This window comes from Dermacentor albipictus, chromosome 8, assembly GCF_038994185.2.
Source record: "Dermacentor albipictus isolate Rhodes 1998 colony chromosome 8, USDA_Dalb.pri_finalv2, whole genome shotgun sequence".
Taxonomy (NCBI): domain Eukaryota; kingdom Metazoa; phylum Arthropoda; class Arachnida; order Ixodida; family Ixodidae; genus Dermacentor; species Dermacentor albipictus.
The window spans coordinates 53,937,406-54,008,404 of record NC_091828.1 but is presented as its reverse complement, the minus strand read 5'-3'; the positions used below and the strand labels follow the sequence as shown (position 1 = coordinate 54,008,404).

General features: G+C 47.8%; 4 protein-coding genes and 1 pseudogene across 4 annotated transcripts; 2 read left to right on the top strand and 3 right to left on the bottom strand.

Moving 5' to 3' along the window:
- The first annotated feature begins 26,005 nt into the window (after positions 1-26,005).
- Positions 26,006-47,663, top strand: LOC139049257 (protein zwilch homolog). Its single transcript, XM_070524629.1, has 3 exons — positions 26,006-26,107; positions 27,851-28,160; positions 46,152-47,663. The coding sequence occupies exons 1-3, from the start codon at positions 26,006-26,008 to the stop codon at positions 47,495-47,497; spliced, it is 1,758 nt and encodes a 585-aa protein (XP_070380730.1). The 3' UTR covers positions 47,498-47,663.
- Positions 47,664-48,367: 704 nt separating this feature from the next.
- LOC139049256 (uncharacterized) lies at positions 48,368-50,139 on the bottom strand. The gene is made up of 4 exons (XM_070524628.1): positions 49,335-50,139; positions 49,198-49,254; positions 48,938-49,053; positions 48,368-48,484 (listed from the first exon to the last, which is right to left on the bottom strand). Exons 1-4 carry the CDS (start codon positions 49,381-49,383, stop codon positions 48,368-48,370), a joined length of 339 nt encoding a protein of 112 aa, XP_070380729.1. The 5' UTR covers positions 49,384-50,139.
- Positions 50,140-56,790: 6,651 nt separating this feature from the next.
- LOC139048433 (uncharacterized) lies at positions 56,791-59,262 on the bottom strand. Its single transcript, XM_070522821.1, has 4 exons — positions 59,044-59,262; positions 58,559-58,664; positions 58,002-58,165; positions 56,791-57,333 (listed from the first exon to the last, which is right to left on the bottom strand). Exons 1-4 carry the CDS (start codon positions 59,260-59,262, stop codon positions 56,896-56,898), a joined length of 927 nt encoding a protein of 308 aa, XP_070378922.1. The 3' UTR covers positions 56,791-56,895.
- Positions 59,263-59,736: 474 nt separating this feature from the next.
- On the top strand, positions 59,737-61,945 carry LOC139049255 (protein zwilch homolog; annotated as a pseudogene).
- A 412-nt stretch (positions 61,946-62,357) lies between these two features.
- LOC139049254 (uncharacterized) lies at positions 62,358-63,430 on the bottom strand. Its single transcript, XM_070524627.1, has 4 exons — positions 63,325-63,430; positions 63,188-63,244; positions 62,928-63,043; positions 62,358-62,474 (listed from the first exon to the last, which is right to left on the bottom strand). Exons 1-4 carry the CDS (start codon positions 63,371-63,373, stop codon positions 62,358-62,360), a joined length of 339 nt encoding a protein of 112 aa, XP_070380728.1. The 5' UTR covers positions 63,374-63,430.
- Positions 63,431-70,999: the final 7,569 nt, after the last annotated feature.

Here is a 70,999-nt window from a genome sequence, read left to right as displayed (position 1 = left end):
ATTCATTCCTGAGTGCTGCAATTTGCCAGGACGATCGCTACAGCTTTTGACATATTACAAAGAGTCTTATAGGCATTATAGTACTTTTGCTGAGGAGTGTCTAGTTTAATGGAAAGTAATGGTTGAACACTGCTTGTTACTTTCGATCCTGTGCTCGAAGTCGTGCCGCTATCCCCAAGAAAATGTTCCTTACGCCCCCTCTGTGGAATGCATGCGTCAATTCCCTTACCAAAATAGGCGAGCTGCCATAATATGCGCACATGGCAAGCCATACTGACCATGGAAAGTGTATGTACAATTGTCGAAGCTTTGTGCTACATTGTACTTCTTGCTTCCTAATGCGACAGAATATGAATTACTGCTTCGGCTAACCTGGTAATTTGCTGTCTTTATTTTTCATACTGTTCAAGTATTTTATCTTTGGGTTCCACAGTGCAGCTGTGAGACAGTTCCATCTGAAATTCATCTATGCAAGTTACATTAACGTTGGGTTAAATTTCTTTCAGTTGGCAAACTCCAAAGATATGCTGTCATTATTAACATAGTTAACCATATCTGCTACACCTTCAACTAAATGCAACGATGGTTTAAGAAAACTTTTCAGCTTGTAAGTATGACTTTCAATGCGTTTATTTGTGTTGTTACCTAAAGTTGGAAGTTCTTTCCTGTAAGCATGCACCCGCATCTGTCTACACAAATGCCACTGTTGCATGTAGTATGTGAGTCTTTGGGAGCAAATTGCATTAGGTGTGGCAGCTTATCATAGTACTCTTCTAGCGCTTGTGAATAGATTAGTTCTTTCAAAATTAGAAGTAGTTTGCGTTGAGCCTTTGCCCTCTCATCAACATTTCTGTGGAAACAATTCAGCACGTGCGATGTGCAGAGCAATATTGTACTATTTCGAAAGAGAGAACTTAAAATGCGAAGTTCATTCATGTCTTTGTCTATCATTACTGCTGTGCAGGCTGTTATAACAAATGGGTTAACGTCTACAAATTTCTAAAACATGGGCCGAACGATTTCTGTAGTTTCATTTCGCACTTATGCGTAGCAAACACATCTTCCATGACCACGGCCATCTTCGACAATAATTGAGTACAAGACATGATTTTCCCTGTTGAATTTATAAGTGCCATGAACAAATATTTCCTCAGAATACTTTTCAAACATTTCACGCACGTGGCTAGGTTGAATTAGGATAAACTGAAGGTTGTTGTCATTATTCTTTTCATAATGAATAAGGCAGTCGGGTTTTTTCTCAATTAAGCTTTCTATTTGATGAATCAACATTTTACCATGTGCCTCTCAAGTTCGAATACGAGTGGAATATCCCATTTTATAGTTGTAGACATCTTTCGTTGTTAATGTCTTTCCTGTTTTCCGCCTAACCATGTTCTTAAAACCTTTTGGAGCGACATTGCACTTGACTATTCTGCTTTCTCTGTACTGCCTAGAAGCCTTTTCTGAGAAAAGATGTTATACAGATCAAGGCTATGGTTATGTTGGCCTTTTAGCTGGCTTATGTAGTGTAACGCCGGTTCTTTACAAAGGACAATTGAAAGAGACATTTTGCAGTTAGTGCTGTTATAGCTCTGGTTAGGGCGCTTTCCAATTCCCCGCTGCCTAGCAGAACTGCCATGAATACACTGGTCAGTGAGTCTGATAAATTAATGATCTTTACTGTCTGCCGCAAAAGGGTGCTATTTGACCCGCTCACAGAAACTACGTTTCCCTTCCTTGCACCAGGCATCAAAACATTCGTTTTGCTCCTGCTCCAAGTAGTACATCTGAATTACTTACGCATGTCTTGACAGGAGCTGCGGCATCAGAGCTGGCAACACATCAATCAACCTGGCATCAAGGCTGCGCTGCCGAATGTTTACTTGGACCTGCATTGAGCACTGCCTGAACAGTACTGTCAGTCGTAATGCCGCATTTCTGTATGGAGACAGCCTTGTCGCTGTCTGAACTGGATTTGGAAGAGAAAGCAACCTGACGACGCCTGCACCGCTTTCCGGCATTGGTCTTGGCCCTTTCTGAAGTACAAATAGCTTTGTCAGTCATACGTTTACGGCTTTTGTAGCCAGCACCCTCGACCACAACACCACACAAGACAGCTGCAAAGTCTACTGTAGTGGCCTGCAAACAGCTTTGCTGCTGCTTGCTGGCTAAACAGCAGTCATGGGCACTCTTGTGTGAGGTTGTGGCTTGCAGAGTTGCCAGGTCCAGAATGTAAAAAGTAGCCAAAAAATCTCGAAACGTAGCCAGAAAAGTAGCCAACTTTGACCACACAGAGAAATGTAGCCAAAAAAGTAGCCACGCTATGAAAAACGTTGCATTTTCATTTATTATGCAGCTCTGAAGACATTATCACAGCCAACACTTAAAGTTGCTTTTAGTAAATGTTGGAACATACAAAAAATATTATGAAACGTGTATAAATGACTACAGCTAAGAGCGCTTTGATCAGCATGTAATATGACTAGAATATTATCACAAATCAGAATCACATTGTAAATGAGTTTTCACATTTCTCGAAGAAGATCAAAGCTCAAGGCATCCTCGAGCGATCGCTTTCGCGATTATTTACGTGCGATTTTGCATCTTGGCATCCGACGCGTCGCAGGCCGTTTGTTACGCTCTGCAAAGTGAGATGCCGAGTCGCGCGAAATCTCGCAAAAGTGATCGTATTCCAGAATACAGCTGTATATTTTCAAGCTGGGAACACATAAATGGACCGACTACGCCGAGAGTGCGCGGGCCAGACCGACCACTGACATGCTGGTAGCATGTTTACGTTTATCCCGTTACCAGCTGTCCAAGTGTTCCATTTTGCAAACTTCGGGTAGCTTCGGGTTGTCTTAGGATCCCACCTCACATTGCCATCCCATCAGGACCGGCACTTGCTGGCTGCCGTCCGGCTGCCAGCGGGCTGCCAGAACTCCGAAAATCGAAGAAGCCCTATGTGTGGAAGGTGGAAGGCCTGTCGCAGAACGTCAATGCGAAGATGGAACACGCTGTGACGTCACCAGTGCGAAACCCTTTGCATGAAATGAAAGTGCCAGAGTCAGATTGACAATGATGATGGACCAGCTTGAAAATAATTGAAGTGTCGTTGTTGCGGGTACGCCTAAATATTTGCTAATGTTGCTGCATAATATGAGCTACACAAGTTTCTATCTAATTTTTACAATATTCAAGCTATTTCAAAAGTAGCCAAGTAGCATAGGCATTTTTTCCTTTCACAAACTTTCCGTTTTCCCTTTATTTGGAGCTTCAAACCTCGGGTTCAGCTACATGGATGTTTCCGCCGCCACCGAATATTTCAGTATTAATTATACCAAGCGAATGATTTGTCCTGTCAAGTTTGTTTTCTTCTTGGATTGCCTTCCATGAATGCATGACCATGTCCGACTTGTATTGCCCCTTGAGGTGGACATATTCCTGTGGGTGGTCCTTCCAACAGTTCCACAACAGTTCCACCCTTGAGGTGGAACTGTTGTGGCTGCAACAGCTGACTCAGACGTTGTTGCTGATGTATTGATTTGTGTTCATTGAATAAATCATATAATAGTAATCATAATCTTTATTTGCACTGTACAGGGCGCAGGCGCGTAGCAATGATCAGATATGGCGCTTTTTTTTTCACCGTTTTGTGTTTTTATCCTGCCATATCTGCCCTGCCTCATTGACGACTTGCTGAAAGCAAAATGTTCCATTTCTTGGCATTTTAGACATTCCCCTTGCCACCATCTTTCCAACTTTACGGCTGTGTACCAGTGTAACTAAATGGGCAGCATATTAAGAGAAATTCGGAAGGTGACGCAAATTCCAACTTTCCATTAGCAACGTCGAGAGGGCACGCGCAGTTTTATTAACATGCTCAATTTATGGCTCTTGGTGCTAACATCTTTGCTGCATTATAGCAGTGTTTTTATTAGGATTAAAGCACTTGTTGAAATTCTGGCGTTGTTTCGAGATACCATTTTTAATATTGCAGCCCATTGACTTACGCTGGTGCATTGCGGTGGAGTTGAAGAGATGGTCGCAGGGGCGACGTTCAACATTCCTGGCTATGTTCAGCCCAATTTCTTTCCTTCCGCTTCAAACTACGAGACTTTCCGAACTCTAGGGGTGTCTAGCCGTGGTATCCGTTTTCTGGATTCTATATCATGTTAGTGAACTGTGCATACGCCCCGTGCCTCGCCTCTCGGCGAGGGTCCTATATGTATTCATTCCATAATGAGAAATAGGCTTTAGTAGACTTTACTGTAAAACATCCCTGTAATCTTGTGAGCTGCGCAGAGGGACACTAACTCTCATACATCGCTAACATGTTTGAATAGCTGAACGGGGAAAAAAAACGAACAAAGGACTAAGGTAGACGAGAGCGTCTTTGTACACTATATGCATGGTCATAAATACGGACACTTGGAATCATTAACAGAATGTAACAGCTTTAATACACAGTCATCACTATCATCAGCACTTCCACCAGCAGATGCTGACTGGTTGGACTAGAGAACACGGTCACTTGCGAACAATCACACAATCTAACAGCTTCATACACAGTCATCATAGTAGCAGCCCAGCAAATGGGCTATGACTGTGTGGTCTAGAGAGAAGGGACACTTGCGATCAGTCACACAATAACAACAGCACTGAAACTTCAACATACCTCGAATGTCACTGGCATGCCGCAAGTATCAATCCACGATGTCGCCTTGAGAACCCACGTTTATACTGGTGCGCAATTGTGTAATCGTAATACTGCATACATACAGGGACATTCCACACGGCTTCGCGTATGTGACTTTCGCATGCCCCAGTCATCGTACTTGGTGACACTCGTCATAGTGTCCTTTCAGTTCTCCGCAGCTGTCGAGAATATATACGCTATGTAGTGCATTACGTCCTGCTTCACCCGCGCCTCTACACCGAACTGAATTACTTGTGTACATCTATGTAGCAGTCGCTTGCTTTTTCGATTGCCGGTTTTGTGCCTCACAAATATACGAAGGCGGTCGTACGGGCAGGCTGCGCGGTACCCGTGGGTCAAAAATTTCTGGTACAAAGCAAAACCGGTAGAACCTGCTCAAGAGCGGTTGCGTGTGGTCACTCCAGAAGTTGTCGTCTCTTGCTATCTCCTGCACAAACACTTTTCTCCGTTTTCACAACGAACGAACAAGCTTGTCTCTTAGTTACATTGAGCTGCCCTTAGATCTGGTACCAATAGTCGCTTCTGCTTTTTAGTGCAATCTTGCCACTGGTGTCAATGGTCATGTGATGTAGATTATTCTGCTCCATTGCTTCGGCGATGGTCATGGGGCTTGCTCATTTCGGGCACTTCGCTTCGACAACATTGTGGTTTCCTACTAGGCCGTGAGGGCTTGCGGCCAGCTAACAATGCGCTGGGTGGACAAACACACTGCTCTTTTGCACCTGGAACCCCAGATGCTCCTCCAGCTCCTGAACGGCTAGTGCTTTGTGTTGTCGTCCGAAGCGCATTGCGTCAGTATATGCAGAATTATAGAAGAGACGAAGCGGTGAGGCGCTTCCTTCGCTCCTGCAACCATACTGTGCTCTCGGCCTGTCCTCGTTCTCGTTGCTCTTGCGACATGTTTCCAGAAAGGTGTCGCGTGCCTGTGTGAAGCGTTCTTCTTCCATGTCGGGTCTCTCTGCGTTCGGCGCGTAATTATGATCCACGTTCTCATTGTTATGCAGCAGCGAGTCCTCTCGTTGGGTGCTCCTTGCCCTTGATTTTGCGGCGATTTTGTGACGAAGAGTTCTTGTCGCTCGCGTTTCCTTCGTCCTTACTTGGGTTTTCGTCCATCGCCCAGGGCTGCTTTTGTACATGCTCTTATGTAGCACACGGTGATAGCCTCCTCGGTAATTGGAGGATACTGCCGCACCGAGGTATCTTGTGTTGTACCAACGCCTCTGGCAAAAGTTCACGCGCTTGCCTCCGACGAATTTCGCAACTACCAAGTTGAAGTGCTCCGCGGCATTGTTGTCCACGTTGTGTATTAAGCTGATCGAGTTGTCAGGCACTCGATTCATGGCTACGAGTATTTCCTCATACACGCCCGTGGACCGCAGCTCGGGAACTCGGTTCATTTCGTCATTTTGGGGCCGGTACAGAAGTAGGTCGCACAGTTCTGGTGCTCGCCGAACACTAGGCTTGGTCCATTTCTTATGTCGGCCTCAAGTTGTCTGATTCTCTGATGCACAGCGTCCTGCGAATTGCGATATCTTACTGCAGAGGTGACGCCACTGCGCAGCCGCACTGCTGCCTCAAGCAGGAGCACCTTGTGGGAGGATGGCAGTCTTTGTAGTCGTTTTCGCTGGGAAATATCTCGGATGCAACCTGAGTAGTTCCGTAGGACATCATTGCGGCCTTCTACCTTCTGCACAATGTGACGGCCATACGGCGCAGCTTCTAGCACGCACTTCTACGTGCTAGAGTCACCGTCGGCTATCAGCCTGGTGTATTTTAGACCGTGGATATCCAGGCTGCGCCGGAAATCTTCGACAATTATGTCACGCTCCACGCTTGTTGAGCTACCGCGCCAATTTCGGCAGGAAGTGTGCTCCCTCGGTCCTCCAATGACCTTTTCCCTTGCGCAAAACGTGCAAAATTTATTTCGCACGCCTACGAAAAGAACCTTGTTCGTCCGGAATCCGATGATGGCGGCCTGGGAAAAAAGGAAGGGCAATGACACTCAAGCATTTTATAATGTGTCAAAAACGAACGATCCTTTCAATTTGTGCATCTGCGACTGAAAGTGGGAAATAAGAATAAGAAAAATAAAAATATGTGTTTTATTATGGATAACCGCTCGCATGCACGGATTTTTCGGAGTATCCTCGACGGATAAGGGCGCCACCGATTATGACCATGCCAGTTTCTGGCGGCTGTAGTTACTATCCACTGACAGCTCGAAAATAAAAGCAACATTTCTTCACGATGAGGTTGTGCAATGGGTGGAAACATCGAGGTGAAATCAAAATATATTCATTTCTTTTCAATACTCCGTGGAGAGACGTGAAATTATGCATGGATTCGTGACATGTTACACTACTGCAACAAATGCGCATTCCCTAGATTTTGTAATGCACTTACATCATAAATGTTTTTGTAAGACGAAACGAAAATGGGATGCGCCACAAAAAGAAACTGCGAAAAAAATAGTATTTGAAGTCTGTCTAATGAAATGTCCTTTTAATAGCGATAAAGCCTTGTCGATTGAGCTACCTCGTCCTGGAAACGTGCGCGTTCCCTTCGTTTTTTCACCACGTATGCACTTTTAGACCTTGCAAGTTGTCTAACTCGTCCTCATCAGTTGTTGTGCCTGGCAACAAATAAGTCGTTTTAATCACTTGATTGTCACCTTGAGCCAACACAGTCACTTTGGTGTTTCGGACGTTAGACTCCCGAAGAATTAAAAGCAAATTCACAAGGTCCATCCCTTTTGACGTAATCCGTCCATCCCTCCAGCCTGTTCGTTGCAGAAGTATAAATTTTACGAGCACCTAGGTATGTCGTCGTCTCCTATGTCGAGGGCATCTACCCTGTGTGCGTAGTATATCGAAGATGACTGAACGAACTCATGGGTTTGGTAAAAGATGTTGGGAAGTCCATAGAATTGTCCAGGTCCATTGCTAACTATTCGTTGATGGTTGTTCCAAGAACTGTAGTCCAAGTGGTTGGAATAATTATTTCTTTTACCGGTTGCAAGGCCTTGACCGAAGGAAGATGTCAGTAATTTCTGCAGGACGGTGACAGTCATCTGCCATAGTCAGTCCTTTAAAAAGAGGCACATAGTTCTGTTTAATTAACTGCTCTGTCAACACAAAATAATGCCACAGATTCCAAGACATCAAGGCAAAGAATCGACCGTGTAATTTGACCTCCCTTTCCTGGGCTCGCAAACCAATGATTAGTTGATCCTCTGGAAGGCCATAATCATTAACGTTCTTCAGAAATTCTTTTACATTGATCATCTCGGTCTATAAAGCGGTCTTTAAGACCCTGTGGCTCTTCAAGGCTTCATGTTTTTGGTGCCTTAGATGGTCTAGAAACTCCGCGCGAGCGACTGCACGACTCTTGTCAGAGTCTAATTGACTAGGGTCCACGAATTCAGGTATCGGGAAAGATTGTGTGAAAGGAAGTGTGTGCCAGATGTTAGAAAGATCTGTCTCAGACAAGGTACAAAAATGTTCATTTCCACATGGCGGGCCAATCGGCGAGTGTCTGGGAGTAGACTTTTTTTGTCAACAAACCATTTCATTTGTTGATCAAATTTCGTAAGTGTTCTCGACAATACCGTGTTCAGTGTTACCTACCCTAGTCGGCGGCTCCGCACAATATGCATTGTCCAGTACGCTGCCGCAAGGTATTGGTGCTATTCGTTACTCTGGCTCCCGGAGCTGTTGCGGCTCCTGATACAGCTGCTGTTTCAGTGCACCACCTGAGATATGTTTATAGAAATTAGTAAATGTGCAACGCAGCTTTATTTAACATAATGCTACATCAATGGGGGAGGGATAAGATATATGTTGTTCAACGCAAATGAAGAGAGGCTGGTGCCAGAATCTGCAAATGTTCCTTACGTGCGACGCCACCTGTGCCAGGACACATGGTACTCCGATGGTAACCTGCGCCGTCTTGCGAGACGTTTCAAAATACATGCCGTCCCCACAATAGCGACGATAATGTCCCACGAACGTGCGCGGTGGCTGGTTTTGTTGTATAGGTGCAGGTGAAAGTCCATAAAAGCTGCAAATCGCGCGAAAACCATGAACGGCTCGCTTAACACGAACCTTCCTTGTTTTGAATCTCATCTGTTCTGGGAGTTGGAAAAATGGCGCACGCCGGTCGCACTACTGCGTCCCACCAAAGCGAGAATGTGGTCCCGGATCGCTTCAAGGTGCCCTCCACCAGTTCGCCTGCAATGCGCGCGTACATGAACTGCATTATGTCAGTTTCGTCTCAATGACTGGAACTCCATTACTTACTGTTGCTCGGCTAAGACGGCGGCGTCGTGATGGGAACTAAGTTTTGTTCTTCCATTACTGCCGGGCCTTGTGCATTGATTGAGGATGGCCGCCAGCTCGCTCCATAACTCGGTTCTCCGCGCCACGGCAAATGTCGGCCGCAGCACCTACGATGTCTTTACCAGGTAAGGGTGCTCTTTCACGAAGCACACGAGCAGCTCTTTTTGTCGGTGAGAGACGTGGCGCGAACACAACGTCCCTGTGCGACGACATCTTGAAGTTTAACCCTTTCACACTCCAATTTATACCGTTGATTGAAAACTTGCTTGCACCATATATATTCCACATTCAGAATCATGGAAAGGGTACAGCTGCAGAAGAGATTAAGAATTTTCAATGGTTTAGTGAGTTTTGTCAAGAGTGCGGAATTTCTACTCCATGCGAAAACTCGCTACAGTAACATCAAATATAGGAATATACACCATTTTGTGTCTTGGAAAGCTTGAAAAGCACTCAATGAGCCACTCGAAAATTTCGCCTGGCGCATGATATTCTGAAAAATAATGAAAGAAGTGGACTCACTACAACCAACATACTGACGCAGAGAAAAACACCCAACCGTCTACCGTTCCACTCATTCTGCTAAAACATTGTGGACGTTACTAATAATTGCAGCACAGTTCCAATAAGTGTTTCAAGATGTATGCATCATTTTTTAAATATCACTACTTTCATCAGTGCTTTTGCTGTTGATACACCATATTGCTCTACGCAATTGTATAGACAGTGTCTTAAAGCGTTACGGTTATGACGCTTTAAACGAAAATTCGAAATTTCCGCGACTGATAGTGATGTGGCTATTGCTGTTGAATGGAGTGGTTACATTTCTTGACACGTAGATTACCATGTCGCTGTGATATAGTTAAACGGTAATCTATTTCGTAATGTGCAATAAGAAATGTTTACTCGCAACAAAGCCTGAAAACTCCTAAGACAACATTTATTGGGTAACATTTATTGAGCGAGCAGAAACATGCTGCAGTTCCTCGAGTAGCTCGTCATATGGTGACGCGGATTTCAGAGGTGGCACTTTCTCGTCTATTTGTCGCGTCCTCCCCTTCTGCGACGAAGTCGTAAGCGATGAAGTCAGCGGTTCGTTTTCCGAACCGTTACGAGATTTGGCCCCAGGTCGCCTTGTATGACCTCTACGCCCACGCATCCGTGGCATCCGAGAGCCACGCATCCGACTTCGTGCTTGCCGTGGTCCAGCCTTTTTGGGTAGCGGCTGAAATGCACACCAACGCGTTGGTAAAGCTTCGCGCTGTGACGTACGTGGACAGCCTTCCGTGGCTCGCCAGCGAGTATGTGTTGGTTGCAACCGCACATTGACCGCCGCCGCAGCATGGCACTGGCTCTCCGGCATGCTTGTCGCAAGTGTTCGTGTGCCCCCAAAGAGACCCGGTGATGAAGAGAAGGCTACACCAAGCTAGCGATACTCAGTGGCCCGTGGGATGGTGTCATTGTCCGGTAAGAGGACCGCGCTCACTTCCGGTTTTCCAGACAACTGCAGAACAGTACATTTGTCTGGGTTGATGGGAGAGGTCGAGGCGGGTGAGATGGGTGGCGTTCAGGGTGACCAGTCGCTGCAGGTCAACGATGGTTTCTGCCAGGAACTCGAGGTCGCCGCTGCCAAAGAGGCTAAGGATATAGTCAGTCACATTGACATTTATTGGGCCGGTTTTATCATCCCGTTTGATGAAAGCGTCCACCGGAATTCCCGAACTGCTGTGCAGCAAGTGCCAGGCGGCGAACAGTCTTTCACATCTCACAAACATTACAGGGGCCAGCATCATCTGGTCCAGACCAATAACTTCATAGCCAATGGCAGAGCTTAACTGGTAGAACCCCGCATTGATGGCACTGAGGGTTTCAAAGTTAGGTTGACATATGGACCAGTCCATGGGCAACTCCACGTCGCACCAGTACGCCTCGGCCAGGATGTGCTCCAGTTTATTGCCTTCGGCGCTCCTGCACCGAAACGTGATAGGTACGTCCTGATTGGATCGTAGCTTCGGCTTCCACGTCTCGGGAGTCAGGGCCCTCAGTCAACCACCTCTGTACTCGGTCATACAGGCTGCACGTTCTTACACAGGCCATGGTGTCTTACTGTAGCCACGTCGATAGTTAAGGACCAGGAGATAGCGAAGGAAGACGCAGAGACAGTAGTAGTCCTGGCCGGGCTTACAGTTCATTGGGATCTTGGCGCATGCTGACCACAACACCACCGATAGTCCACCAGTTGTAGGCCAGATCGCCAAAGGCGGACACATGTTCTTTTCGTTGGCACAGTCTACAGGCCGGGTCTGATCCAGCACGATATCGAGGTTCGTCTCACCCTGCACGAAAGTTGTGCTACCATAACAGGTGAGGAGCTGCATGGCCTTGACCCTCTTCGCCATCTGTCTCTGTGGTGACAGTGAGAGTGAGGTTGCCCCATGGCCAAAGGCAGCAAGGGCAGGATGTAACGTGTGGCCTATTGGAACGACGTATCGCGCTCCATGGTAGGAAGGAGTTTGCAGTAATGCATCTGCCATGACCTTCGCGGTCGGTATGTGATCTCGCGATCTCGAACTTTGCAACGCAGTCCCAAAGTCACTAAGGAACTACGGGGCGGTTTTCTGGCTTTCTAAAAAAAAAGTTGGAAAGAGGCGAAGTTGTCCCGTCGGCTTGACGCCTGCCACCAAAACGAAATCAGCTGGAAATCAAACAGTGAACCGTTGTTCCTGGCTCAAGGATATTCGCACAAAAACGCGGAGGCGCACACAATATAAAGGAAACGTCAAAGTGCCGTACGCAAGCAAAGTGCAATGACTAGCCAGATAGCGGAAAACAGGTGTCGACGCGATTTCAAAGCAGAAATACAAGCGCTAAAGCCGGGATTTAATAACGCGACCTCGTGTTCAGCAGTGCAACGAAGCAATCACGGCGTGTGACCTACTAGGGAGAGGTCTTTTGTAGATATTGCGCTCGTCGGTGGTCTAACTTTCCATATTGATGCAATTAACAGGCAACCACAACTGATCGAGGGGCATACGTACGAATCGACTGTTAAAAACGCCCGCGCCTTCATAGTAGCGTCTTTTTTAGCAACAGTAATTACCAGAAGCAAGATGTTCCTAAAATGTGAATTTCTGTCCTCGTAAACAGCTGTGTTTCAAGAACAATTATTTCATAAAATTTATTTAACGTCCGAGCGTGTCGATAGGATGCTGAGATTTAGAAAAGTACTCAACGTATACAAGAGTACGAAATGTACCGAGTTGTTGTCTATCGTATTTTATACCCTCGATCAATAATCAGAACGCGCCCACGCACTCTGTGACCGCTTTGCAGCGACTGCGAAAACAAGTATTGCCACAGTTCCATTTAGTCACAATAAATATTGGTACGTGTGGTGGCTGTGTTATCTTAGTTAACATTTAAATTTTGAGCTGCTTTAGCGCAGCCTCATTCCACCCGTAGAGTAGGGTGAGCCGTAAATGTTATTGGTCGTCACCTCCGATTCATCCACAGATGTCCCAAGCGGTGAAAAACGCTTTTCTATTCGAAGGTATTCTAAACAACCACGGAAAAACAAAAGAACACAGCTTCATCACTCACCTTATGTGTACCGGATGATTATAAGCGTGGTCATAAACCTGTGCCGACATCACGAGCCAATGAGAAGCTTCGATGTATGCCTAAGCCTTTTTCCTCTCTTGAAAACGTTGGTCCTACATTCATCGTTGTGAGCAAAGCATCCACGATGTTGTAGAACTGCACGATGTCGTACGCTCCCTCTCCACCGTAGATGTATGGCCCGAAAAGTCCACCCGGCGGGGTGGCGCGCGAAGGTCCGTAGAAATAGTCGCGGTTGGCGACCATTTGATCGGTCAGCATGAACGGGGCGAGTTCACGGGGCACAGAATCTAGGTACTTATACAGGTCGGTCGTGGGCGTCGGGCAGGTAGACACCGCACGGCCCAGAGCTAGGACGCACACTTGAGCCTCACAACTGGCAGGACACCCACGTCGCGACAGCATGCGCTCGCCCCGCACTGAAGTCAACAGTGCCCCGCCCACAGTAGCCGCGGCGGCGGCCGGATCGCAGTCGCCGCTGCCAATGAGGCTAAGGATGTAGTCACATTCACGTTTATTGGGCTGGTCTTCATGAGTCCATCTGATGAAAGCGTCCACCGGTATGCCCGACACCTTTAGGGCGGGAATACCATAGTGGAACCATTTTGACCGGTGGGAGTTCCACCGCCAACCAAAATATTAGGTTTTAGTGGGGTTAACGCTAATCCGATTTTTTGAAGTGGCTCTCTGCATCCTCCAGGTTTGTCTGCAGTTCTTCGTACGACGAGGCGACAAATAGGAATCTGCATTTGCCATGGCAGCGGTCCTTTTACCATTGACTGCATATCCGAATGCCGATGAGTTTAGTTCATTTAGTAGGGGGTCTAGAGTTAGATTAAATAGAAACGGAGACAAATGGTCGGCCTGTTTAATGCCTCTCTGGACATAAACTCTTACTTTGTCACTTTTACCTCTGTAATGAATGTAATTGCTTGAGAAGCTGTCTCATGTCTCGGATATATCGGAATATTCGATGTGGCCACTGCCCTCTTCAAGAGCCGTAAAAAGGGCGTTGTGACCTATTGAGTTAAAGGCTTTCCATAGGTCGAGTGAGGCTGCGACGAGCGGTCCGAAACTTCTTGGCGTGTTTCAGGACGCCTTGCAGAAGAACGAGATTCGATTGAGCAGCCCTGTCCGGAAAGAAACCACTTTGTAATCTATTGAAATGGTAAGAATCTCGTAAACGTAGAAGAAGCAATCCGGAAAAGGTGCGAACAACCACCGAGGCAATGGTGATTAGGCAAAGCTCGGCCGCTGTGGCCGCTGCGCAGCTTTTAGGAATAAAAAGTTCTTGAGTGCCGGAAATCATCCGGCAGGCACCGCAAACTCAAATATATTAGAGGTTATAGTCCAAATGGCGCTTGGAATTTATTCATTTCACGAACAGTCCGCACCCGGGTCCGAACCCACGCTCATCTTTTTCATTAACATTTCAATTTCTTCCTCGGAAAAAAGGTTAGGTTTACAAGGCAATTAATTTTCTTTCACACCTAATTTATCTACTGGAATTGATTCTAACCCTAAAATGCCGTCAAAGGTATTGTCAATGTCATTGATTTCAATTTGTCCAAGCCCCCCTTGTGGACATATTAGTTCTAAGAGAACTTTCGGACCTAAGCTATATAGACGTTGATGCTCCTTGTACCGTCGCCTTTTGATATCCCTAGCTTTCTCATTCTTGTTGCGGATGAGGCGCACTTTCGCGTTCTTCGCCTGCTTTCGTTTTCTTTTTTTAACTCCAAAGTGTTTGTAAATAGCCAGATCAGGCATTGTTATTGGAGTGTTACATGTGTAATCTGCCAGCCCTGGAAAATTAAGATTGTAGTTGGAGAAAATTTGATTGACATCCTCAACATTCATTGACTCTACAGTGGAGGGCGCTTCATCATAGAAATTGATGGGGGACAAGTTGCAAGACATCATTATTGCTAGTTTGGCGGAAATCGGCTCTCTGGCCAAAAGGTCTGTATACCTTTGACTCTTTCGAAGATCTTTAATAGCGTCCAAAGATCGCGATGGATAAACGGCTCACACGCTTTTCTTTGAACAAGTCCCAGCTGGTTAGCTCTACCTCGTGTGTATAAAACCACGTTAGCGGTGTTCCGTCAAGGTAAAACATCACATTGGCCAGCATTATGGTCGGTTCCCAACTGCTAACCTTGCTGACGCGCTCATACATCTTCAACCATTCTTCCAAGTCAACACCATTGAGGCCGGTGAATTTCCGGCTGAGGTAGAGCAACGTACTGGGTATGCGTAGTATACATTGCAGCTGCAGATGCGGTGCCTTGCACATGAAGCATGGTCCCAGGCTGGGTGAGACGTACGCTGCGCAGCGCCGTGGCGAAGACGCGTACGCCGCACCTCCACCAAAATGTCACGGGTGTAAAGCTGTTTACACGGTGTATTTAGAAAGCGTATATAAACAGCTGCCGAGAATCCCTTGGCTCTTGTCACTTAGTCTTCTTCACCTTTGGAGACCTAGTTAGTTCTTTGCTATAATAATACAGATACATTTTTCGCACTTTACATGGACTGCATTAAGGCCCTTTTACACATCATACCATTACATTGCTAACTGATTAACACTCGCATGGTGCTCGTTGACCATACTTGGCCCTTGCACCATAAGACCCCATCGTCGACATCTGTTCGAAGGTTACGAAGAACAAAGCAGTGTCCTCCGAGCTTAAAAGGGCGGCCTTAGCTCTGTTATCTTTAACTATACGCGCTCTCCTTCAGTGTTTGCTTAGCCCCTTCACCCTGCTGCTCGAGCGCGTTCCATTTCATGCTGGAGTCGCTTCAATTCAAGTGCGTGTTCCTTTTGTCACGCTGTTTCTGTTTACGTTCTTCTGCCTGACTTCTTGCAGTCTCCCTATCTCTATGCATTCCGTAACCTTACCGTCCTCATCCTCTAGAGAATGAATTCCCTTAATCTACTGCTGTTTTCGGTGTGCGTCAGTGACGTCCAGGTGTAACGCCTCCGCCTGCTCGAGGAATTCTGGTTTACGCAATGACTTCGAAGTTATGGCTGCTTTCAGTGCTGCTCGCTCTACTGTACACAAATATGTTCCTGCAACCTGACTAGGCGAAAATAGCTCGAATTAGCCGTTCTGTTCTAGGCCATCAGCAAAACCTGGAAAACTCAGCAGAGAAAGTCCCACACTCACCACCTCGCAGCCAAGAATCCGGCGTGGACCATCGTGAACGCTTCATTCAGTTGCGACTTGATAGACAAGCCTCGTTGATCCGTGTCTCACCGCTGCTTACCAGTTGTTCAGGGGGAGGTTTTGGGATCGTCAACAGCCTCTGCTTGGAACAAGAACGAGAACTTCTACCTCCAGGGGATCAGATACTGCTAACCTGATCTTGCCAAACAGTTTGGTGTCTTGACGATAATGGGGGTTACCGAAGAGATGGCACGTTCAAAAGTTATTTCCTGGAACTCTACCACCTCGGCAGTTGTCGGTTGGTGATCGAAACAGGAAAAGTCCTAAGGCAGCGTGTACCTACCGAGCTGCATTAGGGCGTAAGTCCGCTCGTTCCGACTCTTTTCCTGCACGACACTTTCCTCCAGCGTGTTGCCTGGCCAGTTAACGTATGCACTCCCTAACACGGCATATAAATATGCCTGCCGTAGGTACACCTCCAGGGGGCAGATACCGCTAACCTGATCTTGCCATACAGTTCAAACAGTTCGGTGTCATCACGATTATGGGGGTTGACGAGGAGTTGGCACGTTCAAAATTTATTTTCTGGAACCCTACCACTTCGGCTGTTGTCGGTTGGTGATCGAAACGGGTAACGTCCTAAGGCAAGCGTGTACCTACCGAGCTGCATTAGGGCGTAAGTCGGCTCCTTCCGACTCATCTCTTGCACCACACTTTCCTCCAGCGTGTTGCCTGGCCAGTTGAGGTATGCACTCGCTGACACGGCATATAAATATGCCATCCGTAGGTAAACCTTCAGGGGGGCAGATACCGCTAACCTGATATTGCCAAACAGTTCGGTGTCATCACGATAATGGGGGTTATATAATGGGGATAAGAGTGGTGGTATTTAAAACCAGAGGCACTGGCATCACCATCGAAAAGCAAAACACAAGAGTACGCTTGCAAAATAGTAACCTCACCTCAGAGCTGCTCAACACGTAAAAGGGCTCTCCGTGCCCAGTGGCGCAGCCACCCCCAACGAGTTGAAGGACGCGGCCTCGTATGCCCCCCAGTCGGCCGCCGCCAATTGCCCTGCAAGGAGACAGTGCGCTCGTAAGAATACGAACCGTATTCATTAAAGCCTACTTTTCACTCACCTCTGCTCGGCCGAAAGATTAACCGCGTCATGCCTGCGTTTGTACACGAACTTGCACCACCACAGCCTCCACTCTCGCTCTGTGTTGACTGGCGGGCCTTCTGCATTGAGAAGTGCCGCCAGTTGCTTCCACAACAGCTGCCTTTTGGCGGCCAAAAATTCCCCACTGAATTTCCCCGACCTACTAGCAAGCCGGGGGTTAGTTTCCATAAAATTCTCCACAATTTCTTCTTGGCGAATAGTGATTTGACGCGCAGGCATGGTGCTGTGGTGATCTTCGTTCATCTACAAACACAGGCAAACTGGCCGTCTGCGAGCAAGACCGCCAAGTAAATGAACACATTTTCTGGGATGGTAGCCTTTATTTCCGACAAATAATTAGCCTCCTGCTATTTCTTCTTTTGAAACCTGCCATTTAGTAGAAAAACAACGCTCTTGAACACTGCCGTCTGTTCACAACTCAACGCTTGCAACGCACACTTACCAAATTTTCGGACGGCAGCAGAAGGGCAGCAGACGACTACACGGCAGGGTCCCGCGCCTCTTCTTCGAGGGCTCCGTTGCAGCTCTGCCATTATTTGCATTACCTTTGCCGTGCTTGAAAACATTGCACAAACCCATTCTCAAAATGCAACGGCCACAATAAAACTCGCACATGTGATACGCCGTTTCCTTTCGTCTTTGCTCAGCTCTACTAATTTTCAAAATAGCGGGGAATTCACGATGGTACCGCACTCACCGGTGGGGGGTCTTTCAGCAAAAGTGAAGGCCCCAAGCCCACGGCACATTCACGGCGAATCAACGAGAGCACCCTCCCTCCGAGCCCTGGTAGCTTGCTACCACCTGTGCCACTGAAATTGAGGGCAAAACGCGTTTAAGAAGGAGATACGAAGAAAATTTCCGAATGAGAAAGTTACTGGCAAATATAACTGGTCAATCGTTTAGAGAAACGTATTTAACATGATTTAATACTATTAAAAAGCCACTGTGACACCACGGCCACGCAGCCCGAAGTTGGTCAGCAGTAAATGAATTTACGAATAAGGCGACATTTCATTGTGACCGTAACGCAGACCGACAACAGCAGCGTCTTTTTCCCTAAATAAGTCATACCAGTGCCACGTACGCGGCAGCTTCCGACACAACGACGGCGTCCTGCTTGACTTGTGCGACAATCTCGGACCAGTATCGCCGCCAATTTGTCGCACTCATCTTCACGGGGCCGCGTTCGTTGAGGAGCTCCGCCAGCTGAGCCCACAATTTGTCGCGTTCGTGTCCTATGAAGCCCCCGACAGTTCGCTGTTCGGTCTGGCTAGGTTGGGATGCCTCTCCAAGAAGGCCACCACTAATTCTTTCTGGAGAGCAGACGCATGACGCCCTGACCTAGCCTTTTTTGCTGCAGGTGGTCCGAGTTCGCTTTCCGCCATGCTTCTGGTTGTGGCATGTGCCTGCTGGGGCGAGTGGCATGCCTTCGAAGCTCGGGCAAACGCGATCACTTTTAAATTTGCGCGGGCCCAGATGATATAAAAGCACGAACACTCATTGGTTCTCAATGCCTTTCTTGAACTGCTGGACATTCAGCTCGTTACTACGAAAGTTACTTAATCCGTGCGCTATTATTATGCTAAACATGAAACAGTATAAATATACTTATCTACAGTTTCTCGATGTCTCCTTCACTGTGTTGGTGGCGAGATCCATCGTCGGCGCCACCTCCTTGTCACATCGTAGCTATATAGGCTGTCTTCCTTTTGCACACACTATGTAATATTCGTGACGCTCACAGTCGCGCAGAGTGGAGGAACTCGGCACATTCACGGAATCAGCATTACGCCGTGAACAGTAGGTGCTCGTTGCGATCTGTAAAATCGCCGAAGCTATTGGCAGTCTTATGGGGTGCACGGAAAGATTGCTCACGAAGGAACAGAACTATCCAAGAAATCGTGGCCATCGTTGAGCCTGATCACTACGTCGCGCACTGCAAGCTCGTTGTACGAGTTTGTTGACACTGCACCTCACCGATGCTTAGCCGCCATGCTCGCCTGGTGCATGGATGTGATGACGCCGCCACAGCGCTCCCTCGTGGTATGATGCGAAGCGCACTAAATTACAAATTCGTCTAATACGCATGTCAGTATATATCTTCTAGGCTTTAAAATGATTTTAAACCACGTTAAAGCAACCAATAATATTGCACTAAATGCATTTGTTTTATAACTTGCTTATGCATGTAATGCACTCGGTGGAACGACAAACAATCAATACATCAGCACACCCATCGCTTAATTGAGATACGCAAATACTTTTTTTGCAACAGCTCGACGTTGGCGTCTACTATACCTTCCGAGTCGGCGAATGCGTCGTTTCTTACGCGAACCAGCATGCTGCATCGTGGTGGCACGGTTATGTCATCGTCGGTAACCCGTGAGGCAACGTGTTCTAGCTCCTCCGACTCTTGCTTGTCTAGCGCCGCTTCATGATTGACGTACCATGTCCTCGTTGACTCTTCTAACGCGAAGAACACGTTGCGAAGCTTCCGTTCCTCGTCCCAGCCGCTGAAATCTGCCACTCGCTCGAAGTGGTCTCATCAGTCTTCCACATCTTCGAACGTATCGCCGTGGAAGGGCGCGGGCGTGCGTGGTGGGTACACGATGAGCTGGGACGATGCCACTGGGCTGGTCACGGTTACACCGTCGCTGGTAACTGTTGCCTGTAGCAACAGGAAGCGGTCTGAACTCGGACGGGTCTCTTCGAATGCGGCGGCTTGTGCGCTGATGTACTGGGGTGAGTTCCCTGGGTTCCAATCGCTGAGGGTCAAGGCTCCGTTCTCGTACGAACTGGGGACCAGTCATAACCCGCACCTCCACGAGAAATGTAGCACTCTTCAATGGAGCACACTAACAAACTGGTTTATTGTGGGCGAACTTGTGCCCGGAAAGTCAATGATAAGTATTCACACCATTTAAAAGAGTGGCGAACGTTTCGATAGGATGACCTATCTTCGTCAAAGGCGGCTGCCATTTACGAAGATATGTCCTTCTTCTGCCAGCCTTTCTGAGGCACCTTATCCCTGTTTACAAACTTTATACCACAGTGTGCTATTCCATCTGTCAGCCCCTTTTTTCATTCTGGATACAATTTAAAAGAAGAGTGAACAGGAAGGAGCCTGATGGGGAAACTACATCAAATTGAAATCACCAATAACAGCACACTAAGCCTCCTGACCATCACGGAGGCCGGAGTACTGAACCTTCTCCTAAACCTGGACACAAAAAAAGGGCCAGGCCCGGATAAAATAACCAACGCTTTCTTGAAACGATACGCAGAATGGATGACGAAGTACCTTTGTATAATATTTCACAAATCATTATCATCATCTGTTCTTCCACAGGATTGGAAATCTGCAAAAGTTGCCCCAATACATGTCAGGCTGCAAAGACGACCCGTCCAACTTTAGGCCGATTTCGCTTACGAGTACCGTGTGCAAACATCTCGAACACATCACACTAAAACATATAACCGTTTTCTTAGAAAATGAGATCTATCACGATATCAACATGGCTTTCGCAGAGGCCTTTCTACAATTACTCAACTACTGGAACTAACCCACGACATGCCATTTAATGTCGACCAAGACAGACAAACAGACCTCATCCTACTCAATTTCTCGAAGGCCTTTTTATTTAATCGGGTATCACACAAAAAGCTCATAAGTAAACTTGAGACTACATTAGGTACACGCCCCATAATTGACTGAATTTGCAACTATCTTACTAACCGTACCCAGTTTGTGGAAGTGAACGGATAGATGTCCCAGACAGCCCGGGTAACATCGGGAGTCCCCCAAGGAAGCGTTCTGGCTCCCCTTTTATTTCTAATTTTTATTAATGACCTACCCGCAAAATTGGCAGGCAAGATTAGGCTATTTGCAGACGACTGCATTCTTTATCGAAATATTAACTCATATGATGACCACTTAACATTAAACAACAACTTGAAAGCTGTGTCTAACTGGTGTGCCGACTGGCAGATGACCATCAATGCTAAGAAATCTGCTGTTCTTTCAATCATCAAAAAAAGTAACTCGAGCTTTATGTATACCGTTAACGACGTGCCACTATTACGAGTTCATGAACACAAGTACCTTGGATTAACGTTAACACATGACATCAGATGGAACTCCCATATAAATACCGTTACAACTGCAATGAAACGCCTTTTCTTTCTTGGAAGACACCTGCGACTAGCACCACCCGATACAAAACTTCTGGCTTACAAAACTTTCGTCAGGTTGCGACCAATTGCTTTTAGAATTCATTCTTTCCTTTAGCGATAAGAGAGTGGAATAAACTTAGTGAATCCATTAGTAACACCCCCTCATTAGATACATTTGCTAATTCAGTGGAAGAACATCTTGCCTTACAGCTCTGACTTACATAGTCAGGTTTGTTACCGATCTTCATAGCCTAACACTTTAATCTGAGCGTTTTTTGTATGACGCATCATACGCATGACTGCATCGTGTTTGTCATGTTCATTAGGTATTTTATATCACATGTGTTTTCAGGTGTTTTTTTTCTGATTTTCTTGTTTGGGTTCTTGTTTTCTCAGATTCTTCATTGTCATAGTATATTATACCCAAATATTGCATTTGTGATGAGCCACTTAATTCTTCTGTTTAGGGAAACCAAAACCTTTGCAATAACACTAATGATTATATAATCTATTTATAATATTTGTTCGCAAATACTACCGTATGTACTTGCTCTTCCTGTTATAATCCCATGAGGGATTGACACTATGTGAAATAAATATGTTCCAGTAATGACAGCTGCCTTATGTATATCAACACTGTTAATTTGATCAGATGCTGGAACCGCAATGCAGCTTCAGAGCTTGACAGTCAAGTGCTATGGCATGCAGCGTTTGGCGACTTTCAGTGCATATGAAAAAATTATTGCGACTAGTATTTCAACTGTAAACATCCTGTTGAATTCTGCCCATATAAGCACATTTGTGTCTTGGTGTACACCAAGAGAATTACTCATTTTAGTTGGTTGTCAGTGCCATTAAAATGGTGGAGCGCAAGACACATTTAAAACGCCTAAACAAAGAAACATGAACTTTATGCCCTCTTCTCTCAATGAATGTGTCTCCCTTAATTAAAAAAAATGATACAAGGAAAGCTCAGGATATTGAATGGAGAAGTAGTGCTCTATTCCTTCAGCATGACCTCAGATTCATTTAGTTTTCACACTGCTTTAGCTCTCATATATTATTTTACAATTTCTAGGCATGCCTTGGGGACATAGAGCTACTTTCCAATTCAAATTTTGTGCCCATTTTCCAAGACAATCTACATGGTAAATTTTAGAACATGCTCCACAGTTTATAGTTTTGCCTACTGTGTATGCTGGCTGCCGCAGGGACAATGCAAATTTTGTCTAGTATTTCTTTTTCGCACATGAACAGTTAAGGTATTTGTTATTGCAAAATCACCTATTGTTCTTTTTTGTGGACATTTAAGGCTCCGTAACATGGACTGATTAATATTGAATTGTGATGGGGCTTTTTCTGATGCTATGTAATACACATGTGCTATGGTACACAAACCGGTCAAGTGAGGTGCTTTGATTCTGTGCCGGTTTCTTAAAGAAAGTTATGGTTGGAGATGGCGATATTAACATACGACAAACCTGCATAATGGCTTAAGGAGGATTGTCTTGATCTATGGAATCATTGACAAAGGTTGCATCTTGGGGAGCGCCTATGTTGGTAACTGTGCGCCAATGATCTGGATTCCGAACATGCAAAATTTGAACAAACATACCAGTGACCTGAGAGAAACGTAGCCTGTGGCCTAATAGAACATCTTGGAAACCTCGCACACTGGGAAACTTTTTTTATTAGATGGTGTGCAATGTTATTTACACTATCCGACTTTGAGCGACGTCGACCAGAGCATTTCAGTCATCTTCAGTAAGTGAATATCTTTTGTAAATTTGCAACATGACAGCTTTGATAGTAGCAAGGGTTATTCTGCTCTTCTGTGGCCGGAACACACGCTTGATAGCTTTTACCTTTTTAGGGCGCCCTCTTCTCGCCTTAACCACAGGAATAATAAGCTTTGTATTCACTGCTTAAATGATATTGCGCGACATAAAAAACGACACGGACGTGAAAGAAGACGACACACCAAGCGCAATGGATTACATGGATTAAATGGATTACCAACTTGCCCGGAACGCTGCTCTCATTGTATTCACTGCTTTGCCTAATACATTAGCAGCGCTCAATTGACCGGTAGGCTGTGTGTGGTTTATTTTTGTTTGCAATGTTACAGCAACTTGATTTTGTGTGAATGTGTTCAAATTTCTGAAAAATGCCTCACATGAAGCTAGCTTTTCCATTCATTCCTGAGTGCTGGAATTTGTCAGGAGGATCGCTACAGCTTTTGACATATTACAGTCTCATAGGCATAATAGTACTTTTGCTGAGGAGTGTCTAGTTTAATGGAAAGTAATGGTTGAACACTGCTTGTTACTTTCGATCCTGTGCTCGAAGTCGTGCAGCTATCCTCAAGAAAATGTTCCTTACGCCCCCTCTGTGAAATGCATGCGTCAATTCCCTTACCGAAAATAGGCGAGCTGCCATAATATGCGCACATGGCAAGCCATCCTGACCATAGAAAGTGTATGTACAATTGTCGAAGCTTTGTGCTACATTGTACTTCTTGCTTCCTAATGCGACAGAATATGAATTACTGCTTCGGCTAACCTGGTAATTTGCTGTCTTTAATTTTTCATACTGTTCAAGTATTTTATCTTTGGCCTCCACAGTGCAGCTATGAGACAGTTCCATCTGAAATTCATCTATGCAAGTTACATTAACGTTAAGTTAAATTTCTTTCAGTTGGCAAACTCCAGAGATATGCTGTCATTATTAACATAGTTAACCATATCTGCTACACCTTCAACTAAATGCAACGATGGTTTAAGAAAACATTTCAGCTTCTAAGTATGACTTTCAATAAATTTATTTGTGTTATTACCTAAAGTTGGAAGTTCTTTCCTGTAAGCATGCACCCGCATCTGTCTACACGAATGCCACTGTTGCATGTAGTATGTGAGTCTTTGGGAGCAAATTGCATTAGGTGTGGCAGCTTATCATAGTACTCTTCTAGCGCTTGTGAATAGATTAGTTCTTTCAAAATTAGAAGTAGTTTGCGTTGAGCCTTTGCCCTCTCATCAACATTTCTGTGGAAACAATTCAGCACGTGCCATGTGCAGAACAATATTGTACTATTTCGAAAGAGAGAACTTAGACAAAGACATGAATGAACTTCGCATTCTATCATTACTGCTGTGCAGGCTGTTATAACAAATGGGTTAACGTCTACAAATTTCTAAAACATGGGCCGAACGATTTCTGTAGTTTCATTTCGCACTTATGCGTAGCAAACACATCTTCCATGACCACGGCCATCTTCGACAATAATTGAGTACAAGACATAATTTTCCCTGTTGAATTTATAAGTGCCCTGAGCAAATATTTCCTCAGAATACTTTTCAAACATTTCACGCACGTGGCTAGGTTGAATGAGGATAAACTGAAGGTTGTTGTCATTATTCTTTTCATAATGAATAAGCCAGTCGGGTTTTTTCTCAATTAAGCTTTCTGTTTGATGAATCAACATTTTACCATGTGCCTCTCAAGTTCGAATACGAGTGGAATATCCCATTTTATAGTTGTAGACATCTTTCGTTGTTAATGTCTTTCCTGGTTTCCGCCTAACCATGTTCTTAAAACCTTTTGGAGCGACATTGCACTTGACTATTCTGCTTTCTCTGTACTGCCTAGAAGCCTTTTCTGAGAAAAGATGTTATACAGATCAAGGCTATGGTTATGTTGGTCTTTTAGCTGGCTTATTATGTAGTGTAACGCCGGTTCTTTACAAAGGACAATTGAAAGAGACATTTTGCAGTTAGTGCTGTTATAGCTCTGGTTAGGGCGCTTTCCAATTCCCCGCTGCCTAGCAGAACTGCCATGAATACACTGGTCAGTGATTCTGATAAATTCATGATCTTTACTGTCTGCCGCAAAAGGGTGCTATTTGACCCGCTCACAGAAACTACGTTTCCCTTCCTTGCACCAGGCATCAAAACATTCGTTTTGCTCCTGCTCCAAATAGTACATCTGAATTACTTACGCATGTCTTGACAGAAGCTGCGGCATCAGAGCTGGCAACACATCAATCAACCTGGCATCAAGGCTGCGCTGCCGAATGTTTACTTGGACCTGCATTGAGCACCGCCTGAACAGAACTGTCAGTCGTAATGCCACATTTTTGTATGGAGACAGCCTTGTCGCTGTCTGAACTAGATTTGGAAGAGAAAGAACCCTGACGATGCCTGCACCGCTTTCCGGCATTGGTCTTGGCCTTTCTGAAGTACAAATAGCTTTGTCAGTCATACTTGTACGGCTTTTGTAGCCAGCAACCTCGACCACCCACAAGACTGATACAAAATCTACTGTAGTGGCCTGCAAACAGCTTTGCTGCTGCTTGATGGCTAAACAGCAGTCATGGGCACTCTTGTGTGAGTTTGTGGCTTGCCCTTGCATGTTTGCACCTGAGGCTGCAATAAAAGCGGGTATACCTGATTGCTGCTTTGCCCGCCTTACTACTGCACGCAAAGATGCAACTCCCTGCAAGGGCTTCGCAGCTGTGTCAGCAAGTACTCTGCGCCGCCTGCCTTGTCTTTGCTTACTCAGTGTCGCAGCTTTTCTGCGGTTCCTCCTTGATGTGACCAGAGTGGACTCACCAGCATGGGAAACATGTACCGCCTCAGCCACACCCTCTCTGGTTAAGAGAGGAGAAGGACTTGCCTGTACGACTCCTCCCATGACCCTGGAACAAGTGGTGCTAGCACCTCGGCTGAGGCTCACAGGCTTAGCAGAAGGAACATGGTCTTGAAGCCCCACCTGAGCCTTTCCCCTTCTGGGTACCTTTGAACAATGGGTCATGGGTCAAGACCCAGGTGCACCAGGTCTTGCTGCCCTTGCGGCGAACGCGAAAAACGCCAACGAGAGCAAAGCCAGGACCCTGAAGGGCACAAAGAAGCTGGTCGGTGTTGCAGGCCTGCAAAGAAGCACGGCTGGTCACCTGCGCGGGTGTTCTTGGCTTCACCCAAGATGGCTTGCTTGCTGCAGGAGAAATAAAGTTAGCTCCAAGGGAAGGAAAGTCGGCACTGCTGAAGGCAGGTGCTGCAGGTGGTTCTTCCCAGCCACTCCAGGAAGATGGCGACTGCCTGTCCTTGTAGTTGTACAGGCATCGTTCGGCCCCTCTCCACAGTGGCAGCCAGGATGCGGGCCTCCCTGTAGAAGTAGTGCCGGTTTCCGTGGCGGCTCGGGTGCACACTATCCCTGGCAAGGTATTTTGCCCAATCTTCAAACAAGCCACCCATTAAGTGGATGTCCTGCTCCTGACACAGCTCCTGCAGCGCAGCGTTCACCTTTTTTTACCTTTCGTTCATGCGGCGCAACTTAGGCGCCCCCGCAGGGGCGTCTGCATCAGCAGGCGTTTGGTGTGTTGCGCCACCACGTACCCGAGCACACGAGGGTTGGACCCTCCCGCGTGTAGTCGTGCGCGGCTTAGCCGTGTCCGGGGAAAGGGGGATCCTGGAGGTTGAGCCGATGCCGGGTGATCGGACATTTAAGGCCCCCCAGCGGAGGCAACACACCTCTTTGGCCTCTGCTTCACGTAGACGGCACCCCCGGACTGACCCACCCGGGGGAAATCGGCAGTCGCCTTTTCCTGTCCCCCTCTTCAATCTTTTTCTTTCCTATCTTCTTTCTTGTACTGTCCTATCATCTCTTCTCTTCCGTCACTTCCTAATTTTTCTAGGCGGCTAGGGTTAACCTTGTGTATGTGCCCTCCCTTGGGTATGTTATATTAGGTTATAGCAGCAATGCACGGCTGGCGTCTGCAGCCTTACACGTTAAGTGCTACAGCGTCCCCCTGTTGGGCTCCATGGTGGGTGGCCGCCATTGCCGCGGAAAATGTCCGAAATATTATGGGAACACCTGCTTTTCCACGTCTGCTTGATCGTCACCCTCAAAAGAGGGGACGCACCGATGAAATTCTAAGCCTATTCAAACCAAAAGAAATTTTCCCCCGATTCCAAGTCGTTCACAGCGAAACAACAGAAAAACCAGCTAGAACCGTATCTCCTTTCCTTGTTGCTAAGGGCTTGACTGATGCACTTGGCCCAGGCTATAAGGTCACCAAAATGTCGAGCGGGGATCTCCTCCTTGAAATCCATGATAAAGAACAGCACAGCAAACTAAATAAACTTGTGGCATTTGGAGATATACCTGTTACCGTTTCACCCCATCGGTCTATGTGAACACAGCACGCGGTGTAGTATCCGATGCAGATCTCATTGACTTGTCCGAAACAGAGCTGTTGGAAGGCTGGAAAGAGCAAAATGTAATTAACGTACAAAGAATCATTATCCGAAGAGAAAATAAAGAAATTCCTACAAAGCACCTGATCCTCACCTTTGCCACTTGCGATCTGCCACAAACAATAGAAACTGGATACACGAAGATAGCTGTCAGACCATACATCCCTAATCCAAGAAGATGCTTCCAATGTCAGAGATTTGGCCACGGGTCGCAGAGCTGCCGTGGTAAACTTACATGTGCGAAATGTGGAGCCCAAGGCCACGCTTCAGATAAATGTGAAGCAACACCTCACTGTGTAAACTGTGAAGGTGAACATCCAGCATACTCCCGATCTTGTCCCAACTGGAAAAAAGAAAAAGAAATAATTACCTTAAAAGTACACGAAAATATCTCCTTCAAGGAAGCACGAAAAAGGTGCTCCCCATTCCACACCAAAACGTACGCCGATGCGACGCGTCAGGGGGCAGCGCCGCACCGGCCTGCGCCACCTGCCCGGCCCGCGCACAGCGAGTCGTTGGCTGTGGCATCCCCCGCCCCCGAGGTGGAAGCAGTTAAACCTGCGCCACCTACCAAGACACAGAGGCCGGCTACCCCGGGTACGTCGGGCCTCAAGACCACGCCTCGCCAGGCGAGGTCTGACAAACAAACTAGAAGCCCGCAGGCGCGGGCGTCCAGTGCCTCCCAGGAGGCAATGGACACAACACCGGCACGTTTGGTGCCGAAACACCGGCATGGCTCTCTCGAGCTCGCCAAAACAAACAAAAAACCCATAACAGGGCCAGACGACGGTCCTGTTACCTAAAGTACACCACTACACACCTGAACACAGAACATTTCTCATCCTCATAAAATGGATGTACAAATTATTGATTGGAATGCCCGTGGCATTCTAAACAACTTAGATGATATCAAAGAAATAATACAAGAATTTAATCCTAGGCTGTTCTGCGTTCAGGAAACACACCTGAAAACATCAAATACAAATTTCTTAACACAACACACATTATTCCGGAAAGATCGCGATGATGGCCATGCCGCGTCTGGTGGCGTGGCTATTATAGCCCAGAGGTCAGTTGCTTGCCAACACCTCCACCTTCAAACTAATTTTGAGGCAGTAGCGGTTAGGGCGATTCTTTTCGACAGGTTGGTTACGGTCTGTTCCCTCTACATACCACCCGAACATCGATTGCAACTAAGGGATCTTGAAACACTAGTCAATCAGCTTCCGGAACCATTCATTTTAACAGGTGATGTGAACGCACATAATACGCTATGGGGCGACTCGCGCTGTGATGCAAGAGGGCGTACTATAGAAGACTTTCTTTTATGTACCGGTGCAGTTCTTCTCAATAAAAAAGAACCCACCTTTTATAGCACCACACATAGGTCATACTCATCAATAGACCTAACCATAACCTCTCCATCTATAATGACGTACCTTGATTGGAAGGTCCTAAAAAACCCTTACGGAAGTGACCACTTCCCTATTCTCTTAACTTTAACAAAACGAGCTGATCCCGCTCCACAGATTCCCAGATGGAAAATCGACTCGTCGGATTGGAAAATGTTTCAAGAAATCACATATTTACAATACGATGATTTGAGTTCTTTAAACATAGACGATGCTGTGGCATATTTAACTGGTTTTATTTTTGACGCCGCTGAAAAATGCGTAAAACAAACTAACGGACTTGCCAATAAGCGTCGTTTGCCTTGGTGGAATGACGCATGCAAAGAGGCACGGAAAAAACAAAATAAAGCTTGGAGCCTGCTTCGTGACTCTCCAACTACGGAGAACCTCATTAATTTCAAGAAGGCGAAATCACAGGGCAGAAGAACACGACGAGGTGCTAAGCGAGAAAGCTGGGAAAGATACATATGTAGTATCAACTCTTACAAAGATGAGGGTAAGGTATGGAATAGGGTGAACAGATTAAAGGGCAGGGAAGCACAACCGCTTCCTTTAGTAAACGCTCAAGGCAACACCATGAAAGATCAGGCAGACTTCCTGGGTACGCATTTTGAAAATATTTCTAGTGCATCACACTATTCGCCAACTTTCCTAAAGTTCAAGGAACGCATAGAGCGAGAGCGCCTTCAACGAAAATGCGCAGCAGATGAACCTTACAACTGTCCCTTTAGTCTCGCTGAACTGAAGGCTGCTCTCATTTCCTGCAGCAACTCAGCACCAGGTAGTGACTGCATAATGTATGCAATGATCAAGAATATGCATCCAGAAACATTGAACACACTTCTGTCCCTCTACAACACCATGTGGGTATCTGGGCATATTCCATCCTCATGGAAAGAAGCGATTGTCATCCCAATTCATAAGCAAGGCAAAGACCCCGCATTAGCCAGTAGCTATAGGCCAATAGCACTAACAAGCTGTATGTGTAAGTTATATGAAAAAATGGTAAATCGGCGTCTAATCTATTTCCTGGAAAGCAACCGTCTACTTGATCCCCTTCAGTGTGGTTTCAGGGAGGGTAGGTCAACAATAGACCACCTAGTTCGCATTGAGGCAAATATTAGGGAGGCTTATATACACAAACAATTTTTTCTCTCTGTATTTCTGGACTTGGAAAAAGCCTATGACACGACATGGCGATTTGGAATCTACGCGGCAACATGCTAAATATGATAGAAAACTACTTGACTAACCGCACGTTCCGTGTTAGAGTGGGCAATGCCCTGTCCAGGCTATTCACTCAAGAGACTGGTGTGCCACAAGGAGGCGTGCTTAGCTGCACCCTCTTCATTGTGAAAATGAATTCCCTCCACAAAGTCATTCCATCCTCAATGTTTTATTCAATATATGTAGACGATGTGCAATTAGGATTTAAGTCTTGTAATCTTGCTGTCTGCGAGCGCCAAGTCCAACTCGGACTGAACAAGGTCTCACAATGGGCAAATGAAAATGGCTTCAAGCTAAACCCCCTCAAAAGCTCCTGTGTACTTTTTTCTAGAAAGAGAGGTTTGATACAAGATCCTGAGATTATGCTGCATGGACAACACCTACCACTCAACATTGAACATAAATTTTTAGGCATAATACTCGACTCAAAACTAACCTTCATTCCTCATATCAAGTATTTGAAAGCTAAATGCCTTAAAACAATGAACATCCTGAAAATACTGTCACATACAACATGGGGAAGCGACAGGAAATGCCTCATGAACCTCTACAGGAGCCTTGTACGATCGCGGTTAGACTACGGTGCCGTTGTGTATCACTCAGCTACACCCAGTGCTCTGAAGATGCTGGACCCTGTGCATCATCTTGGTATCCGCCTCGCCACCGGCGCCTTTAGGACGAGTCCGATTCAAAGCCTCTATGTCGAATCGAATGAATGGTCGCTCGATCTGCAGCGGTCATATTCTACATTTAATTATTTTCTGAAAGTACATGCTAACAAAAGCCATCCTTGTCATCCCACCATAAACGATATGACCTCTGCAACACTCTTTCATAACAAACCTACAGCCAGAGAGCCATTCTCGATCCGTGTGACAAAGCTGAGCGAGGAGATGGATGTTCCTATCCGTGAAAATAGTGTAATGGCTCCTGCCAAGCCGTTTCCACCGTGGTTGTGGCGAATTATTGACTGTGACACGTCATTTGTGGAGGTAACGAAGCACGCTCCAGAGGCGCACATTCATATGCATTTTCTGGAATTACAATTTAAATACTCTTGTCCAGAGTATTACACAGATGCGTCTAAATCACATGCTGGCGTGTCATACGCGGCCGTCGGCCCATCCTTTTCCGAGTCCGATGTTCTGCACCCTCAAACAAGCATCTTTACTGCAGAGGCTTATGCACTGTGGTCGGCTGCGAAACACATTAAACAGTTAAAATTACATAAGGCGGTCATATACACAGACTCATTAAGCGTTGTGAAAACATTGATGTCATGCTTCAACCTCAGAAATCCAGTAATTGCAGATCTTTTCTCTCTCCTCTGTACTATTTATGCCTCTGGCCAACACGTAACGATATGCTGGGTGCCTGGACACAGAGGTATTGAAGGTAACGTCCTGGCAGACCGAATTGCTACCTCCTTAGACACAAAAGCTTCCAACACGTCCGCAGCCGTTCCGGTCTCAGACCTAAAGCCGTACTTACGGAAAAAACTCAGAACCTACTGGCAGCATAAATGGGACTCTGAAACCCATAATAAACTCCACACAGTTAAGCCACATTTAGGATACTGGCCATCACTGACCAAGTCCAGACGAAGTGATGCCCTATTCTGTCGTCTCAGAATAGGGCACACTTACGGTACACATAACTTTCTGTTGAGTGGCGGTGAACGTCCAATATGTAGTAGATGCGGGGAGACACTCAGTGTTCAGCATGTCTTCCTAGAATGCCGCGAAACACTAGTCGAGAGGAAAAAACACTTCCCTTTAGCATACAGTCAGTGTATACCACTTCACCTGGCACTGTTTCTAGGCAGAGAACCACTATTTCACATGCAATCTACCATAGCCTATTTAAACGACGTTGACACGCTGCACGTTTTCTGTGCAAGAAATTCGTAACACGGCCTCTTGCGAGAAGCCACTGTTGCGATGTGAACCTTTGCTCTAGCACATGCCTCCAGGCCCTTGTACTCAAGGGATCAGCGGAGGCTGTTGTGCTATTCGTCAACAACAATCACCCTTCAATTTTTATTCATGTAACACTATTACACCATTCTTGTACATCCTATACTTATAGCATACCCTACTTCAGCCATTCTCATACTTTTATTCCTTGTGTATTTTATGCAACTTATTGCTCTCAGTTTTAGGCCTCTCTACAGCCACATCACATCAGCCATTAGTCCATTCAGTGCTCATCAAGCCATTAGTCCATTCAGTGCTCATAACCATTGTCTTGGCGCTCTTTGGTCACACTTGGCCCTTGCGCCATTAAACACTACATATCATCAATTTTACGCACTCTACAGCGAATATTTTTAGGCCACTTTACAGCCAAGTCACATCTTCCATAATACATCGTCAACATTACAACTTGTCATGGCGCTCTTTGGCCAAACCTGGCCCTTGCGCCACAAAAAACCACACATCATCAACTTAGAAGGCTGTGCTTCGCGTATGCGGTATTCATTCTGCCCGCGAGGGAGAGTGACAGAAAATTCAACCTGCGCCACGGGATTGCTTGCAATTATGTCACGACCTAAGCGACGGTACTTGTCTATGTTCATGTCAACAGGCTCAACAGTGTTGTTATTGCCGACGTGCACAGTGACAACGTCAAAGCTTCCTAGCTTGTTGACAATCATTGAAAGCAATTGCTTTCTATCTTTACCCCCCTGTGCGCGCTGACCTCAACAGCCAGCTCACGACGCGACGGGAAATACTGACCGACGTATTTCACCATCGAATCGCCAACCAACAAAGCGCGAGTCATGGTGACCAGGAGTGCACAATCAAGCTATTCTAGACTTATGAGCCAACGCTGAATGCTGCACGCTAAGCGAAAAATGATCTAAGATCAATAAAAACCTGAAAGAAATGCGGCCAGAAGTGTGGTAAATCTCAAACTAGAAAGTTTCGCGTATAAAACCGCGGCTACACGGAAAATCTGACAACAGAAAAACAGCAATTATGACTTAAATACTGAAAGTAGGTTGCACAATACTACACTAAGAATTACACAAGGAACCGTATGATAGTGGTTCAACAGAAGAAAAAGCTGCTTCACGATTGCGTTGACGTTGTCGAGGAGGACCCCCCAAGATGACCAACAGCCTAGCTCTCCCAACGATCACTGCACTATACGTGAAAACACAGCTTTAGGATAACATCATGACATAACGAAAGTAGAGCAATGCGCTAGGGTAACGCGACCTTGACGTCAATAATCACTTGCAATATGAACGTGTAAGCTGTCAAAAATATTTTGAACGTCACCGTATGCGACGCATATACATTTATCGTAATTATGAATTCATGTATGAGAATGCATCACTCTACTGTGGTCGCGCGACAGTGTCGCAACGCAAGACAGCAACATTGCGTACGCGCTTGTGTCCCGTTAGCACCGAGCGCGCGCGTCAAGACGCACGTACCTGTCATCACTGTTGCAGCTTAGAAAATGAAACTCGTGACCGCAAATAACTAAATTTGCGGATTCACCGCCATGCAAAATCGACGGTGCGCGAATGACTACCCAGATTCTATGTACGAGTATACGTTTCGAACTGGGTTTATTGTTTTCACATTTTCTCTGTTATTAAATGTTTTTCATCATGCTTTATGTCTTATGTTACGTTAGTCAGTCAAGAATTTTATTGAAGTCCTGAGGGGGTTTAAGCCGTTGGAGATTGCACGCGGGGAGCTCCTTGGGCCGAAACCGTAGGCGACGCCCAAGTCGGGACGGGAACGTGGTGACGCTCCGCCAGTTCTTGGGCCCTCTGGACGGCCTTGAGTTGGAGTGTGAGGTCCGGGCTTCTGAGGGCTTCTTCCCATTCGGGCTCACTGGAGAGAAGTAACCTGGTAGAGGTAACCTGGAGAGAGGTGACCCTCTCGTAACGCGGTACATTTCTAAAGCATGTGCGAAAGTGAGCAATAGAGTTCTGGGCAGTCTGGGCAATTTGCCGTGTCTTCTTTTTTTTCTTTTCGCGCTCCCTTCATGCATTCTAGATCGAAACTCGCGTTTCGGCGATCGTTCGTCTTCACCCTCGTCATGTTGTATCGTGGTGATTCATTGATCAATACCACGAAGAATTACCATGAGGATATGCTGGTGCAGGCGGCCGAGCAAATTTTGCGATGACACAGATCGCCGAACGTTTAATTAAGCTACTGGAAAAAATACTAAAGAATTAACATCATCAGGAATTCACGTGCAGTGCACACAAAGGAAAAAGTAATGCCGCCGTAGAATTTCCTTTCGCAAACTTTCCGTTTTCCCTTCATTTGGAGCTTCAAACCTCGGGTTCAGCCACATGGATGTTTCCGCCGCCACCGAATATTTCATTAATTATGCCAAGCGAATAATTTGTCCTGTCAAGTTTGTTTTATTCTTGGATTGCCTTCCATGAGTGCATGACCATGTCCTACTTGTATTGCCCCTTGAGATGGAACTGTTGTGGTTGCAACAGCTGACTCAGACGTTGTTGCTGATGTATTGATTTGTGTTCATTCAATAAATCATATAATAGTAATAATCTTTATTTGCACTGTACAGTGCGCAGGTGAGTGGCAATGATTAGATATGCCGCTTCTTTTTCAACGTTTTGTGTTTTTTTTCCTGCCATATCTGCCCTGCCTCATTGACGACTTGCTGAGAGCAAGTTGTCGTTCTGTTTCTTGGAATTTTGGACATTCCCCTTGCGATCATCAATCCAACTTTACCGTTGTGTACCAGTCTAACTAAATGGGCAGCAGATTAAAAGAAATTCGGAAGGCAACGCAAATTCCAACTTTCCATTATCAACTTCGAGAGGGCTCGCACAGTTTATTAACATGCGCAATTTAGGGCACTTGGTCCTAACATCTTTGCAGCATTATAGCAGCGTTTTGATTAGGATTAACGCAGTTGTTGAAATTGTGGCGTTCTTTCCAGATACCATTTTTAATATTGCAGCCCATTGACTTACGCTGCTGCATTGCGGTGGAGTTCAAGAGATGGTCGCAGGGGCGATGTTGAGAATTCCTCGCTATGTTCAGCCCAATTTCTTTCCTGCCGGTTCGAACTACGAGACTTTTCGAACTCTAGGGGTGTCTAGCCGTGGGATCCGTTTTCTGGATTCTATATCATGTTAGTGAACTGTGCATACGCCCCGTGCCTCGCCTCTCGGCGAGGGTCCTATATGTATTCATTCCATAATGAGAAATAGGCTTTAGTAGACTTTACTGTAAAACATCCCTGTAATCTTGTGAGCTGCGCAGAGGGACAATAACTCACATACATCGCTATTATGTTTGAATAGCTGAACTGAAAAAAACGAACAAAGGACAAAGTAAGGTAGACGAGAGCGTCTTTGTACACTGCATACATAGTCCTAAATACGGACACTTGCAATCATTAACAGAATGTAACAGCTTAATACACAGTCATCGCTATCATTAGCACTTCCGCCAGCAGACACTGACTGGGTGGACTAGAGAAAACGGTTACTTGCGATCAATTACACAATCTAACAGCTTCATACACAGTCATCATAGTTGCAGCCCAGCAAACGGGCTATGAGTGGGTGCTCTAGAGAGCAGGGACACTTGCGATCAGTCGCACAATAACAACAGCACTGAAACTTTAACATACCTCGAATGTCACTCGCATGGCCCAAGTATGAATCCACGATGTCTCCTTGAGAACCCTCATTTATACTGGCGCGCAATTGTGTAATTGGAATACTGCATACGTACAGGGACATTCCACACGGCTTCGCGTATGTGACTTTCGCATGTCCCAGTCATCGTACTTGGTGACACTCGTCATAGTGTCCTTTCAGTTCTCCGCAGCTATCGAGTATACACTATGTAGTGCATTACGTCCTGCTTCACCCGCGCCTCTACACCGCACTGAATTATTTGTGTCCACCCATGTAGCAGTCGCTTGCTTCTTCGATTGCCGATTTTGTGCCTCACAAATATACGAAGGCGGTCGTACGGGCAGGCTGCGCGGTACCCGTGGGTCAAAAATTTCTGGTACAAAGCAAAACCGGTAGAACCTGCTCAAGAGCGGTTGCGTGTGGTCACTCCAGAAGTTGTCGTCTCTTGCTATCTCCTGCACAAACACTTTTCTACGTTTTCACAACGAACAAACAAGCTTGTCTCTTAGTTACGTTGAGCTGCCCTTAGATCTGGTACCAATAGTCGCTTCTGCTTTTTAGTGCAATCTTGCCACTGGTGTCAATGGTCATGGGATGCAGCTTTTTCTGCCCCATTGCTTCGGCGATGGTCATGGGTCTTGCTGATTTCGGGCACTTCGCTTCGACAACATTGTGGTTTCCTACTAGGCCGTGAGGACTTCCGGCCAGGTAACAATGCGCAGGGTGGACAAACAGACTGCTCGTTTGCACCTGGATCCCCAGATGCTCCTCCAGCTCCTGAACGGCTGGCGCTTTGTGTTGTGGGCCGAAGCGCATTGCGTCAGTACAAGCAGAATTATAGAAGAGACGAAGCGGTGAGGCGCTTCCTTCCCTCCTGCAACCATACTGTGCTCTCGGCCTGTCCTCGTTCTCGTTGCTCTTGCGACATGTTTCCAGAAAGGTTTCGCGTGCCTGTGTGAAGCGTTCTTCCACGTCGGGGCTCTCTGCGTTCGGCGCGTAATTATGATCCACGTTCTCATTTTTATGCGGCAGCGAGTCCTATCCTTGGGTGCTCCTTACCCTTGATTTTGCGGCGATTTTGTGAACCAAGAGTTCTTGTCAGTCGCGTTTCCTTCCTGTTTGCGTGGCTTTTCGTCCATCGCCCTGGGCTGCTTTTGTACATGCTCTTATGCAGCACACGGTGATAGCCTCCTCGGGAACTGAAGGATACTGCCGCACCGAGGCATCTTGTGCTGTGTACCAACGCCTCTGGCAAAAGTTCACGCGCTTGCCTCCGACGAATTTCGCAACTACCAAGTTGAAGTGCTCCGCGGCATTGTTGTCCACGTTGTGTATTAAGCTGATCGAGTTGTCAGGCACTCGATTCATGGCTGCGAGTATTTCCTCATACACGCCCGTGGACCGCAGCTCGGGAACTCGGTTCATTTCGTCATTTTGGGGCTGGTACAGAAGTAGGTCGCACAGTTCTGGTGCTCGCCGAACACTAGGCTTGGTCCATTTCTTATGTCGGCCTCAAGTTATCTTATTCTCTGATGGAGAGCGCTGTCCTGCGAATTGCGATATCTTACTGCAGAGGTGACGCCACTGCGCAGCCGCACTGCTGCCTCAAGCAGGAGCACCTTGTGGGAGGATGGCAGCCTTTGTAGTCGTTTTCGCTGGGAAATATCTCGGATGCAACCTGAGTAGTTCCGTAGGACATCATTGCGGCCTTCTACCTTCTGCACAATGTGACGGCCATAAGGCGCAGCTTCTAGCACGCACTTCTACGTGCTAGATTCACCGTCGGCTATCAGCCTGGTGTATTTTAGACCGTGGATATTCAGGCTGCGCCGGAAATCTTGGACAATTATGTCACGCTCCATGCTTGTTGCGCTACCGCGCGAATTTCGGCAGGAAGTGTTCTCCCTCGGTCCTCCAATGACCTTTTCCCTTGCGCAAAACGTGCAAAATTTATTTCGCACGCCTACGAAAAGAACCTTCGTCCGGAATCCGATGATGGCGGCCTGGGAAGAAAGGAAGGGCAATGACACTCAAGCATTTTATAATGTGTCAAAAACGAACGATCCTTTCAATTTGTGCATCTGCGACTGAAAGTGTGGGAAATAAGAATAAGAAAAATAAAAATATGTGTTTTATTATGGATAACCGCTCGCATGCACGGATTTTTCGGAGTATCCTCGACGGATAAGGGCGCCACCGATTATGACCATGCCAGTTTCTGGCGGCTGTAGTTACTATCCACTTACAGCTCGAAAATAAAAGCAACATTTCTTCACGATGAGGCTGTGCAATGGGTGGAAACATCGAGGTGAAATCAAAATGTACTCATTTCTTTTCAATACTCCGTGGAGAGACGTGAAATTATGCACGGATTCGTCACATGTTACACTACTGCAACAAATGCGCATTCCCTAGATTTTGTAATGCACTTACATCATAAATGTTTTTGTAAGACGAAAGGAAAATGGGATGCGCCACAAAAAGAAACTGCGAAAAAAATAGTATTTGAAGTCTGTCTAACGAAATGTCCTTTTAATAGCGATAAAGCCTTGTCGATTGAGCTACCTGTCCTGGAAATGTGCACGTTCCCTTCGTTTTTTCACCACGTATGCACTTGTAGACCTTGCAAGTGAAAAGTAAACAACTATGCGAAAATTTAACGCTGTATGCGTACGCTCACCGATGCACGTTCTGCGTGGCTTGAGTTTTCACGAAGGAGCAGGTTGCGAATGCCGTGCTCCGCAAGTACACGTGCGGACTAATGGTGATGACGAGCACATCCAGGGCATTCTACCAATGACAAGCAGCTCGCGTGCAAAGAGACTATGTGAACCACTCACTCATTGATGCCGGGCATAGCGTGCTCTGGAGTGAGGCGTACTGCTAAAGTCTGCTAAACGCAACATTGCAATTGTCTTTGATTAAACCGACATTCACCAGCGCAGGCAGTGTGACAATGGGAGAAACGCTTATACGAAACGCTCTTCATATCCCTGTTGCAAACAGTACACGTGTTCACTTTCACTAACAAGTACCTTTTAATAATAAGAACAATTACATTACTATTCACACATGATTTTCCTGGTATTACAATGGTGGAACAGTTCATTACATGGAATTAGCTATGCCATTGACCTATCAAGTGCGTCATATGTGGGTACACGTAGCACCGTATGCATTCTCAACCATTTTGTAATGGTGCATATTCGAGGTTTCACTAAATTATTCCCGTCATCCTGTACACCTGGTTAGAGTGAAGTCTTTCTGTACAGAAACAGTGACATCATAGTACAATAATTCGATGAGTTGTAGCCGCTATAGATGGGAGAGATATCAATTCACAAATGGCACCGGCGTGGTGGCTTAGAGGCGGTCGCATTTCGCCAAAAGTGAAACGTAAAAAAGGCCCGTGCATTGTGCGCTGGCTGTACATTAAAGAGCAGGAGACGGTTAAAACTCTTCTATAGCGTGCCTCGTAGTGAGATCGAGGTCTTCTTGTCATGTGAAACCACGGACATTTAAACAACCCCCGCAGGGGCGTCTGCGCAAGCAGGCGTTTGGTGTGTTGCGACACCACGGACCCGAGCACACGAGGGTTGGACCCTCCCGCGTGTAGCCGTGCGCGGCTTAGCCGTGTCTGGGGAAAAGGGGATCCTGGGGGTTGAGTTGAGGCTGGGTGTTTGGACCTTTAAGGCCCCCCGGCGGAGGCAACACACCCCTTTGGCCTCTGCTTCACATAGACGGCACCCCCGGACTGACCCACCCGGGGGAAATCGGTAGTTGCCTTTTCCTGTCTCTCTCTCCCTACAACCTTCGTCTTTTCCTTACTTTCCACCTTTCCTGTCTCCTTCTCATTTCTTTATTACTTCCGACCTTCCTGGCAGCAAGGGTTAACCTTGTGTGAGTAGCCAACCTTGGTTATATCATATTGGGTTATAGCGGCAACGTACAGCTGGCGTTAGCAGGCCCTGTATTTCAGACCCTGCAGCGTCCCCTTGTTGGACTCCATGGTGGGTGGCTGGCGTTGCTGCCGAAAACTACACGTCCACACATGGCTACTTCCTTCCCTCCATTACTTGATCGCCCTCAGAAAAGAGGGCGCACCGATGAAGTCTTTCAATTTTTTGGCCGCCAAAAAGAATCGTTCCCCCGTTTCCATGTTATCCATTCCGCAAAATCAGATAAACCAGTAAGAACTATCTCACCCTTCCTTGTTTCTAAGTCATTGACTGAAGCCTTTGGTCCTGGATATAAGGCGTCGAGGATGGCAAGCGGTGATCTCCTCTTGGAGCTCCGCGATCAAAAACAATATGACAAATTGTCAACATTAGTATCATTTGGGGAAACCCAAATAATTATAACCCCGCACCGCACGATGAACACCACCCGTGGTGTTGTCTCTGATGATGACCTGATGGAGCTCACTGAGGCTGAACTCTTGGAGGGCTTCAGTGACCAGAATGTTGTAAACGGTAAACGAATTAAGATGAGGCGAGATGGAAAAGAGATCAAGACGAAGCACCTGATACTCACTTTCGGCTCAAGTGTCCTTCCCGAGTCCATCGAGGCTGGTTATATCAAACTTCGTGTTCGGCCATACGTTCCCAATCCTCTCAGATGTTTTAAGTGCCAACGTTTCGGCCACAGTTCACAGAACTGTCGAGGCCGGCTGACTTGTGCCAAGTGCAGTGACAAAGAACATTCCTCTGAAACGTGCCAGAACACTCCGCATTGTGTTAATTGTGATGGTGAGCACGCCGCGTACTCGCGGTCGTGCCCTTCCTGGAAAAAAGAAAAGGAAATCGTTACAATCAAGGTCAAGGAAAACATAACTTTCAGAGAGGCACGGAGGCGGGTATCATACCTGCCCAAGAAAACCTTTGCCGATGTGGCGCGTCAGGGGGCAGCGTCACAACGGCCTCCGGCGACTGTCCGACCCACACGCAGTGAGTCGGCAGTTACGCCATCTGCCCCCACGGTGGTTGCAGCTAGCGCTGCTCCGCCAACCGAGGAAAAGGGGCCATCGACCCCGAAGGTGGGCGCAGCCGAGGCTGCCTCAACCTCCCAGGTCCCTTCCAGTGCTGGCAATGGCCGGCGCAACCGAATCCCCCAGGGAACCCCACCGACCTCCGGGCTGGTGGGCGCAGGGGTCCTGCCCTCCAAGGCGGGCCCTTCCCCTGGTGACTTCTCGCTCGCAAGAGCACGTGTCCGGCGCCTCACAAGAGGCAATGGACACCACAACTATCCCCAAGGCGCCCCAGGCGTCTAAGGAGCGGCGAGGTTCCCTCGAACGCTTCAAAAAGAGCAAAACCCCGGTTACAGGGCCTCGAAAGGGCTCTGTAATCTAAGACATCCCTTCCGTTTCCGTAAACACAGCACCAATTAAATTTAAAATATGGATACACAAATCATTCAGTGGAATGTCAGAGGTCTACTTAGGAATCTAGATGATGTTCAAGAACTTATCCATAAACACAATCCAAAAGTGCTGTGTTTACAGGAAACACACTTAAAATCCAAAAACACAAACTTTCTCCGTACCTATGTTACGTTTCGCAAAGATCGCGATGATGCCGTCGCATCATCGGGTGGTGTGGCGATTCTCACTCATAAAAGTATAGCATGTCAATCTTTACAGCTACGTACGCCCCTTGAGGCAGTGGCGGTGCGAGCTGTTCTGCTAAACAAACTCATCACTATTTGCTCGCTTTATATACCCCCACATTACAAATTAACTAAACATGAATTTCAGTCCTTTATAGATGAATTGCCAGAACCTTATCTGGTTCTAGGCGACTTCAATGCACACAACTACCTTTGGGGCGACCCTCGTATAGATGCGCGAGGACGTCTTGTTGAACAGTTCCTTTTCTCTTCTGGTGCTTGTCTAATGAATAAGAAGGAAGCGACATACTATTCTCTTGCAAACAGAACATTTTCTTCAATAGATCTTAGCCTAGTCTCCCCGTCACTACTGTCTGAACTCGAATGGCAAGTTAACAACAATCCTTACGGAAGCGACCACTTCCCAATACTGCTTAGAACACCTGAAGAAAAGGAATATCCACCACAGGCTCCTAGGTGGAAAGTTGACACTGCCGACTGGGAAAAATTTCGAACTCTATCTTGTATTTCGTGGGATGACATGTCCTCGCTAGAAATTGACGCTGCTGTCGAATATTTTACAGCCTTCATAATAGATGCCGCATCTAAATGTATATCACAAGTAAATGGTCTGTCCTGCAAACGGCGTGTCCCCTGGTGGAACGACGATTGTAGGATCGCACATAAAAATCAGAACAAAGCGTGGGGGTTGCTACGCGCCTCCCCCACTGCAGAGAATCTTATTAACTTTAAAAAAGTAAAATCACAAGGCAGGCGAACCCGCCGGCAGGCCAGAAGAGAAAGCTGGCAAAAGTTTTTATCAAGTATTAACTCGTTTAGGGATGAGGCCAAAGCCTGGAACAGAGTAAATAGGATTAGAGGGCGGCAAACACATTCACTCCCCCTCGTAAACCCACAAGGCGATACCCTGCTTGAACAAGCAGACTCACTTGGGGAGCACTTCGAGAGTGTATCAAGCTCCAACCATTATTCGCAAACATTCCTGAAATATAAAGAAATAGAAGAATGCAAGCCACTCATCAATAAATGCCGACAGAATGAACCCTATAATTGCCCATTTAGTGCTGCCGAGTTGAAAGCTGCCTTGAGCGCATGTAAGAGTTCCGCACCAGGATCTGATAGAATCTTATATGAAATGCTCAAAAACGTACACAATGACACGCAACTTACACTACTTACACTTTTCAACACCATCTGGGATGCAGGGTACCTTCCAACCGCGTGGAAAGAAGCCATTGTAGTCCCTGTTTTGAAACAAGGCAAAGACCCTTCCTCGGTGGCAAGTTACCGCCCGATAGCCCTCACAAGCTGCATTTGTAAGGTGTTCGAAAAAATGATAAATCGGCGACTTATTCATTTCCTTGAAGAGAGCAAAATGCTTGATCCTTATCAGTGCGGCTTCCGAGAAGGGCGCTCCACAACCGATCATCTCGTGCGTGTTGAAGGGAATATCCGGGACGCATTTATACATAAACAGTTCTTCCTATCGATATTTCTCGATATGGAAAAGGCGTATGACACAACGTGGCGTTACGGAATCTTAAGAGACCTGTCAGAAATGGGCATCCACGGTAATATGTTTAATATAATAAAAAGCTATCTTTCAAAACGTATTTTCCGGGTAAAAGTCGGCAATGCACTCTCACGTCCTTTTACGCAAGAAACGGGTGTACCCCAAGGAGGCGTGCTCAGCTGCACGCTCTTTATCGTGAAGATGAACACGCTTCGTGCTTCACTACCACCCGTCGTCTTTTACTCTGTCTATGTGGACGACATTCAAATAGGTTTCAAATCTTGTAACCTCGCAGTCTGCGAGAGACAGGTACAGCATGGCCTGAACAAAGTGTCAACGTGGGGAGACAGGAATGGATTTAGGATCAATCCTAACAAAAGCTCTTGTGTTCTTTTTACAAGAAAGAGAGGACTTATCCCAGATCCTTGCATAGAACTGCGTGGACAGCAGATACCTGTAAACAAAGAACACAAATTTCTGGGTGTCATACTTGACTACAAACTCACTTTCGTCCCCCACATTAAATATCTTAAACAAAAATGTCTGAAAACAATGAATCTAATGAAACTTCTATCCCAGACTACGTGGGGTAGTGACAGGAAGTGTCTAATGAATATCTATAAGAGCCTCATTCGATCACGACTAGACTATGGTGCCGTGATCTATCATTCTGCAGCCCCGAGCGCGCTAAAGATGCTAGATCCGGTCCACCATCTAGGAATCCGACTGGCCACAGGCGCTTTCAGAACGAGTCCCATACAAAGTTTATATGTAGAATCAAATGAGTGGTCACTTCATCTGCAGAGAACATACATTAGCCAAACATATTTTCTGAAAGTCCACTCAAATCCACAACATCCCTGTTTTAATACCATTAATGACATGACATATGCTACACTCTTTCGCAATCGTCCCTCCGTAAGACAGCCTTTCTCGCTGCGTGTGAGGGAGCTTAGTGATCAAATGCATGTCCCACTCCTCGAGCTCCCCCTAATGCATCCAGCCAAGCTGCTACCTCCTTGGGAGTGGCAGCTGATACAATGCGACACATCTTTCGTTCAAGTTACAAAGCACGCTTCAGATATCGAAATCCAAATGCATTTCCGGGAACTCCAGCACAAACACTCCTGCACGGAGTTCTACACAGACGCATCGAAGTCACATGACGGGGTGTCCTATGCAGCCGTCGGGCCATCCTTCTCGGAATCCGACGCACTGCATCCGGAAACTAGTATCTTCACGGCTGAGGCCTACGCAATACTGTCGACCGTGAAGCATATAAGGAAATCAAAACTCAAAAAATCAGTTATATATACGGACTCCCTAAGTGTTGTGAAGGCTTTGATATCGTTCTGCAAGCACAAAAATCCTGTAATAATTGAACTCTATTCCGTCTTATGTGAAGCATATTCATCTAACCAGTATGTGATTATATGCTGGGTGCCAGGTCATAGGGCCATCGAAGGTAATGTTCTGGCGGACCAGATGGCCACGTCAGTTGCATGGCATTCTGCTAATCCCACCGCTGCAGTTCCTGTCACGGATCTGAAGCCCTTCTTACGGAGGAAACTACGCAACCACTGGCAACGCCTATGGGACGCGGAAACAAATAATAAGCTCCACGTGATCAAGCCACAGTTAGGATTCTGGCCCTCTGTAACAAAATCACGCCGAACAGATGTCCTATTCTGTCGTCTGAGAATAGGACACACATTTGGCACGCATAACTATTTACTCACTGAAAATGATCCTCCAACCTGCGGTAGATGCGGGGAGAGGCTGACCGTCCTCCACGTCCTCCTGGAGTGTCGGGAAGCCGAATATGAAAGAAAGAAACATTTTCCCTTAGCCTACCGGCAGCGCATCCCCCTTCATCCTGTTATGTTACTCGGCCAAGAACCTTTGTTTGACGCCAACGCAGTCCTAAATTTTCTGAAAGATGTTGTCTTGCATGTTTTTAGCCCTACATGTTCATAGCGGGTCCTCTCTTCAGAGGACGCCGCTGTGATAGCTCCTTGGTATAGCACATGCCTCTAGACCCTTGTTTTCAAGGGCTCTGGCGAGGCAGCAGTGCTCCAAGTAATTTTACCATCTTATACATTTTATATTTTGCATCATTCTTGTACGATGGATTTTAATGTTCATAGTATTCGTCATTAGTCATCGCCATAATTTTATAGTACGTAGATTTTACGCACTTTACAGCGAATATTTTTAGGCCACTTTACAGCCAAGTCACATCTTCCATAATACATCCTTAACACTACCACCGGTCATGGCGCTCTTTGGCCAAACCTGGCCCTTGCGCCACAAAACAACACACATCATCATCATCATCATCATCATTTAAACAAGGTTAACTGCACAAAACCTGAACAGATTAGCTGTGGTTTCTGAGTTTAGGGACACTTTTGATGTACGCTCACGGTGCAAACAGCAATGTACTTACTGACAACGTGTACCGAAAAGATGAAGTTTATTGCTCATAGGAATCCGCCTAGCATCACTGCTCTTGTAAGTGGCACGTGGCAATTGTAGGTGACCAGAGAAGGGTGCTTTTGCGATGCCATTGTTGCCTTATTTTATGACCTAAGTCAAATGTTGTGGGGAGCAAAATAAACACGTGCTCGGAGAACGCTGCGGTGTCCTACACAATGGGGAAACAACGAGAATAATGTACTTTACATTTTTCATACATTGACGTAACACAAACACTGGCAAAAGCGACATATTCATGCACAAACTCAAACAAAAGGCATTGCTACAAAATACCCGCCCAGGTGGAAACTCGGCAAAGTCTATTGTACTTATAAGTGGTTTATGATGAGAGATTATCTTCTTCGCGTTCTCGTGGCTAACTCCTCTGAATAAGACGGTGATGTGTGTCCCAAACGGGAATGGCACGTCCCCCTGCCCAGCGTCATTCCATCTTGTAAGCCAGAAGTCAAGGGTATTGTCCGGGAGTGCTGCATATTAGAAGAACGTTTCTTAATACAAGAGCTTCGATTCACAAGTGTTGCCAACATCTTTTCCTAGAAAGAAATAGGGAGCGGCGCACGAGTTAGCACATTTTCCTGTCAGTGTAAAAGACACTCAGGTAATGGGATCCTGAACGACCTTTCGGGCTTGGGAAAAAATGAGAGAGAGAGAGTCCGCGGTAGCACAAACTGCTGTGAACCGCTTAGCTAAATTATGCATTTTTCAAGCTCTCTCTCTCTATTCAACACAAGCCTGCTCCCGCTGCGTCCCCTGTACAATATTGCTTATACAAGCTCTGCCCACGGATGAAGGAAGGACGCTCCTGAATGCGGTAGTGAACATACTGAGCACCTGTGGCTACAAGACAGAAATGGACACTGTGGGGGTGGCATGCGATGGCACCGACCCCCAGTACACAGCCTTCCTGGGATACCACCGCGGAGGGGGCACCTGCTCCCGGGTCATTGTCTCCTGCCGGGGTCCAATTGAGAGCAAGAAAGACCTGCCAACCTTTGGCTGCATCCAGAGGAAACACTTCTGGGGATTGTCCCAGTCACACACTCATACGACGATGCAGGTGAATTCGAAGTACGACATCCTGCGCCACTACGACCCCTCGCAGCAAAGCAGCCGTGAGGACATCATGGTCCTTGAATGCTCCTGGAACAAGGCTGCTGTGTTGCAGCAACCGCCATGCGCCGACGCGCTCTGCCATCTCAACGTCCAGACCTTACCTGGAAATGAGCGCAGTGCCGCACGATCTGTGTACAAGGAAATGAAGTTTGCCAAGCAACTTGTCGAGTGTCTGACTACGGGAGCAGTTGCGTGGGCGCCGGATCTCAGTGGGCCGACTCTCATTGAGAAGGTGACGACGCTCCTGCAAGGGTCCCGTAAAGGCAGTTATCGAGGAAAGTCGGGGACGCCTTTTGCAGACGTCGGCTGGAACTCAGTGGACTTTGACCTCTATGTTGAGACAGTGGTCATGAGCAAGCGGCAGTCCGTGGACTTCACTGACGAGATGTGGAACGCCATGTCAGGCTGTGGGACGTACCAGGAGCTCAAGGAAGGCTTTTGCATGATATTTCACGCTGTGCAAGCTGGGGAAATCAGACCATTGATTGTTCCCAAGAACGCAACCACGGTAGGTGCCTACCTGCGAAACATGAGCCCTCAGTTCCGGCAGGAGGGGACCATGGGGGGGCTAATGCCGGTGCCCATGCTGGCTGAGATCGGGCTCCAGAAACTGCAGCGAGACTTTGTCAATATCTTTGTCGGTCTGGAGCTGGCCAGCCAGGAGCAGCTGGTGCCGTTCCTTGTGTGCCCGACCAAAATGGACGAGGCCCTCGGTGAGCTGTGGAAGCTGCAGACGGTCCTGGACATGATAATGCTGTGCAAGGCCTACCCCGCACCTCCACCACTTATAAAGGAGGTTTCTTCGGGTTCGCAGCGACCGCCGGTTCTACGATGCACCAAGCACAGTCCCCGAGCACGAGCTTCTGCTGCGCGCTTCATGCTGCCGATGCTGCTGACTGCGCGCACGTTCGTCATCTTCCTTACAATATATATATGTTTGTGTGTGTGTGTGTGTGTGCTACAATGCAAGAACATATGTGAACAAAACATAGCTAGTAATAACTAGTGAGCACTGCAGAAAAGTTGAACATGAAAACTAGTAATAGTAAAGACATACTTCGCTCAGCTGAACTGCAATATATTGTAAATATCACAAAGACAGCATAAAAACTGGGTAGGACAGAGCACTGACTGTTAGTTATGGTTGCAATATGCACATTAAATCTAGACATAAAAAGTCAAAAGTAAGGTGCCGGAAATGGCCATGTCTCTCCAAGAGACCACTGAGGAACAAAAGGTATACATTTTATAATTCCATCTCATATATTACTGATCTAATTAAACTTTAGACACATGACCCCTTGTGTGTCACAAATGCCCAGCTCTCATTACCTATGCATGATTACCAGCCTTGGTGAAAGAATGACTTGCACTAATGTTTTGAAGAAACATCGGTAAAAATGCTGCTTGTTCTCAACTTTCTGCTGGAACAGCATACTTGTGTGCAGTTGTGAACGCAGTTGCCTATAGGGCTCAGACAATATGTTTTGGCTGCACAGGTACCGTCTACCGAACACCTGGTTCAAGATAGTTAACCTCGGAGTGGCACAGCATTTTTTTGTCACCTTGCCAGATAATAAAGCCTCAGCAGCTGCAATCACCTGCGACTGCTCGTAAAGGTGCCATAAGGTCAGGCAGCAAACAGATACCATGTAGCAAAACTTTAAGAGTACATTGTGTGAGTCGAGGTGTGTAATTTGTGCCTTAGTTCGGCAACATTGCCACAGTCACAGCTATTCATTGCAGCTCCTAAATGTCAACCACATCAACATAAATTAAGACACTTCCTTCAGTATGGCGGCAGATGCTCAGCTGCCGGCTTTCTAAAACCATGCGTTATCGTCAGACAGTGCCAGCACAGCCCGTAGCACATCTTTCAAGCACTCCGGACGAGTACTCCAGGATCCTGCTCCAGGATCCCCTCCTGGGCTGCTGCCGTCCGCTCTGCCGCGACAGCGAGGCGGGTTGTGGAGGCCTCGATTCTGCGCCGCACCTGGAATGAATAATCATGGTGGAACTGTTCGCATTAGTTGCTGATTACTCGCAACCAGCTCACGGCTGCAAGCTGCTGTTGTGAAGAATTGCAACGTCCACAACGATTCCCTCTCTGCTGAAGAGCCACTGGCCTGATGGCATTCTTTGGCAGTGTCAAGCGTCGCGTACAAGCTATACCCTCTTTGTTTGGACAGACAAAGACCTGCTGGAACTACTCTTCCGTCATCTATTCTAATGCATCTCTCACCACCAAACAGCCCTTTTCAGGGCTAACCAAACTTTCGTCCGGCGGCTGATCGTTGGCAAGATACGTTACCGAGCCCTCTATACAACGCATATTTCTTGTTTACATCCCCAGCTGATTTGTTTTTCAGATTCATGATTTACTTATAAGAAAGGATAAAGCATATTTATGTCCTTCATGTAAAATGACACCAAAGGGCCTACGAACCTGCAGCACCTCGTCGCCGTGTTCCAGGTTGCGGGCGCACTGCGACGACATCGTCGTCAAGGTATCCACCCGTCGCGGTCGCTGTCGACGTGGTGGCCGAACAGGGTGCTGCAACACTGAAAGCATACAGCATTTTCTACAGTTGCACTGCATTTTATGGTACGAATAGAAGTGGCTATGGCCATGTTATGGCTTATTGGGCTAGTTCAATACAATACAAGAGCTCATTTTATTTAACAGCTTGAGGATCAATAACTTACCAGGTGCAGCGGCCACCCTTTCGGTAGGTGACGCCCCGCGTGGTGGATCCTCTGCCGCTGTAGAGTAAACACATTAATGTTTACGAACTGCACACACACTTGGCAATAATTAAAACACTCATTACTCTGATGCTTACGTGTCGCTGTCCTCACGCCCGCAGCCTCGTCTTGGACGACGACTTCCATCGCGTAGGTGGGGGCGTGAGCCTGCTGGAAAGTGTCATAAACGTGGCTATTCTTTACAATGCCTATGTTACAAGTTTTCGTACTAATTTGCGAAAATATTGTGCAATTATTGAGCGCTTAATGATCCCATGTGTTACCGACCTCGTGCACTTCCGTGAAGGCATTTTAATTCTGTGTTAATCACTTAACCCCCCTTTTCCCGAAAGCGCAGCCAACTGAGATTCTAGTTCATTAGCCTCCCTGCTTTTCCATTCTCTCCTACGCTATTTTCCTGTTCACCAACGGTGTCGCGTTCTGCTAAAGGTAGCACTTACAGATAATGGCAAACTCTAAACCGGCACCATTCAGGAACCCATGATATTACGGCGGCAGTGTGCTTCCCTCTTGGTAGGGGAGGTCCGTCACGCCGTGGAGGCGGACCGTCCCGGTCATCTGCAGTACTCTGCTATGGAAGCCGTGTAGCCGCCCCCCTCCTGTGCTTCTGAAAGTACACGCCAATGTCAAAGGACAAATCGCCCAGGCCATTGGACGGTCACTCACCTTTGTTCTTGGGCAAGTGCGGCGGGCCTCGAACACCTGCTTCCGCCACCACTCTTGCCACTGCTCGGTGGTTTTCACGACGGGGCCTTGCGTGTTGAGCTGGTCGGCTAGCTGCTGCCACAGCCGTCGGCGGTCGCCAGCAGTGAAGCGAGGCCCCAGCTCGCTGTATCTTATAGCCAGCTGGGGATGCTCTTGCATGAAGGCGACCACCGTCTCCTTCTGGGCCTCCCACACGCGCGGCCCCTTCGGCGGTGCTTCTACGTTAAAGCGCCATGGCTTCAACTGAACGACTGAACCAATGCCTGCCGCGTGACCCGAGAAGCTGGTTCCTGCCCCCCTCCTCTTTACTCTTCCCCACCCGGGTTAACCCGGGTCGGCTGCGAGCGCTAGCTGGGGTGGCCGCTGGAAACCTAAATCATGTAGCCCAGCCTCCGAGTTTTTAGCGGCGTCTGTTGCAATCCCGGAGGCAGGACCCACAATCTCTCGTCAAGCGATTGGTCGAGCGCGCGCCAGCCTAGTAATCGTCATTTCCTCCGCAACAGGAAGTGGGTCGGCTGCGAGCGCCGTCTCTCTGCGACTACCCTGAACTACGGGAACCTCCGCTCCAATGGGAAGACTAGCGACGCGGCAGGCATCTAGTAAAGGAGGCATTGACTGAACCAACCGCTTCGAAATTCGCGCAGTGTGCTTGAAACGGGGTGGTAGCAAGCGCCATCACTAAAGGTTTCGCAAAACTGCGACACCACCTAGCGCCATTAACCGCAATATTTCCTTTCAGTCGTTTTGCATTCCAAATCGAATCTTTGAAAAGCAACACCAACACATTTTGCTACTCACTCATAATAGCAAAATATTTCTCAACATGTTGCAAACGCTTCTTCTCATTATATTGTACGGTCCCCAAGCAGACGTCAAAAGCGTGACGCAGGCTTCCACTTCGCTCATTGGCTGTTTGCCTCCTCTCGTTCTCGCGAACACTGCGGACCGCATATTTCGTGACGTTTAGAACGGAGACGGTCCGTTCTATTTTGGAACACGTACAAGATCGCACCCGAGACCAGCGACGCTAGCGTCGTCTGCTGGCGTCGTCTCCACTATTGCTGGTGGACTATTTCAAAAAAATCGGAAAGTGAGTAGCGCCATATAATAGTTCCGGATTTTAGGCCATTTTAACGCCTTGCTGTTGATGGGTGCCTCAGATATGATGAATAACTGAACATATGACTTCTAGCGTTCGGTTGGTGGAGTGTAGCAGGGAGAGGTGGTACCTTATAGTAGTCTGTTTTGGTGGCGTCTTGCACGCATTCCATATCGGCTATATTTGAAATGAAGTGTCTTCTTTTCATGGAAAAGAGGGGACCGGTACAAAATGCGGTAAGCCCTGACGAGATCCGGTACCCATACAGTTGGCAGTAATAATAAAAAGGCAAAAAATTACATAGAAAGCATGACAAATATGTCAAAACAACGCTACAATGCGCACAGTGAAACTTAATTCGGGAAGACGAACATGTGCAAGGTAATGTGCAAGCACTCAGTTATACGCGTACAAATACAATGCGTACATGACTGGTGGATTAAGGCGAAAAAAATGCAACTACAGCTCTTGTCCGCAACAAAGACAGAGAGAAACATGTAGATACATTTTCTTACATTTGAATTTCGCCTTCAATCAAACGTTTCGTGTTTTTCTTGAACACATGTTTAGATGAAAAGAAATCACCTTTAAAGGAAAATTTGTTGAGGGCGGCGTTGGGTACTTGAAAATTTAACTTTTGTTTACCATAATTCGTGCGCGTTCCTGGTTCACGCAGTTTTACATCATGAAGGTAGTAATTTATAGTACTGTCAGTAGTGGAGTACAAACTTTCTATGAATGTATTGGAACAGCCGTTGATAATACACTTGGTCAGCTTGTACTACGCTATGTTCAACAAACAAGGGTTGTGTACGTAATTAGTGTGGTGCGCCGCAGTAGCCCTCAATAGCACGCAAGGCTCTTTTTGTAGCAGTAGTAGTTCATGGTAATTTGAAGATAGTCGTACCCCATACAAGATTTTAATATGACAGTTTCGAGAAAAGGAAGGGCCCAGAGCATTTTATGTCTGTTTTACATATGCCACTCAATTTACGCTGCTGCCTTGGGAGAAATGTGGGGAAAACGATCACAATCAGCATGTGCAATCTGATGTGTGGTGCAATCAATAATTACAGCATATGCGAAAAAATTTGTTAGCTAATACTTCAAAGTGTGCAGCCAAGGTTTGAAACGAGCGGAGGCAGTGTTTTAAAACCCTATTACAGGCAACTTGTCATCGTTGTGAAACTGTTCAAAAGAAAGAGCTTTAGTGGAAATTGGAATGTATCAAGCTGTCATTATGTGATTGATCGCAGGTGTCCCTGTTGTTTAGTCCACCCGGTCATTGATTGCCTGTTTGCAGAAATGTTAATGGCAGTTATGACTGTGTATAAAGCTATTACGTTGTGTTAATGATTGCAAGTGTCCGTGTTTATGACCATGTACATAATGTATGATGATGTTCTCGTCCGTCTTCCTTAGTCATTTGTTCGTTTTTTTTTTTTCGGTTCAGCTTTTGAAACGTGTTAGCCATGTATGTGAGTTAGCGTCCCTCTGCGCAGCTCGTCAAATTCCTAAAAAGCCGTTGCGCCTGTCTCCTGTCATTCTATTTTGCTCCACCATAACAAGCAGGCAAGGGCACACGCACTTCGTTAGTTTCGTCGTTATGCATCACGCTTCTGGCGTAATTGTCGGCCAGTCGTTGAACCAAGGCCTCCCGGTGGGAGACCCGACGAGGCCCACGGGACAGGTGCTGCACGCGGGGTTGGTAGCCTGGAAAAAGTAACACTTTATAACCAACCAAACACACAACTACGTTACATGCAGTGCAATCAAGCTGTGACATTGCAGGATATTTCCTTTTCACTTACTGGTTCTCACTCCGTTGGGGCCATCTGCAGGCTGTGCTGTACCTGGATGGCTTAGGGGCAGTGGCTCGGCAGCAACCACTGGCTGCTGCAGTGCTCCTATATTGGTTATAAAGGGTACATTCACTTAACGGTTACAGTAGAAATGGTTTGCGTTCCTTATAGACGAAACAGATTCCACAAACAGGAAGGCAACAGGGAAGAGCAAAAGCTTTCCTTCACGTGAAAGGCCGCTTCTGCCAGCGGTGGTGCACGCAGATTCTGTACCCACGGTCACCTCCATGGCGGGTTGCTTTATGTAGAAGACGCGAAGAAGCAGTTTTGTCAAGTTTGCGTAATCTGCTCTTCCCAATGTGCAACTAACGTAGAGTTATGACATCAGAAAAAAATGTCTCGTGAAATCCCAGTAGTAAGGCCGGCTTGTGCATGCCAGCAGCAAACACATGCACATAAAAGGATAAAAACCACATCTGTTATACCAGTGTCACAGAGGCACTTTAAATCTGAATCGATCCCAACCGTGCACAATTTCTCGATTTCTATTGCCTCCCTTCCGCGGAATGAAGAAAGGAGCCAATCGCTGTCGAGAAATTCTATCGAAATTGGGCGCGATCGCGAATGAAGCGCCCTGCGTGACTGGGTTATGACACTGCATACGCGATGCCGTATACACGACGCAGCTAGAGTATATTGCTGGCGCGTCCTCCCGTTTTTTGGTGCGCTTGTCAATGGCTTACCTTGTCGAGCGGTTGGAAGAAGCGCTCGCACCCTCCCGTCACCGTGGAGCTGCCAACCAAAGCGAGGACACGGCTACGAAGGCCGGTCAGGCGGCCTCCACCCGTGCCGCTGTAATTACGGACAGCATTGTAAATGTCGAGAGCAACAGAACCACTCCTCGCACTCACCTTTGACTTGCAAGCTGCGGCTGCATCTCGGCGGGAGAGAAAAACCTCCTTCCGCCAAAACCTGCCATTGTTCCGCTCTCTTCGTGGCCGGGCCTTCTGCGTTCAGCAGGGCGGCAAGCTCGCTCCAAAGCTGCCGCGTACGCTCGACCCTGCACTCTTGGGTCAGCGCGCACGATGTCTGCACAAGGTACGGCTGGCCCTCCGTGAACGCGACCATCCGTTCGCGTTAGTGCGGCGACACGTGCGGGCCAAGTCTTGCATTTTTGTGCCACGGCATAAGGATTCGCCGTCGATGAACAATGATCGCTAATTGTTGTGCGCGCTCCCGCCAATTTGTTTTGGCGTGTGCGATACCACCTAGCGGACTAAACCAAAATATATGCCGCTTAAATTAGTTTTCCTCTCTCGCATGACATTTCCGACGCAGATTATATGTTGCAACAGTTAGAATTCTTTTCTTATATTACGTGTTAATTATTAAAGCGTCACAAACATTCTGCACGTTATATATCGTTCCCGATAGAAGCCGAATGGGTGACGCAAACTTCCGGGACTGGGCTCGCTCGTTTATTGGCTGTGCTCTCCCTCCCGTTCTCACAAATCTTGCGGACGGTCCACTTTGTGACGTCGCAGCCAGACCGGACGAACGGAAAAGCGAGCTGTTTGCGCGATCGCACCCCTGGCTTCTTCGTGCATGTGCAGGGGTTCCGGCGGAGGCGTTTCTGCGCACAATAAACAGACGGATTTTGATTTTGCCTAGCGATATACAACGCCGCTGCAAAAGTGAAAATGTTCCTGCTGTAATAAGATGATTTATTACGGGGCACTAGGCACAGTCTAGTAGCACTGGCAGGAGATGAACGCTGATCACGCGCACAGCTGACGCAAGAGCGCCTTCTTCGTCTTCACCACAATGGCCCCCGGGAGAGAAGGGGAGCCATCCTGGCGACTTACGGCGTAGCTAGGATGAGGGGGTCATAGTACGGCTTAAGTCGGTTGACATGAACCGTGCCACGCCCACGATGCCTATGGGCGGGTGAAGGTGTCACAGGTTCTACAACATAGGTGACAGCGGAGATACGGTCTATGACGCCGTAGGGGCCATCATAGCCTGCAAGGAGTTTGGTCGAAAGGCCAGGGCTGTGAGGCGGGACCCACAACCAAACAAGGGAACCAGTCGGGAAAACTGGTGTAAGCGCGTCACTGTCATGCCGCAGCTTTTGACGACCTTCAGCAGCGGTCGTAAGGGTTCGCGCGAGCTGCCTACAGTCATCGGCGTATTTGGCAGCTTCAGACACAGGCGTGCATTCGGAAGCGTTGGGTCGGTATGGGAGCATTGTGTCCATAGTACACGAGGGCTCTCGTCCATGCAGCAGAAAAAAGCGCGAAAAGCCAGTGGTAGCTTGTATTATAAGCATACGTGACGAACGGCAAAACAGTGTCCCAGTTACTGTGATCCGAGGCGACGTACATAGTCAACATGTCACCGAGTGTGCGGTTGAACCTCTGTCAAGCCGTTCGTTTGCGGGTGGTAGGCTGTAGACTTGCAGTGAGCGATGCTGCATGCAGCGAGAAGGGCTTGGATGACTTCGGACAAGAAGACACGTCCCCTGTCGCTGAGCACGACTTAGGTCGCTGAACGCTATGCAATGTTCAGAAAGAGGATCTGCGTCAATAACGTCGTAACTGCACAGCAAGCAATGCTTACCTGTAGAAAAGCGCTCCCGCATGTCGTGTGCGTTACACCTGCGCCACTCGTCTTTGAGGTTTTCCCAACACTTCTTAAGTTGGCCCCACGTCCGCGGCGTCACGCTATGGCGGCAGTTGAACTTGTCCTCGATTTTTTTCCATGACTGCCGTTTTCGACTGACGGATACAGCGTCCGTTTTCTTGTTCTCGACCACGCTGCGATGGCGCGAAACGAGCTCCAGGAGCACGGCGCGTTCTCCTTCGGAAAAGTTTGCTTTCCTTTTCTCCATTGTCCGTTAGGGTTCAAAACACGTAACGCACGCACACTGCGCAAAAACACCGCACTGTTTCATCAGCAAAACCAAGAAACAGTCGCGACGGTGACACACAGAACCGCAGTGGCTGCGAGAACCAATGTGAACTTGTGGCCAGACGAGTTTGAGCAAAGCGCTAAAACCAAACCGTTCTTTGTATTTTACTCAGACGAATGCGTGAGCGAGCACCGAAGCATTTATATCCGCATTAGTCTGCAGCAAAAAATTTGTTTACGATTGAACCGATCGTAGACGTAAATTATTTACGTATCCTCGGCACCAGACGACATACTTGACTCGAAAAGTGTTACCTTAAAAAATGATACTTAAGTGTCGTTCTTGAAGTACTCTCCTAAAACTTTCCTAACACTTGTACTTTTCCCGCACTTATTGACGCCACACTTAAGTTCTGTTTCTGAATACGGGCCTTAAACAGTCCACGACGACTTAGTATTTTCTTTTAGTGTCCCTTTAACGTCATCTACGGAGGAGTTGTTCCTTAATCATGCATCTGACCGAACGGAGAATTACAAATTTCACAATGTCATCGATAACTGCAGTGCACAGTGGGTTAAACTGAAAACCAATCTTGAGCATTGTCTATGTGCACATTCGTTCGGTTGTATACGACTACTGCGCTACGTGCAGGGATACTTAGAGGAGTTGGTTAGCGCAGGCATTAACTCTATCATTTGTTTAATTTTCGCGGCAACACATTTGCCCTGTCATGCTCGGGCACACGAGTAGGATCCGCATAGAAACGAGCCACATAATATTTATCGTTGTTAATATTATCAGTGAAATCGAATTAGCACGCCGAAGTCTAATGCAACAATTAGGAGCTGGAACTAGTGCTGTACTCGCAGTAAGCGTCTTAAGACACTGCACGTAACTACAGTACGAACGCAGCTGGGCAGATCATTCAGAGAAATATACTTGGCGGCTGAACCAGTGTTCAGCAGACAACATTTAGGCTCACAATGCAAGATTCACGAGCTTTATTATATTTCCCCCGTCTGCGGCTAACGCGCGAGAAGTACGGCATAAGTGCCGATGGTGACATGCACAGCTGGGCGACAGGCGAGGACCCCGGTCGATCGCCGCCGATGGTACGGAGCTCAGCTGCACCGGTACGGCTCCTCCGTTGGTGACGCAGCCAAGTTCGTGATGATCATAACGCACATACCCGTGAGTATGACGACCAAGCATAAGAATAAGATCTTGGAAAAAGTGGCCCAACGGAGCTGGCCGTCAGCGATGTGGTCGGCCGGGGATGCCTTGGAGCCGCGGCCAGCGGAGGCGGAGCATCCCGACTTCAGCTCGGGCAACCCCGCCGGTGATGCTCTGGAACCGTGGCCGGCGGCGGCGGCGATTCTTTTCCTCAGCTCCCGGGCCGCCGGCAATTTGCGTCGAGCCGGTAGCGCGCTTCCCGATCCTGGTCCGGTGCGCTTGCGGAATCTGAGCACCGCCGCTTGATATGCCAAGTGACGGCGCTCAGAGAGTGTAATTGGCTTCATCGCTGTTCTTGTTGTTGGTGCCATTGATGCGTGTGGCTCCTACCCACGACGGGGAATGGGCCAAGAAATGGGTGGATTATTCGAAATTATTATGGAGCATAAATTCCCTAATAGCAATTGAAATAGCAATGAATACCGCAGAATTACCTGTTAAATAAAATCAGGAAGGTCCTAAAGCACAGTCTACTTAATCCATTCATCTTTACCATGCAGACGCTCAACTTTTTGGTTTACTTGCGTTGACCGCATGCACTTGGGCGAGAACGTTGTCGGATTTCTCTTGGTTACTTTCTCTCTCTGCTTTCTGAAACTTTTTGAATGTTCCCGACTGTTTTCTTTGCACTTCTGAAGTTTCCATTCTGCGGGAACAGTACTCGTCCGCCAAAGTGGCTGCCGTTTACACCTCCTGATTGGTACAAGCTCGTCACATGACAGAAGGGAGGTGCGCCATCTAGCTAGACTACTACGAAACTATAACACCGAGATCTGGCAGGGGCCGGCACTATACTACAATTACGCTCTGATGATGCATGCAACCATGTAAATGTTTTGTAAATTGCCATGTGTTAAAGAACACCTCAAAGGAGATGTGTAAACATGTATGAGCCCAATGATTACAGATGCCTCTCATGTGTAATCTGGTTGTAACGTACATTACCATGCGCACTAATCCTCTCTTAAAAATGTCCTGGTGAAGTTGTACGTACCTGCCTATCTTGCTGCAGCAGCAACTGGTGGAAATTGGCGGCCGCCGCATTTGCTGACTCAGCGAGCTGTCCCTGCCGTGCATACTCGGCGGCTTCCCTGCAGGCCGCATCCTCCAGCGGCTGTTGGCGGGGTGGCCTGCGAGGCTGCTGCCGAGCTGATAGTCCTTCAAAACAAGATCAGTTAACAGGATTTTAAAAAATTCGCTCCGTCCTGCGTAGAAATATTACTCGTTCATTATCAGGTGGAAGCCCAGAAAAATAATTCCAGCAACGAACCGTTCACAAAAAGAACAGTAAATTTGCATAAATAAAAATCACTGCGTCATTACAAAATGCTGCACTGATAGTACTTTCAGCTTATATGCTACACAAGCTGCGTTACAAATGGTGTCAATAGTCGAACGGAATGTTGTTCCATTTTGCAGTGACATTAGGGCACGCACTTCTTCTTTGCCATGTAAATAATATAAATACGTAATTTCTGTTGAAAAGGTCTTATACTGCTGTGTTGCTTTAAGTGATGTGTTCGTATTGCAATATCCGCTGAAGTGCCTTACGTGCAGTGCCACTTGTGCCGGGCTCGGTGCCATTCGACAAGTGGGCAGCTGCTGGTGGGGCAGGGGGCATTGGAACATCAGGAGGCTCCTCCTCACCGGAGGTGTCCTGACGGAACAATAAAGTGCAGTTGACATAATGTGATTAATTTTCATTAACTGTTTGCAGTGTCTATTTCACTTAGTTTTAATAATTTCTACAGAAAATTCTTAGTGCAGCATGTGACATACTAGTAACTTGGAGTTTTGACAACTCGTTGCTAATGCTTTACGGATTAACGAGCCATGCAATCCATCACAAGGTGTTTCTTAAGGGCATTGCTTTAACAGCAGTGGGGCAGCATTTCCATTCTTGCAAAGTACGGATATCGTGTGCTGGCATGTGTGTTGAATTGTAAGAAAACACACACAAGCACACAATGGCAAAATATTCACCACGGTGTAACTGCCCGACATCGGTAGGCATAGCAACGAACATTGCTACTCACCTTGGAGTCGTCGCCGAAAAACTCCACCGGAGCGGAAGCTGGGCCGGTTCGGCCAAGCACGTCGATCATGCGGCCCTCCAGGCCGCCCAGCTTCCCGTCTCCCGTCTTCCTGCAAATGCATGGATACCGGGAGCTTATACGTTCCGAAGATGTTGCTAGCCACGGGCTCACCTCTTCTCGGCGCCCGCCTGCGCCGCGATCTTCCGGCAGTCGTAGCATAGCCCGGCCTAATACAGGCGCCAGCGCCGGGCTGTTTTAACTGCCGGACTGATTGCGTTCAGCGCCGCGGCGACTTCCTCCCAGAGTGCATTTTTTTTTAGCAGCACACATTCTCCACCTCTTGTGACATACGATTTTTTGATCGTATCCAAATGATACATTTTTTTGATCGGATCCAAATGCTACAGCGACCTCCTGCGCGGTAGCATTTGGTAGAGCAGCAGTCTCCGAATAACGGGTTAAGTGGTCTACCGCAACGATTATCCACCTGTTGCCGGCAGGAGTCAACGGAAGTGGCTCCTCAAATATGGCTGTTGCGGCTCTCCGCTTCTGCTCGTGATTCCTGCCAATGTCCTTCCCCGCTTGTGTTGTTCCGTGTGCTGTGTCAAAAGTGTCGTATTGCTTCGCCTAGGTGTTTTTTTATAGAAGTTGCCGAAATCAGCGCGTAGGTATTTAGGCTTTTCAAACTTTAGTATGGCTGGAAACAGAGACTACTGCGATAAGGAGGCCCTGAAGAGGGTGCTAAACGGATCGTGGGTTGGAAGCGCCGTGCAGTTCTTGCAGAAGTACGAAATTGAACGAACGGCCATGTCAAACCCACTGATACGAAGGCTAGATTTCAGACAAGTCCGTCATTCTGTTCCAACGCTATCAGCAATCGCGGAAGATGTCCCGATCCAAGTCAACCTCCTCATCCTCGTTCATCGATCGATGACACATCAGATTCAGAGTGTGAACTGGAACTTACCGGATGTCCTTTAGAGTGGCCGATGGAACCGAAGAGCTTTTCAATGCTTGAATCTCCGTCATACGAAGATTCGAGCAAGAATTCAGGATCCCCCTGCAAAAACAAGTTGAGGGCTCTGCCCACGGATGAAGGAAGGACGCTCCTGAATGCGGCAGTGAACATGCTGAGCACCTGTGGCTACAAGACAGAAATGGACACTGTGTGGGTGGCATGCGATGGCACCGACCCCCAGTACACAGCCTTCCTGGGATACCACCGCGGAGGGGGCACCTGCTCCCGGGTCATTGTCTCCTGCCGGGGTCCAATTGAGAGCAAGGAAGACCTGCCAACCTTTGGCTGCATCCAGAGGAAACACTTCTGGGGATTGTCCCAGTCACACACTCATACGACGATGCAGGTGAATTGGAAGTACGACATCCTGCGCCACTACGACCCCTCGCAGCAAAGCAGCCGTGAGGACATCATGGTCCTTGAATGCTCCTCGAACAAGGCTGCTGTGTTGCAGCAACCGCCATGCGCCGACGTGCTCTGCCATCTCAACGTCCAGACCTTACCTGGAAATGAGCGCAGTGCCGCACGGTCTCTGTACAAGGAAATGAAGTTTGCCAAGCAACTTGTCGAGTGCCTGACTACGGGAGCAGTTGCGTGGGCGCCGGATCTCAGTGGGCCGACTCTCATTGAGAAGGTGACGACGCTCCTGCAAGGGTCCCGTAAAGGCAGTTATCGAGGAAAGTCGGGGACGCCTTTTGCAGACGTCGGCTGGAACTCAGTGGACTTTGACCTCTATGTTGAGACAGTGGTCATGAGCAAGCGGCAGTCCGTGGACTTCACTGACGAGATGTGGAACGCCATGTCAGGCTGTGGGACGTACCAGGAGCTCAAGGAAGGCTTTTGCATGATATTTCACGCTGTGCAAGCTGGGGAAATCGGACCATTGATTGTTCCCAAGAACGCAACCACGGTAGGTGCCTACCTGCGAAACATGTGCCCTCAGTTCCGGCAGGAGGAGACCATGGGGGGGCTAATGCCGGTGCGCATGCTGGCTGAGATCGGGCTCCAGAAACTGCAGCGAGACTTCGTCAATATCTTTGTCGGTCTGGAGCTGGCCAGCCAGGAGCAGCTGGTGCCCTTGTGTGCCCGACCAAAATGGACGAGGCCCTCGGTGAGGTGTGGAAGCTGCAGACGGTCCTGGACATGATAATGCTGTGCAAGGCCTACCCCGCACCTCCACCACTTATAAAGGAGGTTTATTCGGGTTCGCAGCGACCGCCGGTTCTACGATGCACCAAGCACAGTCCCCGAGCACGAGCTTCTGCTGCGCGCTTGATGCTGCCGATGCTGCTGACTGCGCGCACGTTCGTCATCTTCCTTACAATATATGTGTGTGTGTGTGTGTGTGTGTGTGTGTGTGTGTGTGTGTGTGCTACAATGCAAGAACATATGTGAACAAAACATAGCTAGTAATAACTAGTGAGCACTGCAGAAAAGTTGAACATGAAAACTAGTAATAGTAAAGACATACTTCGCTCAGCTGAACTGCAATATATTGTAAATATCACAAAGACAGCATAAAAACTGTGTAGGACAGAGCACTGACTGTTAGTTGTAGTTGCAATATGCACACTAAATCTAGACATAAAAAGTAAAAAGTAAGGTGCCGGAAATGGCCATGTCTCTCCAAGAGACCACTGAGGAACAAAAGGTATACATTTTATAATTCCATCTCATAGATTACTGATCTAATTAAACATTAGACACATGACCCCTTGTGTGTTACAAATGCCCAGCTCTCATTACCTATGCATGATTACCAGCCTTGGTGAAAGAATGACTTGCACTAATGTTTTGAAGAAACATCGGTAAAAATGCTGCTTGTTCTCAACTTTCTGCTGGAACAGCATACTTGTGTGCAGTTGTGAACGCAGTTGCCTATAGGGCTCAGACAATATGTTTTGGCTGCACAGGTACCGTCTACCGAACACCTGGTTCAAGATAGCTTTAACCTCGGAGTGGCGCAGCATTGTTTTGTCACCTTGCCAGATAATAAAGCCTCAGCAGCTGCAATCACCTGCGACTGCTCGTAAAGGTGCCATAAGGTCAGGCAGCAAACAGATACCATGTAGCAAAACTTTCAGAGTACATTGTGTGAGTCGAGGTGTGTAACTTGTGCCTTAGTTCGGCAACATTACCAACAGTCACAGCTATTCATTGCAGCTCCTAAATGTCAGCCACATCAACAACATAAATTAAGACACTTCCTTCAGTATGGTGGCAGATGCTCAGCTGCCGGCTTTCTAAAACCATGCGTTATCGTCAGACAGTGCCAGCACAGCCCGTAGCACATCTTTCAAGCACTCCGGACGAGTACTCCAGGATCCTGCTCCAGGATGCCCTCCTGGGCTGCTGCCGTCCGCTCTGCCGCGACAGCGAGGCGGGTTGTGGAGGCCTCGATTCTGCGCCGCACCTGGAATGAATAATCATGGTGGAACTGTTCGCATTAGTTGCTGATTACTCGCAACCAGCTCACGGCTGCAAGCTGCTGTTGTGAAGAATTGCAACGTCCACAACGATTCCCTCTCTGCTGAAGAGCCACTGGCCTGATGGCATTCTTTGGCAGTGTCAAGCGTCGCGTACAAGCTATACCCTCTTTGTTTGGACAGACAAAGACCTGCTGGAACTACTCTTCCGTCATCTATTCTAATGCATCTCTCACCACCAAACAGCGCTTTTCAGGGCTAACCAAACTTTCGTCCGGCGGCTGATCGTTGGCAAGATACGTTACCGAGCCCTCTATACAACGCATATTTCTTGTTTACATCCCCAGCTGATTTGTTTTTCAGATTCATGATTTACTTATAAGAAAGGATAAAGAATATTTATGTCCTTCATGTAAAATGACACCAAAGGGCCTACGAACCTGCAGCACCTCGTCGCCGTGTTCCAGGTTGCGGGCGCACTGCGACGACATCGTCGTCAAGGTATCCACCCGTCGCGGTCGCTGTCGACGTGGTGGCCGAACAGGGTGCTGCAACACTGAAAGCATACAGCATTTTCTACAGTTGCACTGCATTTTATGGTACGAATAGAAGTGGCTATGGCCATGTTATGGCTTATTGGGCTAGTTCAATACAATACAAGAGCTCATTTTATTTAACAGCTTGAGGATCAATAACTTACCAGGTGCAGCGGCCACCCTTTCGGTAGGTGACGCCCCGCGTGGTGGATCCTCTGCCGCTGTAGAGTAAACACATTAATGTTTACGAACTGCACACACACTTGGCAATAATTAAAACACTCATTACTCTGATGCTTACGTGTCGCTGTCCTCACGCCCGCAGCCTCGTCTTGGACGACGACTTCCATCGCGTAGGTGGGGGCGTGAGCCTGCTGGAAAGTGTCATAAACGTGGCTATTCTTTACAATGCCTATGTTACAAGTTTTCGTACTAATTTGCGAAAATATTGTGCAATTATTGAGCGCTTAATGATCCCATGTGCTACCATCCTCGTGCACTTCGGTGAAGGCATTTTAATTATGTGTTGATCACTTAACCCCCCTTTTCCCGAAAGCGCAGCCAACTGAGATTCTAGTTCATTAGCCTCCCTGCTTTTCCATTCTCTCCTACGCTATTTTCCTGTTCACCAACGGTGTCGCGTTCTGCTAAAGGTAGCACTTACAGATAATGGCAAACTCTAAACCGGCACAATTCAGGAACCCATGATATTACGGCGGCAGTGTGCTTCCCTCTTGGTAGGGGAGGTCCGTCACGCCGTGGAGGCGGACCGTCCCGGTCATCTGCAGTACTCTGCTATGGAAGCCGTGTAGCCGCCCCCCTCCTGTGCTTCTGAAAGTACACGCCAATGTCAAAGGACAAATCGCCCAGGCCATTGGACGGTCACTCACCTTTGTTCTTGGGCAAGTGCGGCGGGCCTCGAACACCTGCTTCCGCCACCACTCTTGCCACTGCTCGGTAGTTTTCACGACGGGGCCTTGCTTGTTGAGCTGGTCGGCTAGCTGCTGCCACAGCCGTCAGCGGTCGCCAGCAGTGAAGCGAAGCCCCAGCTCGCTGTATCTTATAGCCAGCTGGGGATGCTCTTGCATGAAGGCGACCACCGTCTCCTTCTGAGCCTCCCACACGCGCGGCCCCTTCGCCGGTGCTTCTACGTTAAAGCGCCATGGCTTCAACTGAACGACTGAACCAATGCCTGCCGCGTGACCCGAGAAGCTGGTTCCTGCCCCCCTCCTCTTTACTCTTCCCCACCCGGGTTAACCCGGGTCGGCTGCGAGCGCTAGCTGGGGTGGCCGCTGGAAACCTAAATCATGTAGCCCAGCCTCCGAGATTTTAGCGGCGTCTGTTGCAATCCCGGAGGCAGGACCCACAATCTCTCGTGAAGCGATTGGTTGAGCGCGCGCCAGCCTAGTAATCGTCATTTCCTCCGCAACAGGAAGTGGGTCGGCTGCGAGCGCCGTCTCTCTGCGACTACCCTGAACTACGGGAACCTCCGCTCCAATGGGAAGACTAGCGACGCGGCAGGCATCTAGTAAAGGAGGCATTGACTGAACCAACCGCTTCGAAATTCGCGCCGTGTGCTTGAAACGGGGTGGTAGCAAGCGCCATCACTAAACGTTTCGCAAAACTGCGACACCACCCAGCGCCATTAACCGCAATATTTCCTTTCAGTCGTTTTGCATTCCAAATTGAATCTTTGAAAAGCAACACCAACACACTTTGCTACTCACTAATAATAGGAAAATATTTCTCAACATGTTGCAAACGCTTCTCAATATATTGCACGGTGCCCAAGCAGACGTCAAAAGCGTGACGCAGGCTTCCACTTCGCTCATTGGCTGTTTGCCTCCTCTCGTTCTCGCGAACACTGCGGACCGCCTATTTCGTGACGTTTAGAACGGAGGCGGTCCGTTCTATTTTGGAACGCGTACAAGATCGCACCCCAGACGAGCGACGCTGGCGTCGTCTGCTGTGGCGTCGTCTGCTGGCGTCGTCTCCACTATTGCTGGTTGACAATTTCAAAAAAATCGGAAAGTGAGTAGCGCCATATAATAGTTCCGGATTTTAGGCCATTATAACATTTTAACGCCATGCTGTTGATGGGTGCCTCAGACATAATGAATAACTGAACATGACTTCTGGTGTTCGGTTGGTGGAGTGTAGCAGGGAGAGGTGGTACCTTATAATAGTCTGTTTTGGTGGCGTCTTGCACGCACTGTATACCGGCGATATTTGAAATGAAGTGTAGTCTTCTTTTCAAGGAAAAGAGGGGACCGGTACAAAAGGCGGTAAGGCCTGACGAGGTCCGGTACCCATACAGTTGGCAGTAATAATAAAAAGGCAAAAAATTTCCTAGAACGCGCGACAAATATGTCAAAACAACGCTACAATGCGCACAGTGTAACTTAATTCGGGAAGACAAACATGTGCAAGGTAATGTGCAAGCACTCAGTTATACACGTATAAATACAATGCGTACATGACTGGTGGTGGTCCGCAACAAAGACAGAGAGAAACATGTAGATACATTTTCTTACATTTGAATTTCGCCTTCAATCAAACGTGTCGTGTTTTTCTTGAACACATGTTTAGATGAAAAAAAAAATAACCTGTAAAGGAAAATTTGTTGAGGGTATGTGAGTTAGCGTCCCTCTGCGCAGCTCATCAAATTCCTAAAAAACCGTTGCACCTGTCTCCTGCCATTCTATTTTGCTCCACCATATAAAGCAGGGAATGGCACACGCACTTCGTTTGTTTCGTCGTTCTGCATCACGCTTCTGGCGTAATCGTCGGCCAGTCGTTCAACCAAGGCCTCCCGGTGGGAGACCCGACGAGGGTCACGAGACCGGCGCTGCACGCGGGGTTGGTAGCCTGGAAAAAGTAACACTTTATAACCAACCAAACGCACAACTACGTTACATGCAGTGCAATCCAGCTGTGGCATTGCAGGAAATTTCCTTTTCACTTGCTGGTTCTCACTCCGCTGGGGCCATCTGCAGGCTGTGCTGTACCTGGATGGCTTATGGGCAGTGGCTCGGCAGCAACCACTGGCTGCTGCAGTGCTCCTGTATTGGTTATAAAGGGTACATTCACTGAACGGTTACAGTAGAAATGGTTTGCGTTCCTTATAGACGAAACAGATTCCACTAACAGGAAGGCAAAAGAGAAGAGCAAAAGCTTTCCTTCACGTGAAAGGCCGCTTCTGCCAGCGGTGGCGCCCACAGATTCTGTCGCCACAGTCACCTCCACGGCGGGTTGCTTTATGTATAAGACACGAAGAAGCAGTTTTGTCAAGTTTGCGTAATCTCCTCTTCCCAATGTGCAACTAACGTAGAGTTATGACATCAGAAAAAAAAAAATATCGTGAAATCCCAGTAGTAAACCGTCTTGTGCATGCCAGCAGCAAACACATGCACAGAAAAGAATAAAAACTATATCTGTTATGCCAGTGTCACACAGGCACTTTAAATCTGAATCGATCCCAACCGTGCACACTTTCTCGATTTCTATTGCCTCCCTTCCACGGAATGAAGAAAGGAGCCAATCGCTGTCGAGAAATTCTATCCAAATTGGGCGCGATCGCGAATGAAGCGCCCTGCGTGACTGGGTTATGACACTGCATACGCGATGCAGTATACACGACGCAACTACAGTATATTGCTGGCGCGTTCTCCCGTTTTTCGGTGCGCTTGTCAATGGCTTACCTTGTCGAGCGGTTGGAAGAAGGGCTCGCACACTCCCGTCACCGTTGAGGTGCCAACCAAAGCGAGGACACGGCTACGAAGGCCGGTCAGGCGGCCTCCACCCGTGCCGCTGTAATTACGGACAGCATTGTAAATGTCGAGAGCAACAGAACCACTCCTCGCACTCACCTTTGACTTGCGAGCTGCGGCGGTATCTCGGCGGGAGAGAAAAACCTCCTTCCGCCAAAACCTGCCATTGTTCCGCTCTCTTCGTGGCCGGGCCTTCTGCGTTCAGCTTCTGCGTTCAGCTTCTGCGTTCGTCCCCACGTACTATTTGCCATGTGTCCAGCGAACGGCCATGACGTCTGAATCAGTCGGCTATGTCTCTAGCAGTCTCCCCCAGAACTGCGTTCCAGCCACTGCCTACGGCTGAAGTTGACCGCAGGCCTGACATGAGTCCACCAAGTACAGGAAAAGTCTGCTGGGTTCCCAGCCCGGGAGGGGAAGTCAACGTGGCACGTTGGAAGCCGGCCTCTAGCAGGGTCTCAAACAAAGTAACGTCAGTTTTTCGCTGAGGGGACGCTTTCTCATGTGCGCGTTCAAAGGTTATCCGTTGAAATGCAACTACCTCCTCTGTGCTTGGCTGGTGGTCGAACCGCGCAAAGTCATACGGCAGGGCGAAACGTCCACTGCTCATTAATGAGAATGTCGTCTCGTTGCTGGTCATTTCCTGAACCAAGCTTTCCTCAAGCGTATTCCCAGGCCACTGGAGCTAGGCACTTCCGGACACCGAGAACAAGAAGGCCTGTTGAAGGTAGACCTCAAGAGGGGCGGAGACGGCTAGTCGGATCTTCCCGAACTCACTCTTTATCCGCGCTTTGTTGTCCTGGGTGTCATGGCGGCGCACAGTCTACGAGTTCATCGAGCGGCACCACATCAAGCACTAGGTTCTTTCGCGCCTTAAAAGAGCCCGTCCGGCGTTCCCCATCTGCCTCGATCGAATAATGGACCCGACCGAGGGAAGCCGCTCCAGACCGCTCCCTGTCTGATGAGGCCAGCCATTCCTCAAAACGCCGTCCTTCAGGTCTTTTGACGCCTGTATATCTCACCAGGTCTCGGATTCGGCGTACTACCGCACTCGGTGGGAGCCACTCACCATCCAACAGTCCGTGGGGGGTCTGCCCTCCTGAGGCCAGTTCTCGCGTCTCCAAGATTGGGTCCCAATCCGATATGGGGGGACACATCGCACCATAGAGCGAGGCGCATTCATACAATGACACACTATCGTCCGCGCTCAACTCATTGTTCGTCTTCTTAACGGTATCAGACAGAGTTTTACAGCAGGCTCGGTAGTGTTTAGCGTCCCCGCGAAATGCTCCGCACCCTTCCAGAATCCCCCACCCGCGATCCTCAAAGCAGATGGCTGCCAGAAGCAGGTTACATGTCGTCACGTGATCGAAACCACGACACAGTCTGAGGACATGCACCCCCACATCCAGCATGGACTCTCGCCGCATATGGCTGAGCATGTCACCCATGCGTAAGTTCCTTATAGCCATATCCGCCTTGGTGCGGGGGGGGGGAGGTAAAGGGCCTGGGCGAGGGCATTGTTGTACACGTCGGACAACAAGACGTCAAGTTGGGCGTCCGTCGGCTCGGACGACTTATGCTTGAGACACATGGTGCGATTTTCCGTGCGATCTGTCGTACGGCGCGTCGTGTGCGACTTGCCGCATGCGGCGATTCGGGACACATGGTACGAATGACCGAGCGGCGGATACGAACCCAAGTTTTGCACCGGTGCAACCGGCAATACGAGAGTAACCGGCGGACACTAGCCACTTTCGGGTGAGTGCACCTTATCTCATGATATCAAGCGTTATTCCCGACCACCGCCCGCCCGCCCGGTTAAGCCTAACGCCGGAACCAGCTCCCGCGATCTCGTCGGCAGAAACACCCTCGCGCCGCGCGCCGCGTGAGTACGAGCGCTCGCCCACGCCGCGGCGAAAAGCCCCTACGATGAGCCGAGAAGCAGCTGCTGCAAGCGCAATGTCAAACCAGAAAGAAGATGAAGCAAACGCTATGCAAACAGACCGGACGGAAGAGAGAGAGAGAGAGAAACTTTATTGGTTCTATCAAGGGGTTTAGCGGTGAGCCGTCTTGCGCTTGCTGCCTGGCTTCTCAGCACGGGTGTGCCCCTATTCCAGGGCTCCACTGAGCCTGGCCACTTCGCACGCGTGCTGCACGATCGCCCTTTGGGCGGTGAGCTCGCTGCTGGTGAGCGGGCCCTCCCATTGCTCCGAACTCGGGTTTTTATGTTTATGGAATGTGTAGTTATGCTTACATTCCCATGTTATGTGGTAAAGAGTTGGTATTTCTCTGCACCATGGGCAGGAGTTTCTGTATTGTGTCGGGTACATTTTACTTAATATGTGTAGGTTATAGAAAGTTCCTGTTTGTAGCCTTCTCCAGTCGGCTGCTTCCTGTTGTGTAAGTAGTGTGCGTGGCGGAGGATATTTGATTCTCTGCCCTCTATAGTAGTTTAATATTTCCGCACACGTCGGCTCCACCGTTGTAGGGTTCTCGAGAGGCTCTATCTGTCCAGCTCGGTATGTGATCTCGCGAACTAGACTGTCTCCTCTCACGTTCCCTTCTATCCCGGTATGGGCCGGTATCCAGAAAAGTTTGTGTCACTTTATTTCCGAGGGTTCATGCTCCGAGGAGGATTCGCAGGGCCTCTTTACAGACTCTCCCCTGCATGTAATGCCTGCATGCAGCTTTGGAGTCTGTTAATGTGGTCAGTGATCTGTTACTTCGGTAGCCTTCGGTCGCTGCAAGCGCTATGGCGACCTCTTCCCCCTCCGCTACCGTGCAATTCCTTATGGTTGCGCAGCTGATTGTCTCTCCCATGTAGTCTACTACAGCCGTAGCTACTCTGTGTGTTCTAGTGTGCTTGTCCCACGGGTATAGCCCTGCATCCGTGTACACCGTGTTTTCCTGTGTTGCCACGTGGCCTTCCACGTAATCTGCCCTTGCCTGCCTTCTGGCTGCGTGTAGGTTCGCATCCACGTTGCGTGGAATTGGACTTATTCTGAGGGTTTGTCTGATGTTGTCTGGGATGTCTGCCTCTCGATCTATTGCCCCTTTCGTATCGTATCCTAGTCTCTTTAGGAGCATTCTTCCTGTAGCCGACTTCCAAAGTCTCGCTATTTGTGTGTTTAGTTGCGCTTCTGCCAGCTCGCTGAACGTGTTGTGTATTCCTAGCTGCAGTAGCTTGTCGTTTGAAGTATTCCTCGGTAGGTGCAGTGCCGTTTTGTACGCCTTCCTTAGTATGGTTTCTGCTTGTTCTCTTTCTAGCTTGTTCATCAAGTGGTAAGGTAGCGAGTATGTGACTCTGCTGACCACTAAACTTTTAACCAACTTGATCGTGTCTGCCTCTTTCATGCCATGTCTTCTATTTGAAACTCTCGTAATCATCCTGCTTACTTGATCTGTCGATTTTTGAAGTAAGGTAATTGTGTGACTGCATTTTCCGCTGCTTTGCAGCCACATTCCTAGAATTCTTATCATGTTCTTTTCCGCTATAAGCTGGCCCTCTAAGTTTATTTCGATTTCGGCCTTGGTGGGGTTCTTTCCTATTCTGAGTATTTCCGATTTCTCTGTGGAGCAAGCCAGGCCTCTTGCCTTAACATAGTTTTCTACGCGGTTTGCTGCCTCTTGCAGTTTCTCTTGCTTTTGTCCTAGCGTTCCTTGGTTGGCCCATATTGTGATATCGTCCGCATAGATTGCATGTCGTATGCCCTCGATTTCGCCTAGTTCCCTGGCCAGGCCAAGCATCGCAATGTTAAACAGTATGGGTGAAATGACTGAGCCCTGTGGCGTACCTTTGCTTGGGGTGACAAAGGTTTCGCTTCTTATATCCCCTAGCCCTATTGTGGCCGTTCTTTTTGCTAGGAAGGCTCTCACGTAGTCATGAGTCCTCTTCCCAGAATTTATGTTTTGAAGCCCTTGCATTATTGCCGTATGGCTGACATTATCGAAGGCTCCCTTGATGTCTAGTGCCATTATGATGTTTTCTCCTGTCTTGGGTGCTTTGCTTAGGACCTCTTCCTTAATCTGTAGGAGGACATCCTGTGTTGATAGGTTTGCTCGGAAGCCAAACATACTGTGCGGATACAGTCCCTTCCCTTCCATGAGTTGCTGTATTCTCTTTGTGATTATTCTTTCGTATAAGAAAACACCGGGGACGGTTCCTCGAACTATGATGCAGAAAGCGGCCGAACAATCGAAGCGGAA

Coding starts and splice junctions, on each gene's coding strand:
- LOC139049257 (XM_070524629.1), top strand. CDS start 26,006: ATGGGTCAAGACCCAGGTGCACCAGGTCTTGCTGCCCTTGCGGCGAAC. Junction 26,108..27,850: donor TGAAGGGCACAAAGAAGCTG/GTCGGTGTTGCA, acceptor ATCTCCTTCAAG/GAAGCACGAAAAAGGTGCTC. Junction 28,161..46,151: donor AATGGACACAACACCGGCAC/GTTTGGTGCCGA, acceptor TGCTTATACAAG/CTCTGCCCACGGATGAAGGA.
- LOC139049256 (XM_070524628.1), bottom strand. CDS start 49,383: ATGGAAGTCGTCGTCCAAGACGAGGCTGCGGGCGTGAGGACAGCGACA. Junction 49,255..49,334: donor GGGCGTGAGGACAGCGACAC/GTAAGCATCAGA, acceptor TTTACTCTACAG/CGGCAGAGGATCCACCACGC. Junction 48,485..48,937: donor ACGGCGACGAGGTGCTGCAG/GTTCGTAGGCCC, acceptor TATTCATTCCAG/GTGCGGCGCAGAATCGAGGC.
- LOC139048433 (XM_070522821.1), bottom strand. CDS start 59,262: ATGCTACGACTGCCGGAAGATCGCGGCGCAGGCGGGCGCCGAGAAGAG. Junction 58,665..59,043: donor TTTTCGGCGACGACTCCAAG/GTGAGTAGCAAT, acceptor TTGTTCCGTCAG/GACACCTCCGGTGAGGAGGA. Junction 58,166..58,558: donor CGGCACAAGTGGCACTGCAC/GTAAGGCACTTC, acceptor CTTGTTTTGAAG/GACTATCAGCTCGGCAGCAG.
- LOC139049254 (XM_070524627.1), bottom strand. CDS start 63,373: ATGGAAGTCGTCGTCCAAGACGAGGCTGCGGGCGTGAGGACAGCGACA. Junction 63,044..63,187: donor AAGGGTGGCCGCTGCACCTG/GTAAGTTATTGA, acceptor GTATGCTTTCAG/TGTTGCAGCACCCTGTTCGG. Junction 62,475..62,927: donor ACGGCGACGAGGTGCTGCAG/GTTCGTAGGCCC, acceptor TATTCATTCCAG/GTGCGGCGCAGAATCGAGGC.